The 72089-nt window shown below is 43.3% G+C and overlaps 1 long non-coding RNA gene across 1 annotated transcript; it reads right to left on the minus strand.

The window, feature by feature from the left end:
• Positions 1 to 30937: 30937 nt before the first annotated feature.
• Positions 30938 to 49650, minus strand: LOC132680205 (uncharacterized). Its single transcript, XR_009610578.3, has 4 exons — positions 49445 to 49650; positions 42040 to 42189; positions 40438 to 40612; positions 30938 to 31302 (listed from the first exon to the last, which is right to left on the minus strand). It is a non-coding gene; the product is annotated as an uncharacterized LOC132680205 (long non-coding RNA).
• Positions 49651 to 72089: the final 22439 nt, after the last annotated feature.

Genomic DNA, 72089 nt, shown 5'->3' on the forward strand with positions numbered 1-72089 from the left:
TGCTTTCTAGGAGTTGGCTCTTTCTTAGGTGTTCCTACCGGCGCCTTTGCTTTGCTGAAAAACAACAACAAAAACAACAAAAACACAGCAAAAAGCAAAGGCCTGTTTACAAGGAGACCACATCTTTGGCTTCCGTCTCCCAGCATTCTCCCACACCAAAGGAAAGCAAGGTAGTGTGATGCAAATAGCCCCACAGTAGGCCACCTTTGCCAACCCCGGGACCTGTTTTCAACTGCATTCAAACTAGAACCCTCCAAAGACCCGTGAACTGTAAATAACTTGGGCTGTGAAAGGGGTCAGCTTGGTTTAATTTGGAGTTTCACAGAGCTTTTCTATAGCAATTCAAACACCGGTGAACAGACCCCTCCGGGGCCTTTAAAAAAAAAAAAAATTTCCAGGGCCGGCACCTCTATTTACGCTTTAGACTCCTGCCTGTCTGGTGGAGGTCTGCTCTTAAAAGCTAATGAGCTCTGGCTGCCCCGGGCGCTCAGTGGCGGACTGCCTCCTCCACGCAGGCCTAAAATCTGAGCCTCTGCGCCCGGTGCCCACTGAGGAATCCAGTGGAGAGAAAGCAGGTGCAAAAAAGCCACGCAGAGGTTAACGGGGAGGCTGAGGACCCTTGGACAGTGGCCAAGCTGAGCAGACCTTGTGGTCACTGAGTGAGGCTCTCTCCTTCTGCAGGGGAGGAAGGCTCCCAGTCTGGCCCTGTCACGCTAGGGTCCTCTCAGGAGTATCTTCATTGCCTTCTTTTCTTCTAAAATACATCCTCAAAGCGGAGCCTGGGTGGTTCAGTCGGTTAAACGTCCAACTGCGGCTCCGGTCATGATCTCACTGTGGGTTCAAGCCCCACGTCTGGCTCTGTGCTGACTGCTCGGAGCCTGGAGCCTGCTTCAGATTCTGTGTCTCCCTCTCTCTCTGCTCCTCCCCCACTCATGCTCTGTCTCTCTCTCAATCAAAAATAAACATTAAAAAAAATTTTTTAATATATCCTCAAATCTACAGTGGCCAGAAAAGTCAGAGGGAATACTGTCTTTACTTTCTGCCTGTCCCTTCAGAAGTCATTGATGGAAAGATCCAGAATCCCAAAGGATCACAAGGGGGAAGTGGTCCAGATGGAAAGATGTCGCTGCCAGAAGGGTTCTAAGGACACTTTGTATCCTGCTAACCAGTCTCTGTAGACATATTGGCCTCCCTCGGTCTGTAGAAATGATTTCAATTTCTCAGACTCGCGCTTTAGCCTCTCAGAAAACAGCTTAAATCGTGGCAAAAAAGATTCAAGTTAGCTCTTAGGAGGGACATTTTTCCTGCCAGAACGTGAGGCGTGGAATACTAAATACGGTTTTAGCATGTCTGGCTCTGAGGATATTGAAGAGAGAGCAGAGATTTTGAATGTTTTTTTTCCCGAGGTTATAAGAACTCTTCTGCTTTGAACCAGATGACTCCTCAAAAGTGGCAAACTTTGCAAGATTTATTGGTAAAGACAGCTGCCTCCTCTGGCAAGGAGAATGAAAAATATCCCGGCATACACCATAAAGCAAGTTAATATCCCATTATGATCACAACCTAGAACGGCTCTCCCAGAAAGGAAGCTGAACTCCTCGGTGGACACGATACACTTCCGTGATCTTCCTTTATCGATTTATATGGCAAGGAGCTACTGCGGCAGGTTTCTGAGCATCCGTGCAGATTCACGGGCGAGGGCAGTAGGTCCCATAGAGTTCAGAGCAGTGTGCTCTCATCCTGGAGCAGGCAAGTCGGTTCAGCTCACTTCAGTCATGGACCAGTGAGGTTTTGTAGGGGTGTATCACCAGCCCCGGAAAGGCTGTCTGCCTCAGATGTCCGCTGTCTCTGACCCCGGTACGCTATGGCAGCAGATTTCCTCTTAATTTTTTAAGTTTACTTATTTATTTTCAGAGAGAGAGGGAGAGAGGGAGCACAAGTGGGGGAGAGGCAGAGAGAAGGAGAGACAGAATCCCAAGCCACCTCTGCACCATCAGCACAGAGCCTGACGCTAGGCTCGAACTCACAAACCGTGAGATGGTGACCTGAGCCGAGATCAAGGGTGGGATGCTTAACGGACGGCCACCCAGGTGCCCCAGAGTTTTTTTTTTTCAATCCATACTTGCACCAGCCTTTGGTTATGACATTGTATCTCCAGTTATGTAAATATAGTACCTGGAAAGGGTAAAGTGTCATCTGTCTGTCCCTAACCCATCTGTTTGGATCTATCCACACTTCATGAAGGAAGTTCCTACTTTACAGCGCGACCTAGGACTAGCTAGCAGAAATGAAGTCTCCAGGGGCACCTGAGTGGCTCAATCGGTTAAGCATCTATTGACCTTAGCTCGTGCCTTTTTTCAAAAATTTTTTTCATGTTTATTTATTTATTTTGAAGGAGAGTGTGCAGGCGAGGGGCAGAGAGAGAGGGAGAAAGGGAATCCCTAGCAGGCTCTGTGTTGTCAGCACAGAGCACGACCCAGGGCTCGAACTCACGATCTGTGAGATCACGACTTGCGCCAAAATCAAGAGTCGGACGCTTGACCGACTGAGCCACCCAGGCACCCCTCAGCTCAGTTCTTGATCTCAGGTCGTGAGTTCAAGTCCTGCTGGGCATCGAGCCTCCTTAAAAAAAAAAAAAAGAAAGAAAGAAAAAAAGAAAAAAAGAAATCCTCCCGAGTACTCAACTGGGAAGAGGGGCATGTATGTGTGGGAGCACAAATGAGAGAGGAAGAGGAAGCACAGGACACTGATGAGGAACATGAAGACAGTGAAGAGAATGGATGTAGCCGGGCCACACCCCAAAACACACTTCTCCCGTGTTGCACTTTTCTTCGGGTTGGGGCAACCTCGTGCCCATGGTGCCCTGCTCTGCCATGTATTCATTTCTGACTTTTGCAAGAGGAGGGTCTAGACCCCTCCTGAGCTTCCAGAAAACGAACGTGGCCCGCAACCAGAAAAGACATCGCGGTTTAGGGATCCCGGGAGGAGAGGGAGGCAGGGTCAAATACTTCTCTAAGGAGGATCACAGAAAGCTGTCACCAGTGTGACTGAACGAAACAGGAAGCTTTGAAAAGCAGCTGTTCCGTCACTGCGACATGCACAGCCCCGCACATGTGATGCCCGCAAAAGAATGCCCGCCCACACAAAAATGACAGTACTCACAAGAATTTATACATGTGTGTGCACATAGTCACAGTCAATGCAATTAGCCAGGAGAGCGATGAGGGCAATCAGTGGGCTTTTTTCCACTGAAAAGAGAAAAAGAAAGGGTGCCTGGGTGGTTGAGTCGGTTAAGCATCCAACTGTGGCTCAGGTCAGGGTTTGTGGGTTCAAGCCCCACCTCAGGCTCTGTGCTGACAGCTCAGAGCATGAAGCCTGCTTTGGATTCTGTGTTTCCCTCTCTCTCTCTGCCCCTTCCCCAGCTCATGCACTCTCTCTCTCTCTCTCTCAAAAATGAATAAACATTTTTTTTTTAAAAAGACCAAAATAATATACATAGTCAAAAAGGAAAAAAAAAAGGGAATTCCAAATGACTTCTGGAAATTTCTAATCTCACTATTTCCATGATTCCTTTCTCCTGGTGAGTTTGGCTTCCTTTGGTTGGTTTCGCAGCCTCCGGATTTAATTCCTAGGAGGTAAAGGCTGCCAGGTGCCGACAGCTGAGCCCTGTTTACCTTGGTCTCACGGCATTGGCACCCCCACCACCCGTGTAAGAATTTGAGCCACGGCAGGGAAACCAGAGATTTGGAGGCTGGGCCCCATTTGCTTTATAGGCGTCTCATAAGACCTTATGGATCCTGCCCACCAGGAACAGGGGAGTCATTCTAATTCAGCAATTAGCCGATTGCCTGAATTATGTAACCCTCTTGAGGACCCGTAATGGCTACAGACTCCATGCCTGCATTTTATCCATGAGACTACGTTGGCTCTCAAGTCTAACCTCACTGGCAGCTCGATATGAACCAGGCTCTTTCTTAAATGTCATCTATTCTGAATGCATATCCGATTCCCAATTCCTCTCTCTTAGTCTCAATGGTTTGATCCCCTTTGATGCCACTCACAGTCTTGCCCTTTCTCCATTCTTTGTCCCAGCTGATGCTTTGGGCCAAAGTACCACCAGCAGACAGCAGACAGCTTCTCTGCTTTTAGATTCTCCTCCCTCAGGGTGCCTGGGTCAGTTAACTGCCCAACTTTTGATTTTCATTCAGGTCATGATCTCATGGCCCATGAGTTTGAGCTATCAGCACAGACCCCGCTTGGGACTCTCTCCCTCTCTCTCAGTCCCTCTCCCGTTTGTACTCTCTCTCTCTCAAAATTAAGTAAATATACATTTAAAAAAGAAGAAGAAGAAGATTCTCCTTCCTCTATGAGGACTTGACCTTGCAGTATTCTTGACTGTCCTGGGCAAGATGCTGATCTCGCCCATCTCTGCTCCTCTGAAAGCAGAGAGTTAGCCAGACAAAGAAAGTAGATCAAGATTATTTGGACACGTAGAACACACCAAGAGGTGTGGCTGAGTGAAGTGGCCTTCAGTAGAACCGAGTGCGGGCATCAAAGAGGGGAAGGCTTCGGGAATGAAGGAAAGTGGGTATGAAACGTGGGGGAGGATGGGCAGCTAAACCACTTAAAAGGTTATTCAAAGAGAGGTCACATGCAAGGGAACATGAACAAGGGGTCTGGAGAGAAATAAAATTTCCTAAATGCCAAGAAAAAAAAGGAAAGGAGAGGGTCTGAAGACCATCAGTGGGAAAAGCCGTGATGGGGAAAGATGGAGAAAATATGTGGATCTGTTTCGGAGCGATGGCACTCATCCAAACGTGCACAGGGCACAGCCCCTTCGCAAGGATCCCTTCGCAGTTCATCCATCACTCATTAAAAGTGCGCCAAATGAGCCTTAAGAGAGATCGATGACCTTTCATATTTTTTCATGAATAATGTTAGCAATGGTGCCTTTCATCTTCACAGAAGTGCTCAGGGCCTCCAAAACTTTCCAGGCTTCTCTGCCCTTCACACAGACTGAAGTGTGAGGCCCTACGGCAGGAGCCTGGGAATGCTAAGCATCCGTGTAGTATTTAATTTTACCAGAGGGCACAGTGCTTACAAGTCGGTGTCTACTGTAAAATCCCTTTGGCGAGTCAGCGTGTTGCTAAATTCTGATTGTAAGCCTTAGCACAGCTGTGGCACAGACATAAAAATACAGCCTCTGAAACTATGGGAATAGGGTCCAGGCTCCTCCTGAAAAATAACTCAAGAGGCTAAGATTTTTTTCTCGCTCTCTGCCATATCCGAATAGCGTCAGTAAAATGGAACATGAGTTCCTAAAAAGATTCTTGGAACTGGACAGTGAGCACATGGGATTTGAAAAGTGAGGAAAGGGCATAGCTCAGATGATTAGGAAGCTCTGGGCAATACAGTGCTACAAAGATACTCAGTGTTAATACCATAATGGAATTTTAAGTTAATTTCAAGTTCAGATTTCCTAGAGCTGGTTCGGGCTATATTCAGTACTCTCTTTCTGATTAGTTTTCAGTAAAGTCACTTTCTCTGCTTAAGCTAAGACTTATGGAAGGTGTTGGTTGGGGTTCATTTTTCTTTTAAACCCACTGTGAAAAGCAAACATATGGAACTTGAAATCATACACTTACATCCATTATAATTATTCTTTGTCTTTTTACGCAGAGATCCCATCTTCCTTCGACAATGAGCACTTACCTTGAGTTTATCAACCTAAAAGCGTCTGCATTAACGAATTTGCTATGGCTGAGAAGATTCCACCCAGGAACAAAACATATTTTTATATAAAGTAATTTAAAAACCTGGACACCTGGGTGGCTCCGTAGGTTAAGCGTCCAACTCTTGATCTCAGCTCAAGTCATGATTCATCTCATGGTTCGTGGGATGGAGCCCCACATTGCTATGTTGACAGCATGGAGCCTGCTTGGGATTCTTTCTCTCTCTCTCTCTCTCTCTCTCTCTCTCTCTCTGCTCCCCCTCTCACTCAGGCTCTCTCAAAATAGATAAAGAAACAACAACTACAACAACAAAACCAGCTATCCAAATTTTCATTGCCTCATTCCCCAATCTGACAATGATTTCTGAGTGTGCAGGTAGAAAAAACTAATGAAGCCAACCCAAAAGAAAAAAAGAAATAAAGGAAACAAGATGGAAGAAATGAAGAAAGAGAAGAACCAAAGAATGGAAAGATGGAGGGAGGAATTAAAAGAAAATAAGTCTGAGGCCTGTATTTATGATCCATTTCATGCATTCTCCTCCTGGAGTCAATCTCTAAAGTATTTTGTGTTCCTATCGACTGCAGCATGTACACAGTGGATTTTCAAGGACAAGGACAGAAGTAATACATCGGTCTCCATCAGGAAGACACCTATCCACATCTTTCATCCAATCGTAAGTCTGTCCAGAAAACACTTTTTCTTTCATGAGTACAAGCAAGGAGATAAAAAGAGAAGTCTAGAAGAGATCTATGACAGTGGGCAAGGATTAGCCACGTTGCTGTTAGACATAAAAGGAGATAACCCAAAGACAGGGCAACTGCTGTCTCCGTCCTCCACAGATCTCCACACCTATGCCCAGATTTCCTTTCTAGCTTCAGAAATTTCTCTCTTAGACATTTCTTTGTAAAGACTTTTTTTTTAATGTTTATTTACTTTGGGGGAGGGGTGGGCAGAGAGAGAAAATCTTCAGTAGGATTTTAATATAAAATAAATAAATAAAATAAAAAATAAATAAATGTAAAAAATAAATAAATGTAAAAAAAATTTTTTTAAGTAGGTTTAAGATATAATTGAACTACAAAACCAAAAAGCAAAAACCCTATACATATGTAAGTGTATAAGTTGATAAGATTTAGTATATGGGTACATCTGTGAAACCTTGCTACAATTAAGATAATGAACGTCCAACAGTCTAAAGAGTTTTCTTGTGCTCTTTATTTTTTTTTTTAACATTTATTTTTGAGAGACGGAGAGAGACAGAGCGTGAGCAGGGGAGGGGCAGAGAGAGAGGGAGACACAGAATCCGAAGCAGGCACCAGGCTCTGAGCTGTCAGCACAGAGCCCGACGCGTGTCTCAAACTCACGGACCACAAGATCCTAACCGAAGCTGAAGTCGGACGTTTAACCGACTGAGCCACCCAGGCACCCCTACATACACTGATTTTTGAGTGGTGAACCAAAATCTTACATTCCTACTACTCATAATGTACCTCTTTTTACATACTGAATTCTATTTCTTAAAATTTTATTTAGAATTTTTGCATCTGTGCTCATGAGGGATATTGTTTTGTAGTTTTATTTTCTTATGACACCTTTATTTGGTAATGCTCATCTCGCCGAACGACTGGAAAGTGTATTAGTCAAGGTATAATGAGAAGTCATTAGTAATTGAACAGGGAAGTTTAATATTAAGAATGATTAACTAGGGGTGTCTGGGTGGCTCAGTCAGTTAAGCATCTGGCTCTTGATATTGGCTCAGGTCATGATCTCACGGTCATGAGATTGAGGCCCTCATGGGGCTCCACGCTGAGCACGGAGCCTGCTTGGGATTCTCTCTCTCTCCCTCTCTCTCTCTGCCCCTCCCCCACTTATATTCACTCTCTCTTTCAAAATAAATAAGATAAACATTTTTGTAAAAAATGAACGCTTAAAACAGAGGATGGAAGCAATGAGGTCCTGGCTAATAAGTACGGAGAAGTATAAATAAAACACGAATAGCAACCACAACCCCTAGGGCTGAAATCCAGACCTTGGCAGAGACAGCATGGTTGTGGCTTCTCAACGATGGACTAGTCACCAATGTACACACTAGAAGGAGTTCATGGAAATCTACCTTCCAGGGAAAACTGTTCATGGGGACACGTCTCACTCTGACTGTTCAAGCGGACTCATCTTCTCTTCCATGATATTTATCTTCCATTGATCTTGATCTGGTCTGTTTTTCATCATGCACCTTCTAGTTTTCACTGGGAAATTCAACTTTGGTCTTGTGAAGTATCTTCTATGCCTGAACTTAGCTTCTGAACACAGGGACTACAGGACGGGAACATCGATCTAGTGTGTCCATCATCTGTTCCATGTCTGAATCCATTTGGACGGACTTTTCTTCTTATGATGGGTTGCATGTTCTTGCCTCTTTGCTTACCTGGTGACTTTTGATTGGCTGCTATGACTTGTGAATTTCATGTTTTTAGGCGTTGGAAAACAGCTGTTTTCCCATAAATATTCTTGAACTTTGTTCTGGGATCAAGTTAAGCTACTTGGTAACAGTTTGACCCTTTCAGGTCTTGCTTTTTGAGCTTTGCTGGACAGGACCAGATAGATGAGTGTTTAGTCAAAAACCATTTTTGTTCCCCTACTGAGACAAAACCCTTCTAAGTACTCACCCTTGAAGCCCCATGCATGATGAGATTTTCGGCTCCATCTAGCGGCAACAGGAGTTAGAAGCCCTGCCCCATGTGAGCACCAGAGATTTTCCCCCCTCCGCCTTTCCTACGGCTCTTTCCCAGGCAGGCACTGACTGAGAGTCAACTGAAGGCTCAAGTTGGATTTTCCACTGTTCCCCAAAAGATCTCTTTCTGTGTAGTGCTCCCCTCCGAGGTACTCTGCCTTTCAAACTCTACCTGCTTTGGCTTCCCTGGACTTCCAGCTGGGTCTCCTCAAATCAAGGAAACTACCAGGCTCTACCTCTATTCCCCTGATCTGTACTGTGTCCGGTCAACAATACAGGCAGTGAGCTGGGGCCATTATAAGGTTTCTTTCATCTGTCTTTCATTGCTTGCTACCCTGTTATCTGATAGATTGCACGTGTATTTTTAGTTGTTCTGGGCAGGACTGTAAATTGAATCCCCACTCGGGGCACCTGGGTGGCTCAGTCGGTTAAGCGTCCGACTTCAGCTCAGGTCATGATCTCGCAGTCCGTGAGTTCGAGCCCCGCGTCGGGCTCTGTGCTGACAGCTCAGAGCCTGGAGCCTGTTTCGGATTCTGTGTGTGTCTCTCTCTCTGCCCCTCCCCTGTTCATGCTCTGTCTCTCTCTGTCTCAAAAATAAATAAACGTTAAAAAAAATAATAATAAAAAAAAATAATAATAAATTGAATCCCCACTCTTCCATCTGGATCAGAAACACACATAGCAACGTGTCCCTTCTTACAATGTATCTATGTGGTAACACCCAAAGCCTCAAGCAACCAACGTTTAATATAGTCGAAAAAAGCATCATTGAGATCAAGACTCTACTGCAATGAGACCCAGAATTAAGCACTCACTGGTATGTGGTGCTGGGGGTCAGGCAAGATGAGTTCCAGCAAGAAAAGAGACAGTGGCGTGGGAGGTAAGACAGAGGTTGTACCCAAACCCCCTGTGCGTTTAAAATCTTCTTTCTTTGCCAAGTTGCACACAGTCTTGCACTCTTTGCAATCGGAAACTGGCAGCGTATTTTTACACGGCCGTCCCGCCGTCCTCCTACTTCCTGTGACACCATGGCGTGAAGCAGCCACAGGAGCTCAGCCAGCCCTCACACATGTGCAACCCAGAACTACCTTCAGACAGACCCTTTCCCTTTTTTACCCCTCCACAGATGGTTCCCAGGCACCTTCCGTCCAGTTCTCAGGAGGCCCTGTAGAATTTCACACCAACCACTCACAGCAGTGGCCAACTGAGGAACAGATTGTCACACTGGCTTTCTCTCCTTTACTGTTTTGCTCCCTGTGGGAGATCGAACTGTTGGTCACAAGTCGTCATTCCTCTTAAGTTGTATTGTACATCACATCCACGCTGGTCCTCATGGCGGGCAGACTCTACTTTCCCAGACTCAGATTTGCAACCTGGCCATGTGACTGGGTTTGGCCCATGGGATGTTCTTAGATCCGACACAATCAGAAGCTCGAGATCGTCCCTGTCATGCTTTACCCATCCTCACAAGAGGAAAACATACCCACTTACCTGCTGCCCCTTCACCTTCTTTATTTCCTGAAATAAAGCCTAAAATATGGGGAACTGGTTTTAAGCTGGGATAGGGAAGGCAACAAAGGTAGTGTTCTAGAAGCCTTATCTGGCAATAACAGTGCATGGGCATGTGAGTGATCACAGCCCACCAAGCCTGACAAGGCCAAGGCCGCTAAGGCCTCACACCCACACGGAGGAAGTTCTGGGTCCATCCCACAGATGAGCAACTTAGCCCAGCAAAATGCTGGTGAGGAGTAGAATGAGAGCAAAAAGGCAGAGACTATAGTCATTTCCCCTGTTTTAAGTCTCTGTCAACGTTGTGGCCGGTCACCACATCTAAGGGACATGTTGTGGAGCATGGTGGATTCGAGAGAGTGGCCAGTATTGAAGGCTTCTTGGGTGTCACTTCAAACCCTCCTGGCCTTACCTCTTATTCCATCCACCGCTACAGCAACGAGTTCCGGGCTTCAACCAAGTTTGTGCGTGCATAACGTGACAGCACCCCACTTTGGCCCGTGCCGTGCGCTTCTGGCTTCCCACCTCAGAGTGTGTCTGATGCCATCGTGTAGAACTCTTGGTTTCCCACTTGGCACTCACTTGGCACTCGAACGTAAACAACCTAGAAGTCCAGGAGAGTTAACACCCCAGGAGACCGCCTGGAACCAGTTGGAGAGGGACCTTACTCAGAAGGTTCTGTGGGACCATACCATGAGATGCTGGCAACAGTGGTTAAATCACCCTTATAATGGCTTTCTCTCCTTCACCACTTAGCCCTCCCATCCCTCACTCTTGCCCCCAAGATCTCATTCCAAGTAGGTTACCTATACACAGTCTTTGTCCAAGATTCTGCATTGGAAGGAACTCAGACTAAGACTGTTTCACAGTTTCAGAATATGGAGTACCAGTGGCCAACTACCAACGCCTCTGAGAAGAAGTATGTAAATTCTTCAGCTGGTCAGGCAGTCACTGGACAAATATTTATCAACAGGCTACTGTGTCACTAATACAGTAGTAAACAGACTTCTTTTGTCAAATAGACATTCTAGTAAGAAAAGTCTGATAATACACACACACACACACACACACACATACATTATGCCAAGTAGTACTAAGTGCTAAGAAAAGTAAAGCCCAGTAAGAAGGAAAAAAGAGAGATGAGAGATTGATTTTTTTAATTTGTTTCTATGTTTATTTTATTTTTGAAAGAAAGAGAGACAGACAGAGCATGAGCATGAGAGGAGACACAGAATTTGAAGCAGGCTTCAGGCTCTGTCAGCACAGAGCCCGCCATGGAGCTCAAACTCACAAGCGGTGAGATCGTGACTTAAGCCGAAACCAAGAGTCAGACACTCAACCAACTGAGCCACCCAGGCACGGTTGATTTTTTAATGTTTATTTATTTATTTTAAGAGAGAGAGCACGTGCAGGGGAGGAACAGAGAGAGAGGGAGAAAGAGTGAATCCCAAGCAGGCTCCACTCACAGAGTGGAGCCCAACTCGGGCCTCGATCTCATGAATCGTGCCACCACAATCTAAGCCAAAATCAAAAGGCAGACACTTAACTGACTGAGTCACCCAGGCGCCCTGAGAGATTGATTTTTAAAAGAGTGGTCAAGGAAGTCCTCGTCAGCAAGGCCATATTTGAGCAGAGAAGCAAGTGAGAAAATTGGCCATGAATATTTACAGATGAAAAACATTCCAGGAAGATGGGCTGGCAAGCAACAAGGCTCTGAGGTTGAGGCATATGTGGCATAGTTTAGGACACAGAGGGAAAGCCCTTGGGACAGGTTGGAAATGACAGAGTGAGGTGGAAAAGGAAAGGAGAGAAATGAGGAAGACAGGACAGGGCCGTAGTTCACAGTACCTTCTGGGCTTTTATGAGACGGGAGGGTTTGGAGTCTAAGAATTCTATTTAGAAGCAAGACGGGCACCTGGGTGGCTCAGTCGGTTAAGCATCCGACTTCGGCTCAAGTCATGATCTCGCAGTTCACGAGTTCAAGCCCCACACAGGGCTCTGCGCTGACAGCTCAGAGCCTGGAGCCTGCCTCAGATTCTGTGTCTCCCTCTCTCTCTGCCCCTTCCCCGCTTGTGCTCCATTTTTCTCTCTCAAAAATAAATTAAAACATTAAAAATAAAATAAAAATAGAAGGGAGAAAAGGGGAGACCCCTCAGTCATGGCAATAATGTGGGTAAGTGAGGTTGGAGACATGTTCTGTGGTGAGAGAGGCACAGCTAGTAAGAGATGGCTGAATTCTAGAAATATTTCAAGGAGGAGTCTACATTTCCTGGCAGAGTGGATGAGAAATGTGGGAGAAAGAGAAAACGGCCATGAAACCTCTCTGGGTTTGGCTCGATCAACTTGAAAAAAATGTTGTCTTTCAGTGAGACCAAAGTGGGCAATTTCTTTTCAATTCTTTACTTCTTTCTTCACCTTTCTTTTTTTTTTTTTTTAATGTTTATATATTTATTTTGAGAGAGAGAAAGAGAGAGAGCAGGGGAGGGGCAGACAGACAGGGAGAGGGAGAATCCCAAGCAGAGCTCAAAGCGGGGTTCAATCTCAGAAACAGTGAGGCCATGACCTGAGCAGAAACCAAGAGTTGGATGCCTAACCAAGCGAGCCATCCAGACTTCACCCTTCTTAATAAGGCCTTCCCTCAAAGGAAAGTTCTACCACAACTTAACTGACCAGGGAGAAGGGAAGTACCCAGTTCGGGGATTCTCAGCCTGAGACTCCTGGGACTGCTTTCTTCCGTTCCACATCTTTCTACCACATCAACAGGCCTTCTTTATCATAACACAGGATTACAGCTAAAAGAACATCAAGACACAGGCTGGATGCAAGGTATCTCTAGGTTACCCCAAGGCGAAGAAGACAAAACCAACCACACTGGGGGAAATTGTAACCTGTGATACCATCCTCCTAGTGAACAATAAATACAGCCTAACTCCTAGCCAGATCACATCTAGCTCTCCAAAAAATTACAGGTTGCGCCTGGGTGGCTCAGTCAGGTTAAGCGTCCTGCTCTTGGTTGCAGCTCAGGTCATGATCTCACAGTTCTTGGGGTCGAGCCCCACATCAGGCTCTGCACGGACAGTGCACAGCCTGCTTGGGATTCTCTCTCTCTCTCTCTCTCTCTCTCCCCCTCTCTCTCTGCCCTGCCCCCCCTTCTCTCTTTCTCTCACTCTCTCAAAATAAATAAATAAATAAACTTTTTTTAAAAAAATCACAAAATATGTTGGGGCGCCTGGGTGGCTCGTTGGTTAAGCATCAGGCTTCGGCTCAGGTCATGATCTCATGGTTCATGGGTTCGAGCCCCGTATCAGGCTCCGTGCGGACAGCTCAGAGCCTGGAGCCTGCTTCGAATTCTGTGTCTCCCTCTCTCTCTCTGCCCCTCCCCCACTCACACTCTGTCTCTCGCTCTCAAAAATAAATAAAACATTTAAAAAAATTAAAAATCACAAAATATGCTAAAAGGCAAGGCAAAACAAAACAAACAAACTAAACACAGCCTGAGGAGTCAGAGCAAGCATTAGAACCAGACTCAGATATGACCGAAGTACTGGAATGATCAGATTAGGAATTTTAAATAACCATGATTAATATGCCAAGGGCCCTAATCAGGAAAAAAAAAAAAAAATGGACACCATACAAGATGAAATGAATAACGGAAGCACAGAGATGGAAACATCAAGAAAGAATCAAAAGGAAAGGCTAGAGATCAAAAATGCTGTAACAAGAATGAAGAAAGCCTTCGATAGGCTCATCGGTAGATTCAACATGGCTGGGGACATGTAAATCTGATCACGTCCTTTTCAACTTGAAATTAGCTAATGGTTCCCTTCTCACTCAGAGTAGAAGTGGGAGGTTTACGATGGCCTGTGAGCCATACCTGATTTGTACACCTTCTCTGTACACCTTCTATCTCTTCCTCGTCCCCTACTCTCCTTCACATACTCACTCCACCACACAAGCCTGCGTGCTATTTTGCAAACACACCAAGCATGCCTCAAGCTAGGATGCCGCTACCTCTGTCTGGAAAGCTCGTCCCCCTGATATCGGCATGGCCGCCCCTCACTTCATTTTAATATGCTACATAACGTACTTGCTAATTTTGTCTGGGGCTTATCGTCTCTTTCTCCAATTCCCCGCCAAGCCCACTTTCCCACCAGAACATAAACTCTACTTGAGAGTGGATCTGTGTTTTTATGCTTTGTTCTTCAATGCATCCCAAGAACCTAAAGTATTATCAGACACATGGTAGAACCTTAATATATATTTCATTGAAAGAATAATGGGTCAGAGTATCTACAGATACAGAGCCATTCTTAACAGAAAATAAGGGAGGAATACAATAATAGAAGAAGACTTCAGCAACCCACTTCCAACATTGGATAGATCATCCAGACACAAAATCAGTAAGGAAATGGTGGACTTGAACAGCACAACAGAGCAAATGGGCCCAACAGACATATATAGAACATTCCATGCAACTGCAACAGAATACCCATCCTTTTCAAGTACACATGGAATATTCCCCAGGATGGATCATAGGTTAAGCCACAAAACGAATCTTATCAAATTTAAGAAAACTGAAATCATATCAAGTATCTTTCCGCACCACAATGGTGTGAAGTAGAAATCAATAACAGGGGAAAACAATGAAATCCACAAATGTGTAAAAATAAAAAAAATAAAAAAAACACTCCTAAACTACCAGTAGGTCAAAGACGTAATCAAAAGGGGGATCAAAAAGTATCTTGAGACAAATGAAAATGGAAATGCAACATATCAGGAAGTCTTTCCGCTGAAATCAGGAGGAAGATAAGGATGTCCATTCTGACTACATCTATTCAACAGAGTACTGGAAGTTCTAGCCAAAGCAATTAGGCAACAAAAAGAAATAAAAAGACATCCCAACTGGAAAGGAAGCAGTAAAACTGTCTGCAATTATATGATCTTATATAAACAGGAAAGCATAAAGATTCCACCAAAAAAGTATTAGAAATAGTGAACAAACTCACTAAAGTTGATTGGCACACCTGACTGGCTCAGTCCATTACATGTCCGACTTTGGCTCAGGTCATGATCTCATGGCTTGTGAGTTCGAGCCCTGCGTCGGGCTCTGTGCTGACAGCTCAGAGACTGGAGCCTGCTTTGGATTCTGTGTCTCCCTCTCTCTGTCCCTCCCTTGCTCATAGTCTGTCTCTGTCTCTGTCTCTCTCTCTCTCTCCAAAATAAATAAACATGAAAAAAAAATTCAGTAATTTGCAGGATACAAGATCAACATGCAAAAATCGGTGCATTTCTATACACTGGCAACAAACTATACAAAAAAGAAATTAAGAGAACAATTCCATTTACAAAACTGTAGCATCCAAAAACAAGAAGTGCTTAGGAATTAAATTTAACCCAGGAGGTGAAAAATCTGTACACCAAAAACTAGAAAACTCAGGTCATGAAAGAAAGAAACTGATGAAAGAAACTGAAGAAGACACATAAAAACTGAAGATAACCCATATTAATGGATTAGAAGAAATAATATTGTTAAAATATCCATACTACCCAAAACAATCTATAGACTCAATACAATCCCTATTCAGATTCCAATGCATTTTTCACAGAAATAGAAAAAAAAGTCCTGAACTTTATATGGAACCATGAAAGACTGCAAATAGCCAAAGCAGTCTTGAGCAAAAAAGACAAAGTTGGAGGCATCATGCTACCTGCCTTCAAAATCTACTGCAAACCTATAGTACTTAAAACTGCATGAAATTGGCATAAAATACAGATATATATAAAGCAATAGAGCAGAATAAAGAACCCAATAAATCCACACATTTCTGGTCAATTGATCTTTACCAAAGTTGCCAAGAAACACGCAACAGGGAAAGGACAGTCTCTTCAATAAATAGTGTTGGGAAAATTGTTTTCCACACACAAAAGAAGGAAATTGAACATTTATCTCACTCCATATACAAAAATCCACTCAAAGGATTAAAGACTTAAATGTAAGGCCTGAGAGGTGCCTGGGTGGCTCAGTTGGTTGAGTGTCCAGCTCTTGGTTTCTGCTCAGGTTATGATCTCATGGTTCATGGGTTTGAGTCCCGCATTGGGCTCTGCACGACAGAGTGGAGCCTGCTTGTGATTCTGTCTCCCTGTCTCTCTGCCCCTCCCCCACTCGTTCTCTCCTCTCTCTCTCTCAAAATTAAATAAACTTTTTTTTTGTTAAGTGTAAGGCCTGGGGCGCCTGGGTGGCTTAGTTGGTTAAGCATCCAACTTTGGCTCAGGTCATGATCTCCCTGTTCATGAGTTCGAGCCCCGAGTTGGGCTCTGTGCTGACAGCTCAGAGCCTGGAACCTGCTTTGGATTCTGTGTCTCCCTCTCTCTATGCCCCTCCCCTACTCATGCTCTGTCTCTCTCTCTCTCTCTCTGTCTCTCAAAATAAATAAACATTAAAAAATCTTTTTTAATAAATAAATACATACATAAAAATGTAAGACCTGAACTCATAAAACCATTAGAAGAAAACGTAGGGGAAAACACTTCTTGACGTTGGTCTGGGCAATCATTTTTTGGACATGACCACAAAAGCATAGGTAACAAAGAACAAAAACAGAAAAATGGGCTTTCAACTAGCAAAAAAGTTGCACATTAAAGTAAACAACCAACAGAGTGAAGAGACTACATATGGAACAGGAGAAACTATGTACAAACCATACATCCGATAAGGGGTTTATGTCCAAAATGCATAAAGAACTCAAATCAATGTCAGGAAAATGAATTACCCAATTAAAAAATGGACAAAGGATCTGAACAGACATTTCTCAAAAGAAAAAAGACAAGTGGCCAACAGATATATGAAAAGATGATCAATATCAATAGTCATCGGAGAAATGCAAATCAAAACGACAAGGAGATAGCACTTCACACCTGTCAGAAAGGCCAATATCAAAAAGACAAAAGATAACAAGCGTTGATGAGGACGTGGAGGAAAAGGCAACCCTTGTACACTGTTAATGGGAATGTAAAGTGCATTAGCCATCATGAAAAACAGTAAGGGAGATCCCTCAAAATACTAAAAATAGAACTGGCCCTGTGATCCAGCAAGCTCACTTCGGGGCATTTACCAGGAAGAAATGAAATCAGTATCTTGGAATGCTTTCTTCCTTCCCATGTATGTTGCAGGATTATTCATAATAGCAAAATATGGAAACAAACTACATGTCTGTCAACGAATGAGTGGATAAAGAAAATGTGGTACACATATGCAATGGAATATTACTCAGCCACAAGAAAGAAATGTTGCCATTTGCAATAACATGGATGAACCTGGAGGACATTAATGAAGCAAGCCAGACAGAGGACGAGAAATACTGTAAGATCTCACTTACAGGTGGAATCTTTAAGGAAAAAAAAAATTGTTGCATTCATAGAAGCACAGAGTAGAATGTTGGTTACCAGGAGTTGGGGAGGTGGAGGAAATGGGGAGATATTGGTCAAAAGGTACAAAGTTGCAGCTACATAGAATGAATACATCTAGAGATCTCACATACACCCATGATGGCTACAATGAATAAAACTGTATCAAGGGGCACGTGGGTGGCTCAGCCAGTTAAGCGGCTGACTTCAGTCACTCAGGTCATGGTCTCGCGGTTCAGTCCTACATTAGGGTCTGTACCAACGGCTTAGAACCTGGAGTCTCAGATTCTGTGTCACCCTCTCTCTCTGCCCCTCCCCTGCACATGTTCTGTTTCTTTCTCTCTCAAAAATAAATCAATATTTTAAAAAATTGTTTTTTAATTTTTTTAATAAATAAATAACAAAACTGTAGCAAACACTGGAAATATGCTAAGTGAGTAGATCTCAATACCAAAAAAACCTGATGTGCAAGGAGATATATTCATTAGCTTGACAAGAATAAGCCTTTCACTACATATATCATGTTATACACCTTAAATACACAATTTTTATTTTAAAAAAAGAAAAATGTGGAGGTCAAAGTGGAAACTGACCTATCGAACATGGTGAGACAGAGAGGGGGTGAGTTTCAAGGAAGCAAAGTCAATTATCTTTCCCTTTGCAAAACCAGTAATAAGGGCTCATTGCAATAAGCAGATGATAAGGTAGATAATAAGGCAGTGTGTCCACTGGAGTCTTCAGGGTCCCATAAAGCAAAGAAAGGTGGGTCACAGAAGAATGAGCAAAAGGGCAAATACACAAGTCAACAGCAAGAGAAATGGAAGACCACCATTTTGAGGACGGTTGAGTACAAGGCTTCTCCCCCACACACATACCTTATCCATAGGCATCCACAGCCATAGGCATCAAGGAACACACCCAGGATCAGAAATTTGGCCTCCCAGAAAGAGCGGAGGGAAAGGGTGGTTGGTTTTATGCACCCACAGCTGAGTTGGTATGTTTAAAACAACTGCTAATGTAATCTAGATCTGAGGTCACAGATGCTGCCCCGTTTATCTAATATTTGCCAAGCGTTAGGTGAGAAATTACATTTGCCACCTCAATAGATTCTATGCGGTTAATTACATGAGTCACTTGTAAAAGCATAACCCGCCTCCCGTGTTCAGCAAAACTTCAGTGGTGTTCATACCATATGAGGTTTAGTGGTACTGAAAAGATCAATATAGAAACAGTTGTAACCACACAGCATCAACAAAAACCCCCAAAGCAATTTGTTCTGACTCCACAATGGGGGTTACATGTTCCCAGTCTCCATAGAACACTTTCCTTTAATATTTTTTCTACCAAATTCAGACAGCAAATTATATATAAATCAACTCCATTATACAGCGGAGACCTAGAGACCTCATAGGAGAGGGGCAAAGGGAATAGTAACTCTTAGCCCAAATAATTGCGCTCCTGACTCCATACATACAAGTCATCCCTTAGTTTAGAAAGAACGTTACCATGTATAGGACAAAGCGATCTTTTATTCAGTAAGGAATAAAGTAGCAAGCACAGTATAGCTGAGCAATCTCTGACCTACGAATTAGAATATCCGTGTTCTAGTCCTCCGTCTACACCTCAGAAACGGTGTCCTTGGGGGAAGTGGTTCGCCCATTTGGGCCTCCTCTTCCTCTTCTGCAGGATATTTCAAATTGTGCTATTACAATCGACTGAGATCTGAGATCATGCACATGTTGGGGAAACCATCCGTTATCATTGACATTTTACTATTTTTGCCATACATTCCGGAGCCATTATTACATTTAATTAGGAAACCGCCATGAATACACAAGTTATTGTCCAAGTTACCATGTTACATGGTCTTAGACACTGTGGACAGAAGTCATGGCATGATTCAATATCTTCCATGTGACTAGAGCATAAAACCCCCAAGACATGGAATATAGTTATTTGGGCTGCTTTTAAGGAAAACCATATTTTGAGGTATCATTTTATTTTCCTCTTCAAAGAAGACATCCAAAATGGCCAAATGTGTGTAGAAACACAGTAAGCAAGGAATAGAGGTAAGAGAGTAAAATTGTTTCAGATTTACACTTCATAGGATTCTAATGTCGTGTAGTGAAATCATAAGTAGGGAATATATTTTCTCGAGCTATCTACACTGCTATAAAGACACAGTGAAATATATCTTTATCTTGTTTGATAGCACTTGGTAAATATTGTTCACTTAACAGATGTTATAAATTACTCACTGCCAAACAGGAAAAAGAAAGTCAGCCTTAACAACTATGAAGTGATCAAAAGGCTATATTTAAAAACTTGGAGGCCATAGTCATAAAATGTGATTTAACTGAAGATTTTATGGTATGCTCATGAACAAGTAAATCAGACTCTTCAGTGTTTATCTCTGATAACTGCTGGTTTCACAAGCCATCACCCAAGAATGAGGTGCTGTAATTAACCCCTAACACAAGATTCCATAAGCAGCACACAGATAATAAAAATGACAATGGTTTCCCCATCTTTTGGTGTCGGCAAGGGGGCACCTTTTAACTTTCTTTCCTTGATCAAATATCAGATCTGAAATCTTGAAGGAGAAAAAAAAGGGGAGGAGGGAACAATATCTGAAATATGATGAGAGTTTTTTAAGGTAAACATCGTCCAGAAAAATTAATTTTCAGAAAAAGCTGTCAAAATGTATTCATGGAACCAAAGTACAAATAAATCTTGGTCTACTTAGGGTTCTGCTTTGAAATAAAAAATAAGCACGTTATCTAAGGAATATTCTAAAACAACTGTCAGCAAACTTTTTCCGTAAAGGGCCACATAGTAAATAGTTCAGGCTTGTGTGCCATACGGTCTCAGTTGCAAATACTTAACTCTGCAGTAATAGCTCAAAAGCAGCCATAAACAATATGTAAATGAGTGTACATGGCTGTGTGCCAATAAAACTTTATTTACGGGCACTGAAATTTGAATGTCATAGACTTCTCGCGTGCTATGAAATGTTTTTGTTTTGATATTTATCCGCCATTGAAATGTGTAAAAGCCACACAGTTCTCAGACTGTTACAAAGACAGGGGCAATGCAGGATGTGGCCTGAGGGCTATAGGTCAACAACCCCTATCCTAAGATATCACGGACAGTATCACCCTAACAGACAAAGGTCATTTTTTCCAGAAGGCTGTGGGTTTTTCTCCATTTATCTAATTTTTGGAAGCCAAGAAAGGAAAATCTATGCCCTACTTCTCATATAAGCTCTGACTATGGAATCATCATTGAGGCTGACCTACCCCATCTGGTGAAAGCATGGATAAAGCACAGGACACAGAAGAATCCCATCACCCCCAACACCTGTCCCTTCTATCCTTTTATACACTAAATTCTCTCTACGCAATATACACATACCACTGTCCTGTCCTCTGTCACTGTAGGGCTGTCTTTTCAAGACTGTCATAAAAATGGAATCAGATAGCGGGTAACCTTTTGAGACTCACTTTTTTCACCAAGCAAGATGCCTTTGACATTCATCCAAGGTGTTGTGTACATCAACTGTCTCTCTTCCTGTTTCCTGCTGAGGTATTTAGTGTCCCATCATGTGAAGGCACCACAGTGTCTTTATCCCTTCACCCACTGAAGGACATTTGGGTTGTTTCCAGTTATTCGTGATTACAAAGAGAGCTTCTATAAATATTCACATATAGGTTCTTGCGTGAACATAAGCTTACAGTCCACCTGAGAAATTAGCTAGGGAAAGGCTTTCTGGGTCACATGGTAAGTATATGTTCAATGTCACAAGGAACTGCTAAAACAGCAGCTGGACACTTTTGTATTCTAGTTACTTCACATCCTCACCAGCACTTGCTATCAGTATTTTTCTTGAGTTTGGTCACTGTAGCCGGTGTGCATTGATTTGAATTTGCGTTTCCCCAGTGGTTCATGACGTTGGATATCTTTTCATGTGCTTACTTACCACCCGTATTTCCTCTTCAGTGAAGTGTCTGTTCAACTCTCAGACCCACTTTTAAGCTGGGTTGTTTGTTTTCTTACTGTTGAGCTTGGAGTGTTCTTTATATACTCTGTACAAGCTGTTCGTCGGGTATGTGATGTGCAAATACTTCCTCTCAGTCTGTAGCCTGTCTTTTCATACTCTTAACACTGTTTATTTATCAAGAACATTTTTAAGTTTGATCAACTTCAATTTATCAGTACTTTTTTTTTTTTATTTTAGGGATCTTTTTCCGGTATCGTGCCTAAGAACTCTCTAACCCCAATTCCTAAAGACTGCTAATGTTTTCTTGAAAATACTACATGGTTTTATATTTTGCATTTAGATGTTCTATCCTTTTTCTGTCAAATTTTTAAAAAACGTGTGGTTTAGATTAAATCAGACTGTAGGATTCTTCCTTCCACAGTTCTCTGAGACTCTGTTCTTTTTTTCTTTTCTTAATAGCATTTCTCAGGGCACCTGGGTGGCTCAGTCCTTTAAGCGTCGGGCTTTGGCTCAGGTCATGATCTCACAGTTTGTAGGTTCGAGCCCCGGGTCAGGCTCTGTGCTGACAGCTCAGGGCCTGGAGCCTGCCTTGAATTCTGTGTCTCCCTCTCTCTCTGCCCCTCCCCCGCTCATGCTCTGTGTCTCTCTCTCTCAAAAATAAATGGACATCAAAAAAAAAAATCTTTAACAGAGAGCATTTCTCTCTGTTGTTCCAAATGGGTAATTTTCTCGATCTTCCAGTCCGCTGATTTCCCTGCCATCTCCCTTCTGCTATTTTGCCAACATGTAAGCTTTTGACTTCGGTTATCGTTATTTTTCAGTTTAAAATTTTTCATTTGGTTCTTAATTGTATCTTCTACTCGCTCAGATGTACTACCTGTTCGTTCTTTTTGAGAGTATTCACCCTTACGTACTGGAGCATTTTATAACAGCCGCTTCAAAGTTGATCCCTGGCAATTCCACCATCAGTACCATCGAGGCCTCAGCAACTATACTGTCTTCTCCCACGTGAGCTATAATTTTCCTGGCTATTTCTGTGCCAAGTCATCTTTTTGTTTTTAAGTTTATTTATTAGAGAGAGAGAGAGCACGAAGGGAAGAAGGGCAGAGAGAGAGGGAAAGAGAGAAAATCCCAAGCAGGCTCCACTCTGTCAGCACAGAGCCCAATGTGGGGCTTGAACCCGTAACCTGTGAGAGCATGACCTGAGCTGAAATCAAGAGTTGGGTGCTTAACCAACTGAGCCACCCACGTACTCCAAGTAATCTTGAATACGGTAAGACTGCAGCTCTTACTTAAATCCTATGGAAAATGTTGAAGCTTTGTTTTAGGAGGCAAACAACGCGGCTGGACCCAATTCTCAAGTTTTAATCAGCCTGCCACAGGTTGTGATTCTACTGCCAGCACCATTTCAAAGCCTCTGTGATGCTATTTGGACCTAGATGTCTGCTACCCAGTGACCAACCTGAAATCTAAGCAGTGGTCTGTTCTGTCATTCAGTTGTCAAAACTTACTGCTTAAGGTAAGATATTCACATGAGTAGCTCGGATGCGATCCCAGGAGCTCACAAACAAATTCCTGGAGCTACTTGGGCCAACTCCTCCCTCTCTGACATTTGTTCACTTCTCTTTGGTTCGCTGAAAATCCCCTTCTGGATCCATTAATCAGAAAACTGCAGCTTTACTTCCCCTGTTCTACACTTCTGGAGAATGTGCTATCAGGACGGGCAGCAGGAAGACAGAGAGAGACAGAAAATAAATTCGGTCTTTGTCCCACCCTCTGGAGGCCACAGGAGGGAGGCTCCCCTCAGGGTCCCACTGGGAGAAGACGGCTGGAATTTCCACGTTTGGAATTCTCCCAGACTTGACTTCATGCATCTCTCCACACAGCTGACTGTGATCTTTCACTAGAATAAAACAGAACTGTGAGGGCTCCTGGAGGGCTCAGTCAGTTAGACGTTGGGCTCTTGATTTCCCCTCAAGTCATGATCTCAAGGTTTGTGAGATTGAGCCTCTTGTCAGACTCTGCACTGACAGCATGGGTCCTGCTTGACATTCTCTCTCTCTCTCCCTCTCCCTTTGCCCCTCTCTCTCTCTCTCTCTCTCAAAATAAATATATAAACATTTAAAAAATAAAAAGAGGGCCCCTGGTGGCTCAGTTGGTTGAGTGTCCAACTCTTTTTGTTTGTTTGTTTGTTTGTTTCTGAGAGAGAGAGAGAGAGAGAGAGAGCCAGAGAGGGGCAGAGAGAGAGGGAGACACAGAACTCTAAGCAGACTCCAGGATCTGAGCTGTCAGCACAGAGCCTGACATGGACTCGAACCCACAAACCACGAGATCATGACCTGAGCCAAAGTCGGACACTTAACCAAATGAGCCATCCAGACGCTCCTGAGTGTCCAACTCTTGATTTAGGCTCAGGTCATAATCCCACGGTCATGGGATCGAGCCCCACATTGGGCTCTGCACTGAGCATGGAGCCTCCTTGGTGGGATTCTCCCTCCCTCCCTCCCTCTCTCTCCCCCCCCCCCTTCTCCCTACTGTGCTCTCTCACTCTCTCAAAATTTTTTTAATTAAAAAATTTTTTAAAAAATAGAACTGTAAGTATCACAGAGTTTAGTGAGTTCTTGAAAGAGGACCCAGTTGTTCCCTTAATTACCTCCATTTTGACCTCCGTGTGTACTTTCCAATGGATTAAATCCTTCCTTCCAGCTTATGTCTTAACTCCAACCAAAGACTCAACAGGCAAAAAGTTCCCATGATGGGAACCCAAAGTAACCCCTCAAGCAATCAGGACTGCCATGACACCAGCAACACCCAGCATAACCGATCCCCAAGACAATGACTGACCCGACCTTTACTGCCTAGCTGCACAGATCTGTCAACCTTTGTCTCACATTTTCCTTACATAAACCTAGAGGTCTTTTCTGCACTTCAGAGCTAGTTATTAGTCCTCTGTCTTCTCAGCGTCGGCCTCAGTGAAATCAATTTCTTGTTTCACCACCCCTGTCTCTCTGCCTTTGGATTTACTAGTGGCAAGTGGCCCAACCTGGCCCAACTGGGACCCCCCAGAGCTCAGGTGCCCTTGGGCCTCTGCACCCCAGTTCCATTCTCTGAGTCCTTTCTAGTGAATTATCAAAATGGACGGGGGTTGGGGCGCCTGGGTGGCTCAGGTGGTTGAGTGTCCAACTCTTGGTTTCGGCTCAGGTCATGATCTTATGGTTCATGGGGTCAAGCCCCGCATCGGGTTCTGCCCTGATGTTGCAGAGACTGCTTGGGATTCTCTCCCTGTCTCTCTGCCCCTCCTGCAATCTCTCTCTGTCTCTCAAAATAAATAAATAAACTTAAAAAAAAACGGAGGGTGGTCTTTGGGAACCCCTAAATTTGAAACTGGTGTCAAAAGTGGGGGTGGTCTTGTAGACTGTTCCCTAACTTCACGTTCTGTGTCCCTTACTCGGATGTATTAGAATTAGGGTAGGCCAGAGGAGGGGGGCCTGTCTTTGAATCCAGCTCGTGAAACTATCCAGGCTTCTTCAAGACTCTGGCGTAATCCCAGAACCAGAGAAAGAAAGTGTAATTGAAAAGCCTTCCCAGGGAATCCTGATAGGCTCCTGGATTTAAAACTACTTCCGCTGAGAATTCTTGATATTTTCTAAATATGTAACAAAACAGAAGATAGCCAGGAGTTGGACAGAGTTTATAAGTTGATTGCTTTATCCCTGTCCTGTTTAAAAGCCTTCCCTGGCCTGCCATTACCCAAGTAATAAATCAAATAAGCTTCACATTCCATATTCCCTGCAATCTAACCCCAAACCAGCTTTATTTTCTGCTGCTTTCTTCTACACTATCCCAGCGAGTCCTATCCCAAACCTCTGATTTAATTAGTGGTTTAGGGTGGGGCTCTGGCATCAATATATTTTGAAAGCTTCCCAAATGGTTCTACTATGGATCCAGGAGAGATAAGCTCCTAATGTTTTATTTTATAGCCAAGTAGATCACTACTTATTATATAAACCTAGGATAACATCGTATTTTTACCTCTAGAAATCCACACATTCTTGAAGGTCCAGCACAAATGAGAAACGTTCCAGGAAGCCTTCTCTGATCACACTAGACCAGAATCAATGTCTGTTTCTCTAGGGTCCCTCTGTGTTTTGTATGCAACACTCCATAGGCCCTTCCACATTCCACATTACCTCATGCTTAAGAGGCTGCAACGAAGAAAAAGTATGATCCAAATATCAGCTCTGTGAATTACCCTATTATTTTATTTTTTTAAAAATTTTTTATAAGTTTATTTATTTATTTATTTTGAGAGAGAGAGACTGAGAGCATGCAGGCAGAGAGAGAGAGAGAGAGAGAGAGAGAGAGTCCCAAGCAGCCTCCACCCTCTCAGCACAGAGCCCAACATGGGACTCGAACTCACAAACCATGAGACCATGCCCTAAGCCAAAATCAAGAGTCAGACGTTCAACAGACTGAGCCACCCAGGTGCCCCTACCCTGTGATTTTAATACAGTGTTTAATTCCCAAAGATTTAAAGACTTGATCTATAAAATTTGAAAACCAAATGGTTATCTTCCAGTGTTGCTCTAAGGTGTAAATGAGACCCTTCTGTGCTCCCCCCACCTTCTTCACATCACAGGGCATAGAAAAGACTATTCTAACAGCTTCCTGGTGGTGTTCCAGAGGCTATGGGTACAAGTGCGCCTGAGCTCCGGGGGTCCCAAACGGACCAGGTTGGGCCACTCACCGCTAGTAAATCCAGGGGCAGAGAGACAAGTGGTGGGTGAAACCAGAAAGGAATTTATTTCAGCGAGGCCAACACTGGGAAGACCAAGAAGTAGCTCTGAAGTGCAGAAAACCCCTCAACGTTTTTATAAGGAAAATAAATATAGGGCAAAGGTCGGTGGGGAAGCGCAGGAGGACAGTGAAGGTCAGGTCAGTTACTGTCTTGGGGTCAATCACGCAGGGTGTTGCCGGTGTCACGGCAGTCCCTGTTGCCTGAGGGGTAGTTTCAGTTCCCCTCATAAGACATTTTGTCCACTGGGTCTCTTGCCTGGGTTAAGTGACAACTTGGAAAGAAGGACTTAATTCATTAGAAAGCACCCATTGAGGTCAAAATGGAGGTAGTTGAGGCCACATCCAGGTCCTCTTCTAGTGCGGGCTGCTTGTGGTCAGAGGTGATGGGCAGTGGCTTCCCTCTACTCCAGGCCTTGTGCCACTGCTCCAAGAGTTAACAAGACCAGTATCTGGACATACCTGCAACCCATTCAAAAAATACTGATTGGGTGCCCATTAGATTCACAGGGAGAGCATTAAAAGCTACCACTGCTTGGATATCACCCCCAGAGATTATGATTTCATTCGCCTGGGCCACAGCCAGAGGCACTGGGGGTTTTTAAAGCTCCCAGATCATTCTCCTGCACATCTAAGGTTGAGGACCACTGAACATAAAAAATATGAAGCAGAAACATCATTACATGGGTGCTTGGGTGGCTCCGTCGGTTAAGTGTCCAATTCTTGGTTTTAGCTCAGGTCATGATCTCACAGTTTGTGAGCTCAAGCCCCCCATCAGGATCTGCACTGATAGCGAGGAGCCTACTTGGGATTTTCTCTCTCCTTTTCTCTCTCTGCCCCACTCCCACTCATGCTTTCACAGGCTCGGTCTCTCTCTCTCTCTCTCTCTCTCTCTCTGTCTCTCTCTCTCTCTCAAAATAAATAAATAAATAATTTTAAAAAAAGAAACATTTTTAAGTAAACTTCTAGGTTATAAATTTCTTAAGAATGGAGAAGGTAGATTTTTCAAATCTACAGCACAAGCTTCCAGGCTTAGTAGGACAGACGTACACACCGTATCATTAGGGTGACTCTAGTGTTTCTCAATCTTACTATACAAAGTAATAAAACAAATGTTAAGAAAAGGAAAAGTTCCATAAAGCCATGAATGGTTTCAGGCCTAGTTCTTTCAATTCAAGAAAGCTGAACATCTTGAAGCCTAAGGAATGAATTCCCCCATTTGTTCCTGGTCTTGGGTTTCATGGTAAACAGGCTTCTCTCTTACAGAATTTGCCTCCGGTGTTTGGAAACTTCAAAATGGAAGAGAGACTTCTCAGTGATTCTGGTTCTCATTGATGAAATCACTTAATGTAAATGGGGCTTACCTTTACCAATTCATCAGAAATTCTAAAGCTCCTAATCAATCCCATTTATATTCACAAAATCCCAAATGTATTTCCATTGAGTATTTTCACAGTAGATAATAGGTTCGACTAACCACTGGCCAGTGTCACCAAGAATAACAAAAGAGGCAATAATCCCAAATGAGGCATTCCACCTCTGTTCAAAAGCTTGAAATGTACCTGGGCAGGCCATGTCAACAAAATTTCAGGTAGTGTAAAATATATAAACCCCTGCCCTCCCAACACACATGCATGCATGCGTGTGAGCACACACACAAAAACACACATGCCTGTTGTTTCTGTCATGCACCTTGGAGGTGAAACACTTAAGTTTGACTCTCCTAGCCTTCGTATACTATTGGATGTACCATTCAAACAAGTTTCTGTGCCTCAGTTTTCCATATCTATATAACAACTGGCCATAACATTACTAATGCCTCTTAAGCACTGATTATGATTTGAAGAAACTTAGACTAAATGAAAGGGAAATCAGTATTTGGTGAGTGCTTGCTTTCAGAAGCTAATCACGTGGCTTCAACAAAGAAAAACATGCCTAAACAAGCTTAACAAAAACGAAAATTTGGAGGGTGCACCTGGCTGGCTCAGTCAGTAGAGCAAATGACTCTTGATCGTGAGTTCCAGGCCCACGTTGGGCATGGAGCCTACAGGACAGGTGAGGCGAAGCGAGGCGAGGCAAGACAAGACAAGGCAAGGAATTTTTTGGAAAATACCTGTAATACCCAAAAGTAGGCATTGGAAGAGATCCTCATAAGGGACTAGGTCTTCCTTGGAAAGAATTTACTTATCTTTCAAGGGAAATTCTTCTCTTTCTTGGTCTCTGAAAAGGGAGTGAAGTCTGTCCATGGTCAGCACACGTGCTGAGGTTCCTCTTGAACAAATTAAGAAAGACTATCATCCAGAATCCATCCTGCTGCACAGGCATCTCAAACTCTTACTCACCTGGTTTCTTTTTTCAGTAATTCCTCAACTACAGCCACACGAATGAGTGGACGAGAGCAGGAAGACAACATATAAATATATACGTTAGTTAAAAGGAAAAAAAAAAAAAGCAACCCAGTTCTGTCACATTTAAAGAAAGAAAAATGTAAAATACTTCACCCATCTGTGTTGCAAGTTAAGAAAAGTATTAGGGCACCTAAGCGGCTCAGTAGTTACATGTTCGACTCTTGATTTTGGCTCAGGTCATGATCTTGGCTCAGGTCATGATCTCACAATTTGTGAGATCAAGCCCCACATTGGGCTCTGCACTGGCAGTGCAGAGCCTGCTTGGAATTCTCTCTCTCCCTCTCTCTACCCCTCCCTGACTCTCTCTCTTTCTCTCTCTCAAAACAAATAAACATTGAAAAACATTGGGGGAAAAAAAGGAAAGCCCATTAAACTGGCATACATTTAAGAAGTATAATTTACAACAAACCCTATGTTGTACTTCTATGAAAGTAAAACCAGAGAAGACAGAGAAGAAAAAGAGGGAGAGAGAAAAACAACACAATTGAAGAAGGAGTACGTGGATTTACAACAAAATATTTTATTCCCATCTAATCTGAGAGCACTTTTTTGTCATTTTAAGAAGGATTTAAGAAGAAAAATCCCACTTCCTGGCTGGAGAGTGTCAAACATTACATTTCATCTCAACAATGAAGATTGCTTCTTTTCTTTTTTTTTTTTTTGTTTATTTGCGGGGGGGGGGGGTACATGTGCACATGAGTTGGGGAGGCGTAAAGGGACAGAGAGAGAGAATCCCAAGCAGGCTATACACTGTCAGTGCAGAGCCCAACCTGGGGCTTAATCTCACAAACTGAAATTGACCTGAGTAGAAATCAAGAGTTGGACACTTAACCAACTGAGTCACCAAGGCGCCCCAAGGTTGCTTATTTATTTTCTAATCATTGACAACAGAGAACTTCTGTGAACTTCCTGAATCGTGTATGAAATTTTATAACTGATGCTCATTTTTCTGAAGAAAATGTTCAGAGGATTTATCAGATGTTCAGTTTGTGTTGTCGACACTCCCACAAATCGAGAACCCCTTATTAAAGTTAACACTGAGTTTCAAAAGTCATGTTGCGTTTTTGCAACTATAGGCACAAAGCATACCCGAATTGATCCAATTGTTTGGTCTGACTGGTGAGCCAAAAATTTCTTCTTCATTGCCTCAAACAGGCAGTATGTTCTGAGAACCAAACTTTGATATTTGACCAATTTGGATTTGTAGATCTGAACCTGAAGTCAGATCATTTTGGCAGTTTGATTAGTCTTCCACCACTTTGCTTCCTTCTACATTCCACGGACTTCCAGTGTCAGTTTGTCTACAATTTCTCCCTGGGGGAGAGTTCAAACTCCTTCCCTTCAGGTACCCATGTTTGCATCACTGTCTAGAATTTTCTTTTATTTGACACTGGAGGAAATGACTACTTTTTAAACCCTCAAAGTCCGATGGCTCAAAGCCCATGCTGCAAAGCCAGCCAATTTCCATTTAAGTCTACAGTCCACAGATTTTCCATCCTTAATACAGATTCATAAAAGGAAATTTCGCCAATTGTAAATAGCATCATTTATCACGTTTATGGCTCCACCAAGTATGAGTTCAGAATTTACCTGACTGGATGACTTTTACATGGCTCCAGTCTCCTGGCAAAAAAAAAAATTCATTTTTTTTTTAAATTTTGGCACATGAGGGAGGAAGAAATGGTACGCAAGAAATATGTGCAGTTCTCAGTGTATCAATTATGCCTCAGTAAGGCTGGGGGTTTTTCTCTTCTTCTTTCCTTTTTTTTTTTTTTTTTTTTTTTTGAGAGAGAAGGGGAGAGAACAGGCTGTGCGCTGTCAGTGTGGAGCCCGACGCGGGGCTCAAACTCGAGAAGTGGGAGATCGTGACCTGACCCGAAGTCAGATGCTTAACTGATTGAGCCACTCAGGTGTCCCAGTAAAGCTGTTTTTAAAAAATAAGTAAATAAAAAGCGAGGGACAAAAAAGATAAGAGCGCAAGATATCCCAGCCAGGACATATGCACTCTGCAAATTTATTTAGGCTGTGACACTATGTGACAGAGACCAATCCTTTGTTTTCTTTACCAAGCCAATCCCCCCACCTTAAATTATAAGAACATACTGCAAGTCATATACTCAGTCACCCCACAAATTAACCAGAGTCCTTACAAAGACTAGAAAGCAGTCAATTAATCGCATGAACAAAAGAATTTTTCATGTGCCTGCCATGTCGTTGCCACTAACCCCTGCTCACTCCTAAGCACCCTGAGTGCTCTTCACGGACACAAGTTGCGTCTTAGAATTGACCTTAACTTAATATATATGTTATTTAAAAAAAGAGTGCGATCAGCCCAGTACTGTGTTTTGTGTGTCTTTTATTGGAGGTGACACAAGTAATATTTGTGGTCAGTCTTTGGACGATGGAGAAAACATATATTTATGACTGAGATAAGCAATTTTGAAACATTTCATTTCCCCTTTCTTCTCCCTGCAAAATGAAACTTTACCAACGCTTAGGGTTTTATCAACGTCTCCCTTTTGGGGGGGGGGGGTGCGCTTCATCATCTCAGAGTACATGCTCAGGTTAATGATTTGACCTCATGAATTGTAGCCTTGGAGCTGTAGGGATCCCCATGGATATAACTAGGTACTGGCACCCGACTGTTCTTTTCCATTCCAAAACCAAAATTCAGAGCTGTAGCAGAGGACAGGTTCTCATCATTGTAAGACAAATTTGCACGGCCTTCCAGAAAAGTGGGGGGGGAGAGGAGGGATGTATTCATTAGTCTCTCAAATGCTGGTCTGAGAACAGGTGCCTGTGCAGTATCTTCTGTACCTGGTGACTCCAGGACTTCTTCCCTTCCCTTCCCACCCCCAATCTCAGCCCCAACGTTGCCACCAAGATCCCACTTTGGATTCTAGAATTTGGGAACACTTCTCTGTGGCACTGACAGGCCACACATTTGGGGGTCAGTTGAACCAAAAGGCCTTGGAGAGCATTTGAAGTCCCTCCCCAAGTCTCTAAACTCTCATTAGAAGGGTTCACAGTTACTGGAGGGGTCATAAAAACATACACTCGGATATAGGATGGGACCACATCTACTGGATGTGCTTTGTGGCAATCTGTGTCTTCTCTGCTCATCAGTGTCTAGCAATTATCCACAATTTGGAGGGATGAGAAAGAAAAGGAAGCAGCCTTGTTTCACCAACAGCAGTTTCCGGGAAAAGCGTGGACATGGGCAGACTGTTGACTTCAGTGTTTGCCAGCAAATTCCAGGAGCTGAAGATACCCAAGTCTTCTAGTGATGACTTCCCTGAGATTTCCTGAAAGCAACTGTCTTCATCCACACCCTTTCCCACCCCCCACCCATAAAATGGCTATGTAAGCCTCTGAGCCTCCGTATTAAATCTCTTCCTTCCTGAATCTGAAGTGGCCACTGTTTTCTGGACATGGCCGGATCAGTCATGGTTACACCCATTATCCTGCAGATTCTCAGAGCTGAAGGTATTAGCCTAGGAATTTGCTCTGTGTGCCTGTGAGAGTTACAATCCAGCAAAGACAGAATCTCCTAGAAAACACATAGTGAAAACTCACAAATCCCAAAGCTCCAGGGGAAAACACACATGAATCACCTCACTGAAAAATCACGTGCTGCCTAGCACGGGCCCCATGAGCAAAGGTAGCAAATACAAGTTCTAGAAACATCGGCTGTACCTCCATCCTCCTACTACACTCCCCTCATCTGTGATGTGGTGAGCTTCAGAGTTTTTCTCTCTGAAGTCTAGGGCAACTTTAAAGAAAGGTTTGACTCGAACACCGGTGGAAATCTGAGCAGCTCCAAATACGAAATTCTTCAAGGGATTGGGGACAAATTTATTTTGGCAGGAGTTAACTTTCAAAGTGTTAGAGGATAACAGATGTAAATATATGGATTTTCTCCTTTCAGTGGGCAGGGTTAATATAGTTCGTGTCTTCAAAAAGCAACCCACAGTTTCAGAAGATGGGCAAGAACCTAGAAAATGCAATCTTTGAGACCAGCACTGTTCAACAGCACTTCCTGTGATGAGAGAAATGTTCTTTATCTGTGTCGCCCTATCTATGTAGCTCCTGATTATATATGGCTGCCAAGAAAACAAATGTTTAATTTTATATAATCTTAATTCGTCTACATTTAAATTTAAACAGTCACATGTGGCTATGGAGAGCACAGATTTTTTTTCAAACCTGTTTGACACAGCTCTTACAACAATATAAATAGTTTATCGTATTAAATACATTTATAAAAACAATAAAATTGCCTCAAAATATCAAGTCCTCTATCTAGATAGAGTCAGTAATAAATGGATTGCTGTAGAAAGCCAGTATGTATTGAAGTCATAGCTATACGTCTCTTTCCAATTTAAAAATTAATTTGATTGTGGGGCGCCTGGCTGGCTCGGTCAGTAGAGCACGTGACTTGTGATCTTGGGGTCATGAGTTCAAGCCCCACATTGGACATAGAGATTACTTTAAAAATAATAAAATAAAATATTAATGTTTAAAGAAATCAACTGGATTTTAATTTGGCAAGTAGCAGATGAGAATGTTCTTATAAACTCTTCAAACAATGCCGATAAACACCACACCTCCTCACTTCTGCCCCCTCAGTCAATTTCGTTCCCCACATCCTGCAGGGACATGGCAGAAACACTACTATAGTTTAGATGTGTATATTTTCAGAATTTCTTCTATGTGTTTCAAAACATATTTGCATACAGATACAAGACAAACTACGGATCCATGTTAGATTAAATTAGATCATATTTTATTATTCTCAATGTGGTCACACCTATACCTTATTCTTTGTCATAGTTGTGTAACATTCCTAAGTGTGGATTTATTTTTTGTAGTCTATTTGATCATTTTGGTCATTGTTCCCTTGCTAGAATCCTAACTCGTATTTTTTTTCCTATTACAAATAATATCACAATAAGTGTCCTTTTATGCAATTCCTTGTGCATATTTTAAATTTTAACGGGTTACAAAATTTCCCCTCTCTGATGACCATATAATTCATATTCACCATTGCCTCCCCTGATATTATTAAAAGGTTTCTGTTTGTTTGCTTGTTTGTGTTTTTATGGTTTTTTGCCAATCTGATGAGTGAAAAGGGAATCTTATTAAGTTTTTATTTCTCTATTTACTAATGAGATCAAGCAACTTTCCATATGCCTGCTAAATTTCATCTTTTGTGAATTGACTATTTATATCTTTTTTTTTTTTTCAGGAAAACACATACTAAAATACAGCAAGAACAGGGTGAATTTCTTTTCTGGAATATACAGTGCCTTGCACATAGAGCTCCATAAATATTTACTGAATGAATGAATAAAACAACCAACATCATGAAAATCTCTCTCTCAAGATAAAAGGATAAATTAAGTCCATATTGTTTTTAACTTAAGTTCCATATTTCAGAATATCGAGGGTAGACAGGTAAACGACCAGTTTATATTACAACTTCTAGAACTCCCCATTATTCTACTAGATTGGTATATTTTAAAAATCCAACTAAATATTCATTCTGTAATCCCCTCAAAAAGAATTTCTGATGGGGGCGCCTGGGTGGCTCAATCAGTTGATTCTTGATCTCGGCTTAGGTCATGATCTCACAGTTCATGAGTTCAAGCCCCACATCGGGCTATGCACTGACAGTGCAGAGCCAGCTTGGGATTCTTTCCCTCTGTTTCTGTCCTTCCCCAACAGTCACGCACACATGCTCTCTCACTCTCTCTCTCTCTCAAAATAAATAAATAAACTTAAAAAAAATTTTTTTAAGTATTTCTGATGGAACGGTTATTCTAATTCCAAGTAATTTTTTCTCGAGACTTCAATCTCCCTAATATCTCCAGAGTAAAATAAGAATATTTTAATGCACGTTCTTTTCATATTTCACAGAGTTGTCACAGCTAGATTAGGATAACTCAAGCTTCTTTCCATCACAGATAACCCCAGAATGTTTTCACTTCTGCCTTACTAATGTCTGCTCTTTTCTGGTAAGAGTACTCTATATTTCTTGGTGGAATCTGCCTCTCCCCGGTCTCGATCCACATGGCATCTATAAGGCTGACTCCAATCCAGCCCTGTGGGTGGGTTTAGAACCAAAAAGCGGCCTGAGTAGGCAAGTAGAGCCAATCATATATCATCCCAGGGCTTCTCCAAGAGAGGCAACCTCTATCCAGTGTAAAACCAAGGTGACTAGCAGCCATTTTGCTACTTGGTCTAAAAAACATGCTTGAGAAGAAGCCCAAAGCAAAGGAGAGCAAAATCTAGAAATGGAGAGAGAAAGAAAGGGCAGGAAAGGAGAGAAACAGGTCCTGAGAGTGACATTTAAACCATGAGATTGGGGCGCCTGGGTGGCTCCGTTGGTCAGTTAAGTGTCAGACCTCGGCTCAGGTCATGAGCTCACGGTTCGCAGGTTCGAACCTCGCATCCGGCTCTGTGCTGACAGCTCAGAGCCTGGAGCCTGCTTCCGATTCTGTGTCTCCCTATCTCTCCACCCTCCCCTGGCTTGCGCTCTGTCACTCCAGAACAAATAAATGTTAAAAAAAATTAAATAAAAAATAAATCATGAGATCAAATTGCACTTGAAACCACATCTACCAGAGACTTCTCCAGCATACTAACATATGAAATTTTACAAGAAATTTTTAAGTCCTTTTTTGCCTGGAATTAGGGTTTTGGTCACTTACAATAGAAAGAATCCCGAAGTTGACACACTTGGACAATAGGTATTTTTTTGAGGGGTCATTCTGAATTATCCAGGATCCAGATCACCTCAGCTTCCCTCTCCCTCTCTGCTTACTCTAGACTTTGTCCAAACTTGCATTTCTATGCTTGACAACAGCATCACTTCTTATGTGTGAAACATATTTTCTTTTTATATTCTCTCACGGAAATAATGGCACAGAAGGTATAGAGTAGATCCAATGCTATTATCCTTGTTTTAAAATTTTTTTTTAACGTTTATTTATTTTTGAGACAGAGAGAGACAGAGCATGAACGGGTGAGGGTCAGAGAGAGGGAGACACAGAATCTGAAACAGGCTCCAGGCTCTGAGCTGTCAGCACAGATCCTGACGTGGGGCTCGAACTCATGGATCGCGAGATCATGAGTCGTTTGCTCAACCGACTGAGCCACCCAGGCGCCCCTATCCTTGTTTTATTAATGAGAATAATGGAGGCACAGCAAAGCTAACGATATTCAAGGTCTGGGGCAATATCCAAGGCATCCAGCTAGCTGCTGCTTCTTTTTTTTTTTTTTTTTAATTTTTTTTTTCAACGTTTTTAATTTATTTTTGGGACAGAGAGAGACAGAGCATGAACGGGGGAGGGGCAGAGAGAGAGGGAGACACAGAATCGGAAACAGGCTCCAGGCTCCGAGCCATCAGCCCAGAGCCTGACGCGGGGCTCGAACTCACGGACCGCGAGATCGTGACCTGGCTGAAGTCGGACGCTCAACCAACTGCACCACCCAGGCGCCCTGCTAGCTGCTTCTTCTGAGCCCAAGCATTACCCACATGATGCTAAAGGTGCAGTGAATGAGGGGTAAGTCCCCAGACACTGCCAGAAGGTTCTGATGATGCCATCCTGGACCTTTCCTGGCCTCATGAAGTAGAAATCACCTTCAGTGTATACTCTACAAAAAGTGTATGAAAATGCCCTCTTCCATAGTACTAAATAGCCCACGACAGAGAATGTTCCCAACCACAGCCAATGCTGATCCCACCAAATGACTCAGCAAAAGGACAACAGAGACAGATACACAACTTATTACACAAAGCAATCAGAAGTCACTGGACCTCTGGCATCCAACTTTTTAAAGGAGACAGAGTAAACAGGGGTCAATACTGTAGTGGGAAAGCTAGGAACATGATCTGGAATTAGACAAATTGGTGTTCAAATGTGAGCTTTGTCACTTATTACTTGTGTGACATCAGTATGTCATTAGGCAATTTTATTCTTACTACCTCCTCTGAGTTGGCCCTACCTGTGGACTCTTCCGGTAAGTGGCAAGGAGGAGAGCCATTTAAGCAACTGCTCCAGCCTTGAGATGCCCTATCAGAGCACAAAACTGTGGGCCTCTGTCATATCCCTGTCCTTCCTAGCTTCCTTCCAGGCAGTGATGACGTGACAACATGTACTACACGGTTTGTTACCTACCTTGACTTGCATTAGAGCCAGAGGAGCAGTGACCTGCATGGTACCCAAAGGCTCTCTTGCCTACAGGCTTTATACCTCATTCCTTTTTGTTTTGTCTTAGAGAAAGTGCACCACACGGGACTCCACACTCAACACAGAGCCTGAAGCGAGGCTTGATCCCATGACCCTGGGATCATGACCTGAGCCAAAATCAAGAGTCAGATGCTCAACCAACTAAGCTATCAAATTGCCTCTATACCTCAAGCTTTATCTGCATCACAAACCCTTCCCGAACTCCTCCCCAGGCTTTCATAGGAGGTCAAGCTCAGGAAACAGTGAATGTGGCTGTGAGTACCATTTGTATGGTTCATGCATTTGTTTCTTTGTTGTTGTTGTTTTTCATTAGACTATCATGCATTTGGGGGCACCCGGATGGCTCAGTCAATTAAGCATGTGACTCTTGATTTCTGCTCAGGTCATGATCTCATGGTTCATGACTTCGAGCTACCTATCGGGCTCTGCACTGATAGTGTGGTGCCTTCTTGGGATTCTCTCTCTCCCTCTCTCTACCCCTCCCCCACTCTAAAAACAGACAAATAAACCTTTTTTAAAATGACATTTCAGGGGTGCCTGGGTGGCTCAATCAATTGAGCATCTGACCTTGGCTCAGGTCATAATCTCACGGATCATGGTTTCAGGCCCCTCATCGGGCTCTGTGCTGATAGTTCGGAGCCTAGAGCCTACTTGAGATTCTGTGTCTTCCCCTCTCTCTCCTCTTCCCCTGCTTGTGCTCCGTCTCTCTCTGTCTCTCAAAAAATAAATGTTAGAAAAAAATTTTAAATGACATTTCATAATTCTATAAAAAAAGAATATCGTGCATTTGGAGAGGAGTTCCCACTGTCAGGAAATTTGTTGCTGGACACGAACAGTCATTTCTTTTGGATCCTTTGGCTTGTTTGCCCAAACCTGAAATGTGTCAAACATAAACCTCCTTCCATCTTCCCCCACTCCTTATTTTGTTACCTTCTCCACAAGGTTCTGGAGGTACAGGCATCTCTCAGAGACTCACTCATTTCACATATCCTAACGGACTTCCCCAAATGCAGGGATTTCCCCTACTAATGAATAGTACCCAAACCTGCCCTCACTGAGCCTTGATTTCCCATATGTAAGATGGGAGTAGAGGGGAAAAGTTGTGCTCAATTAGAAAACTACACATCACCTAGAGGATATCCCTCCAGGAAGCTATTCTACAGCTCCAGTCTGTACCCACGCAAATTCTGTCCAGTTAAGTAGAAATTCAGTTGACTTCCTTTACCCTTCCTGTGTGTGTGTGTGTGGGGGGGCATGTTTGGCCCCCATTTGTACATTCCCTCCAAGAGTTCTGACCTACAAATGTATCTCTTCTTTGGATTCTCTTTTGAATTGGTTGTAACATCTGTCTGGTTCTCTCATTGAGAAATGAGTAGGATCGCATCTTTAATACCTGTTCTCTTTTGTATCTGTAGGATAATCACCATTTTACCTCTTTTGAAAACTATTCTTAACAGAAATAAAAATATTACCTATCTCGGAGGGCTAAATTGAAGCTTTAATATAGTTGGAAATGTCAAAGAGATGCAGCCACTCTGTCAAGAAAGTGACGTGCACAAAACATTATGTGCATAACACACTCAATAGATGTTATTTGTGATTATTTCCAAAGAGAAGGTCATTTTTCAACCAATCGTGGTTTCTTTACGTTTAAATAAATCTTTAGATAAATGACTCCATGTTGGAATTGCTAACGAAAGATGCCTGGGATAAAATGGACCTTCCCTCAAAATTATTAATAATGTTGGCTCCCAGCCTGGCCAACCCAGGTCCAAGAGCCCCCTTCTTAGACAATAATGCCTTACTGAAGCTCTTTCCCATCTGGGCATTTTCCTCATAAAACACAGCAATCCAAACATGGGAACAGAAATTTTACGACTGGCAACAATAGGGAATCCGTGTGAAAAGTGGAAGTCATTATTTCTAAGTACAAAATAAGAATGTGCCTCTAAAAACAAATAGAAAAGGTTAATTCTGGGGCTTCTGGCAGATCCATGTTACCTTGTGCCAAAGTACAACCACCTAACAGGAGCCCCAACAATAATGACTTGTTCAAGTTTTACTTCTTACGGTTACAGCTGAAAAGACATCCCCCAGACACTTGTTATTGCTTATTAACAACTGCTGGCCTTTGTCCTACGAAGGACAGAAGGACTGGGGAGACGGCAGATAATTTGAAAGATTTTATCACATAACTTTCTTTTTTTTTTTTCATAATAAAAGAACCATATATTGTGATGATTAATTTTCCTGCCACTGATGTAATTTAACAATTGTACTTAATCTTATTTTCCTAAGTGTTAATATTTCCAGTATTTGAACGTTTCTAGCGCCTGCCTGGCTCAGTCAGTTCAGTGTCCAACTCTTGATATCAGCTCAGGTCATGATCTCACGGTTCAGGGGTTCGAGCCCTGCGTCCAGCTCTGCACTAACAATGAGGAGCCTGCTTGGGATTCATTCTCTCTCTCCATGTCTGCCCCTCCCCTGCTCACTCTCTCTCTCTCAAAATAAATAAACTTAAAAAAAAATGAATAAGTCACTGAAATGCTCTATACTTAAGGTTCTAATATTACAAAAATTCCAAGGAGATTTTATATTTTTCTCACCTTTGTTTGCTTGCAACAAACACATCCCGTGTCCAAAAAAAAAAAAAAAAAAAATGTATTTTTACGTTACAGATCTAAATGTTTTCATATAACATGATTTGCTTCTTGATATCTAGTCTTGGTGACCAAATCTATTTGTAGCTTCTCAGTGTAGATGTTTGAGTCATCTTGGTTGCCAAGGGATGGAATTGCCATGTGCTGAATTCAATTAAATGTCTTAAATATCACACATACCCTGTCACGTTATGCAATTACTCTAATCCTACCAAATCAAATGCACCACTCACATTCCATTGATTGCCTCTGTGATGAGTCACTATTGTAGCCTAGAAATGTCATCCAAAAGAAAACTGTCAATTCAACCATAATCTACAGACCGCTGATAGAACAGGCATCCTGGAACCAAATAGAGCCCGGGGAAATTTAGTGTAGGTGGAATTATCAAAGACTGTAGCCACTCTAAGGCTTACAAGAACATTCCTGGTTGGACCCGAACAGACTCTATACTAGATAGCAGGCTCCCATTCCATCCAGCCGGCACATACCCATTCCCCACAGAAACCACCACCAAAGCAGAGCATTTCAGCGATAGGGTTTGTAACAGACAACTAATTCCAACTCACTAAGTTCTCTAGGAAATCTCAACTGATAGAAGGGTATTTCCCCGTTATGATCGTGCTCGCTTCCTCATCGTTCGTGTGGGACATATTTGAAACAGCAGCGCACAAAAAGAGAAATAGTAGTGTGAACTCTATTAATCAGGAAAAGCTTCGCTGAACAGACAAAATACTTTTTTTCTCTCCTGCACTCCTTTGCATGTCTCCTAATATGCACGTCTCGTAATGTGCATGCATTATGCATGCACGTGCATGCATTATGCATGCACGTGCATGCATAATGTTTAAGTGACCCCTAGCACTAGACCATAAAAGCATCGTACTCCCTTTCACATTCTCAGCTCCTAAGACCTGTCACACCTAAAATCAAAGCTCTCTTACCTGAGTGACTGATATGACGGGTCGGGCAGGTGGTGACCCTCCTGGACACTTGTACACCGATCTCCTACACATCTGTTTGGGCCAGTCACACATTTTATTGTAATTATTAAAAACATAACAGCGGGAAAAGAAAAATCATCGCGGTTCTTCTGGAAAGCAAACGTAGGCCGAGCAGCTATGAAAAAAAAAAAATGTTGTTAAGTTGTGGACCAGACAGATGTAAATAATCAGAGAAAAACACAGATTTATGCTCACAGGTTGCTCTGCATACATATCTGAGTTTAAACCGATTTTAAACATTTTTTTTTTTTTTTTTTTTTTTTTTGGGACAGAGAGAGACAGAGCATGAACGGGGGAGGGGCAGAGAGAGAGGGAGACACAGAATCTGAAACAGGCTCCAGGCTCCGAGCCATCAGCCCAGAGCCTGACGCGGGGCTCGAACTCACGGACCACGAGATCGTGACCTGGCTGAAGTCGGATGCTTAACCGACTGCGCCACCCAGGCGCCCCCCGATTTTAAACATTTTAAACAGACCCAAAGAATTCCAGTGAGCAGCCTGTGGGCCCATATCAAAGATTAGTAGGGGCACCTGGGTGGCTCAGTCAGTTGAGCATCCCACTCTTGGTTTTGGCTCAGGTCATGATCTCACAGTCTCTGAGTTCAAGCCCCAGGTCAGTCTCTGCACTGAGAGTGGAGCCTGCTTAAGATTTTCTCCCTCTCTCTCTTCCCCCCCACCAAAACAAAAAGTAAATGAATGTATCTATATAGATGTCACATTAAAATATTTAGGTTAAAAAAATTTTTATTTTTGTGTGTAGTTCCCTGCTTTGACTTTGATTTAACTGACCAAGGAAAGAATGAGTCCCCACTCCCTCAGACAAAAGAGTTCTACTATAGGCAATATTCCAAAAGTGTTCAAGGAAAGACCCTCTGATTAAACAAATCTACAACATAAAGGATATGTGGACGTAAGAAGGCAGAATGGTGGGAAGGCAGGATCAGGCACAGCAAAGTTGCAGAGCGATGGGCCTTGCTTTTCCACGCATCTGGCTCCAAGGATTTCGCCAAGCTCCGCTGGCCTCATCTCCAGGGACAAAAATCCAAGATCATGTTCCTTGACCTGGGGCGTTTATTTATACCTGCCCTCACTTCAAATTATTTGTTCATTAGCTTGAGCCATGTAGAGACATGTAAAATTTTCTCTTCGTCATTTTATTTCACGTCAAAATCGGCCCCAGTGTCATTATAGGTCATGTCTGGATGCAGCCTCAGGTAACACACTGGTTTTTGGTTTTGGTTTTGTTTTTTAACATTTTAGATTGCTTACTAAGGGGTAAAGATCTGGGGGGCGCCTGGGTGGCTCAGTGGTTTGGCATCTGACTTCGGCTCAGGTCATGATCTCACGGCTCATGAGTTGGGGCCCCGCGTCGGGCTCTGTGCTGACAGCTCAGAGCCCGGAGCCTGCCTCGGATTCTGTGTCTCCTTCTCTCTCTGCCCCTCCTCCGCTCGTGCTCTGTGTCTCTGTCTCTCAAAATTGAATAAACGTTAAAAAAAATTAAAAAAAACAAAGAGGTAAAGATTTGGTTCTGTTCATTAGTTACCTTTTTCAAGAAACGTGCCTTGTACGTAGACTGATTCCTCATGAGAAATGCTTCCTTCAACGTTTCTTCCCTGGAAATGTTTTAGGGAACTGCAGACCACAGCATCAGATAACAAGCTGTTTGTAAAAGTGCACCTTCTCAAGGCGGGCTCTGCGAAAAAGGTAGTTACAGAGGCTTGGATAAAGATTAAATATGTGAACTTGTTAAACTCATCTTTTACCTCATTTTGAAGTGTAGCTTTCCAAAATACCCTGGTATCCATCAGAGGCCTCGTAAGTGCTCAGCGCTGACCTCTAACCAGGGCCTCCCCGAAGCTGACAGCTCAGAGAAGCCTGCCGAGAACCTTGACCCTGTAACTCTTGCATTTACCTTCCGGGTTCACTCGCGGCTCAGAAACTCTTTAATAATTACTAGGGGCCAGACCCGGGGGTGCAAGCGAATCTTCCCAGCATCATTTGCACGTTGACCCTCCAACCCACATATGTGAGCCTGCTCTCTGCCTTAAAGTCCATCTGTCAGGAAGACAAAAAAAAAAAAAAAAAAAAAGGCAGGCTGGAAGAAGAGAGCCTGGTTCAGCCACAGTCATCCACAACCATGATTTCGAGGAACTTCTGGGATTTCACATTTTGCACACTGGTAATCCTGTTTTATAGGATGCCATTTTCTCCTCCAAAACTACGTGATTTGGCGGGGGAGCGGGGCGCCTGGGTGGCTCAGTCGGTTAAACATCGCACTTTGGCTCAGTTCATGATCTCACGGCTCACGAGTTCAAGCCCCACGTCGGGCTCTGCACTGGTGGTGTGGAGCCTGCTTGGGATTCTTTCTCTCTGTCCCCCGATCTCTCTGCCACTCCCCTACTTGCGTTTACTCACTCTCTTTCTCTGAAAATAAATAAACTTAAAAAAAATGGGCACCTGTGTGGCTCAGTCGGTTGAGCGTCCAACTTCAGCTCAGGTCATGATCTCACGGACCGTGAGTTCGAGCCCCGTGTCGGGCTCTGTGCTGACAGCTCGGAGCCTGGTGCCTGCTTCAGATTCTGTGTCTCCCTCTCTCTCTGCCCCTCTCCCTCCCCCACTCACCCTCTGTCTATCTCAAAAATAAAGAAACACTAAAAAAATTAATAAAAATTTTTAAAAAATGAATTGTCTGCTCTTATCACATCTTCTTGTAGACATTGTGGGGATTAATTTAACCATATCATTTTATTATTTGTCATCAACCGCAAGCCATTTACATTGAAAATGTATCAACACGACTGTTAACAAGCCATGTCTAACACATGTCTGCCACTGAATTGCAGAAAACGGCATAAACGATAACTCTGTGCATCTGCTGGTAACACGATCAGGACGATCATGTGCTCGTGGCCCAGTTGGTCTGAATATAATGTGATAATGTGCATGCATAAGAACACAGAGAGTGGTGGCTGATTCTCCACAAAGTTTATACACGTTTTATAGTTTACGTGGTACCTAAAAAATGTTTTGTGCTGCAAGAAAATACCTCATAAGGTTTTACTCGACAGGATTTTCAGGAAAATAATTCCTCTCTCCTAATTGCTAACTCCTCTCTCCTAATGAACAAATATGCCGTGGGGTGGTCCACCGACAGTATTTGCATGAACAAAGGGTTAGACCTGAAAGTGTGTGCTGTCATACATCCTGGGTTTTTCCACTTTTTTTTTAGTGTTTATTTATTTTTGAGAGAGAGAGAGAGAGAGCACGAGGCGGGGAGGGGTAGAGACAGAGAGGGAGACAGAATGTGAGGCAGGCTCCAGGCTCTGAGCTATCAGCCCAGAGCCCAATGCAGGGCTCGAACCCATGAACCATGAGATCATGACCTGAGATGAGCCACCCAGGTGCCCCTGGGCTCTTTCTTCCACTCTTGACTCTAGTAGCCTCTCACTTTCAAGCAGTATCTCCCTTGAGCAAGGTCCCAGCCACTATGCCTGCAGCCAAACGGAGAGCTTCTGGGCAGCTTTTGTACCTTCTACCTCATGTGAAATCAAGAGTATCTGAGACTCAGCCAAGTCACCATTTTATTGGACCCTCCAGGATTTCCCCACAGGGTAGGACATGGAAATACCTATGAGTGCAATTATTTGAAAGACTCAGAAACAGCAGAGAACAAAGGCAGGGTCGACAAATCCCTGTTCTAGCAATCACCACTCTCCCTCTTTTTCCCGTGTAACCAGAACCAGGCCTCCGAGTCCTTCTGAGAATAACTGCCGGGAGTCTCCACCAACGGATCAAACGCAGCACGCAGGGTAGAACCTATTTGCCCCTCTGCCAGATTACATTTAAGGATGCAACTGCCCCACCAAACGCTGGCGGGCCAGAGGCGAGCAGGTCTTATCACCCAGAAGAGTAGCCGGAGTTGCATCTTCCTTTGGGAGACTCCCCCGTTGGGGGACTGGCAGCTTAAAGGACTGGACAAGTCCTGCAGAAAGGGAGACTATTGCCTTGAATTCAAAATTAATTCAAAAATAACAGAAGTGCCCTGACAATGTATAGTGTAAAACCAGCACTTAGAATCTCCTCACGCTACGTGTGTGAGGCCAGGCTGTACCTACAGCCGCTTCAGTGGGGTGGCCCTGGGAAGAGAATACAGCAGTACCCTCCCTCCCTCCCTCTCACAGTGAACAAACAGTTCCCAGGACTCCCTCCTCTGGGAGATCTTTGCATATAAAAGGGAGTGAACAGTAGGCGCACCCCCCCCCCCCTCCCCGCACAGCCAGCAAACTCTATACAGCAACAGCTAGACAGCCTGTGGCCCATTGGCTTCCTGTCCTGGCAAGGGCACTGGCCCTTTTGTTCCGACTCCCTAAATACATGCTGTGCTTTCTATTTACTCAGAATCCTTAAGTGAGTACGTTTGTTTTCGAGCTGTTGATCAAATACCATAAAATTATATTCAAAGACACCAAAGCCCTAATAACCTAAATTAAATCGGATAAGCAGCAGGTTGAACTGGTGAAAACTTAAAGAACAACCAAATCAGAATTTTCTGCTTGATAAAGACCTCAGAGGTCTAATCCCCTCATTTTATAGGTGAGAGAATGGAGGCCCACGGAAATGAAATAAATGTCAAAAGAAATTGATTTGACTGTTTATCTGGACCAAGAACAATGCAAACTGGACATTGACAAATCATAAGCACAGAGAATGGATTTTTAGTACATTGAATGTTAGGTGAAAGAAGGCTTGGGGATGAGGAAAATGTTAAAAACAGATTGCTTGTCAAACAATCAAACAACTCGCCTTCAGACGTACTTATTCTGTGGTACCTGCGGGCTCAGTTGGTAGAGCGTATGATGGTTGATCTCAGAGTTCTGAGTTCCAGTCCCACGTTGGGTACAGAGTTTACTTTAAAAAAATTATTTACTTACTTAATTATACTGATAACTTTTTTATTTCATTCAACACAGAACTTTTTGGTTTTTGTTTTGTTTTGAGAGAGAGAGCGAGCACGAGCCAGGGAGAGGGGCATAGGGAGAGAGAAAATCTTAAGCAGGGTCCATGCTCCCTGTGGAGCCCAACATGGGGCTCCATCCCATGACCTTCGGATCATGATCTGAGCCAGTATCAAGAGTCAGGCGCTCAACCAACTGAGCCACCCAGGCGCCCCCAAATTAGAACTTTTTAACATGGTATTAGAAAGCTGAGCAACTCTCCACCCCACCTCTGAAATGAAATTCCCAGGGAGAGCCAGTGGCAACAGATCGGGCCAAAACCCCGTAGGCATTTTCCCATGTGTTTATTTACAGTGTAATGGCACAATACCACACGTACAGCTCAGCAACTTGCTTTAGCACCTAAGAAGTAGTTTCTGACATCTATCCTTGTGTTTGATTTTGATCGAATAAATATTTTAATTACAATGAAACTGTTTTTCTTTTAGGTTCCAAGTCCTTTTGTAACATGGATGCTTTAAGACCGAGAACCATGATGTTTTGCGTCCAATACCCTGGTTCAGAGATCATTTTCTTTTTTTTTTTTCCTAATGTTTATTTATTTTTGAGAGAGAGAGAGAGAGAGAGAGAGAGAGACTGAGTGCAAGCAGGGGAGGGGCAGAAAGAGAGGGAGACAGAATGCGAAGAAGGCTCCAGGCTCTTAGCTATCAGCACAGAGCCCGACGCGGGGGCTTGAACCCATGAACCGTGAGATCATGACCTGAGCCGAAGTCGGCCGCTTAACCGACTGAGCCACCCAGGCGCCCCTCATATAACCTATCTTAAACCTCTCCCATAAAGTACATTTGTTGACTGAGATTATGGGTTTGCTTAATGATGATAGAATGATAGATGATAAATAGATGATAGATGATAGACAGATATGGCTAGATTTGTCATTTATAAATCAGATCATTTAAAACTTCCTTAAATTTCAGGGGCGCCTGGGTGGCTCAGTCAGTTAAGCATCCGACTTCGGCTCAGGTCGTGATCTCACGGCTCACGGTCGGTGAGTTGGAGCCCCGCAACAGGCTCTGTGCTGACAGCTCAGAGCCTGGCACCTGCTTCAGATTCTGTGTCTCCCTCTCTCTCTGCCCACCCCACCCCCTGCTCACACTCTGTCTCTGTCTCTCAATAATAAATAAACATTAAAAAAAATTTTTTTTTTTTTTAATTTCATAGGGCGCCTGGGTGGCTCAGTCGGTTGAGCATCCAACTACGGCTCAGGTCATGATCTCGCGGTTCTGAGTTCAAGCCCCACATCGGGCTTGCTGCTGTCAGCACAGAGCCTGCCTCAGGTCCTCTGTCCTTTTCCGTCTGCCCCTCCCCTGCTTGTACTCTCTCAAAAAGTAATAAAAGCATTTATTAAAAAAAAAAAAAAAAAAAAAAAAGACTTCCTTAAAATTGAAACATACATAGGTTCTTAGCTTTATAATTTGCAAATCTTATAAAATCCCCAGGATGGTCTGTGAAAATACTGGGACAAACATCTCGTGAGCTCACTACAACCGTATCACAGGAGCTAAAACAGCAGGTTGCAAAGCGGAACCTCATCTTTAGTTTTCCCACATTTCATTCAAGCCCATCCTGGTTCTGGGTTTGGAGAATGCAAAGGCATCCGAAGGTCAGGTTTTAATAAAGGATCAAACTTCCCATTGTTCTTTGAATAAGAGATCTCATGTGTGTACAGAGCTGTGCATAAGAATTAGTCCTCTTCCTGGTAGCAAGTCAGCTATTTTCAGCGCAGCCTGGCAATCTTCGATTTCTGAGTTTGTAACTATGGCAATAAGATTAAATGGCATTCAGTAAAATTCATTTTACAAATTAGCTTGGGAGGGTGTCCATGACTGCGATGGAAGGAGCAATGCAAAACTACTAGGAAACAAGAGGGAAATTACACTGGGTTTCATCGTCGTCTTCAAAGTAATCCTCAAAATCACCTAGCGCCATACGGCAGTTTGAGAGTGCGATACAGGGAGCTGAGAACGAATCATCAGATCACGGCTTGCTAGGTTCCTTGACTCAGCTTAAGCCACCACACCTCTCCACTTGCCCCTGGACCATCACACAGCGTCCTTTGTCTATGAACGCCTATGTGTCTGTGTGCTTGCCAGAGTCTTTGATGTGGGATTTTTTATACTAAATAACAGTCAAATCAATTTCAAACACCTTCATTACAGTACACAGCTCATTATGTTCTGGAATCATGTTTAGTTCCAAGCCCCAGGCCACGTTATAATGAGGACAGATAGTGCACACTAGTCCGCGCTCTATAGTGTCTCCCTATTTCCAGGCAATGGCACAATCACCACCGGTCCAAGTGGAAAGCAGGCACTCATTTGCAGCCTTTAAAGATGGTTTCCTGAAGTTTCAAACCGTTTGCCATAAAACATCGTTGGGAGGGGTTTTTTTTCTTTTTAACTGAAATATAGCTGACATACACAGATTAGTTTCAGGTGTACAACATAGTGATTCAACATTTATATACATTATGAAGTGATCACCATGATAAATCTAGCTACCATCTGTCACCACGTAAAGTTTTTACAATATTATTAACTATATTCCCTATGCTGTACATTATAGCTCCCTGTCTTGAAAGTCTGTGCCTTGTAATTCCCTTAATCTTGTTACAGTGTTAATGTCTTTCCTTTCTGTTGGTTGGTAGCCTTCTTACAAAGTACCTATGTAGATACGGAAGGAAAGACTACTGGATAAATAAATCCTTAATGAGTGATTATATACACACACACAGTATGGTACATATAAAGCAATTCTCTTAAATCTATTTTTTAAAAGAAATTGTATATGCAATGTTGTCTATTTCCATATATATCTATGCCTCTGTGTGTATCAACTTCTTTTCAAAAAAACAGATTTAAGACAATTACTCACTTTTTTTTAAGTTTACTTATTTATTTTGAGAGAGAGAGAGAGAGAGAGCAAGCGTAAGTGGGGGAGCAGAGAGAAAGGAAGAGAGACAGAATCCCAAGCAGGCTCTGCACTGTCCACACAGAGCCCAACGCGGGGCTCGAATCCACAAACTGTGAGATTGTGATCTGAACCAATATCAAGAGATGGACGCTTAACCGATGGAGCCACCCAGTTGCCGCTAAGACAATTACTTTATATGAACACTTAGAGGATAGATTCCATCCTATCCTGCTGGAGAGGATGTGGAGAAACGGGAACGCTCTTGCACTGTTGGTGGGAATGCAAACTGGTGCAGCCTCTCTGGAAAACAGTGTGGAGGTTCCTCAAAAAATTAAAAATAGATCTACCCTAGGACCCAGCAATAGCACTGCTAGGAATTTACCTGAGGGATACAGGAGTGCTGATGCATAGGGGCACTTGTACCCCAATGTTTAGAGCAGCACTTTCAACAATAGGCAAATTATAGAAAGAGCCTAAATGTCCATCAACTAACGAATGGATAAAGAAGATGTGGTTTATGTATACAATGGAATGCTACTTGGCACTGAGAAAGAATGAAACCTGGCCATTCGTAGCAACGTGGATGGAACCGGAGAGTGTTATGTTAAGTGAAAGAAGTCAGGCAGGGAAAGACAGATACCCTATGGTTTCACTCATAGGTGGATCCTGAGAAACTTGATAGAGGATCATGGGGGAGGGGAAGGGGGGAAAAAAGAGAGGGAGGGAGGCAAACCATAAGAGACTCTTAAAAACTGAAAATAAACTGAGGGTTGATAGGGAGAGGAGGGGTGGGAAGGGGAAAGTGGGGGATGGGCATGGAGGAGGGCACCTGTTGGGATGAGCACTGGGTGCTATATGGAAACCAATTTGACAATAAATTTCATAAAAAAAAAAAAAAAAAAAAGATTTCCATCTTATCCACCATCGGTTCACCGAGAAGTTCCAGGTCCTCAACAGGCCAACAGTGTCACGAGATTTACCCTTGTTTTGGTACGGCAGAAGAATGGACAGAACACTCACAGCCTCCTGTTTGCTCCCTCATAGCTGCACGATTTCAATGCCTAAGTGACCATCCATGAAACTGTGGCATTACACTTGAAATGAATGTGACATAGTGTCGGCTGCCAGCGTTTCTCCTCCCTGATTTAATTATAAATTCTTGCTAAAAGCCAATAATAGGGGAATTACTTCCCCGGACACACAGGACATTATCAAAATTACTCGTGTTTCTCTGTTGCTGGGAATAGAAGGTAGCGGGGTAGACATTCTCTTTGCTGTCACAATTGATTATCATTGATTAATTGTTCATAATTCTAGATGGAAACAGATGCACACCGGCATATAAATAATCCTAACTTGTTTTCTTGCCAGCCAGTCATAGTCGGTTTGGCATCTGAGGAAACACTGGTGGAGCACAGGAATTGCGAGGCTTTTTAAGAGGATTGTTACCAGGATAAAACAGATTTTTATGCAGCATAAGCAAGTGATAACAGTTTTCATGTTAACCTTGAAACTCGACTTGAGAACAGGATTCAGCAATATTTTTACTGCTAGCCCTGAATATCTTAGAGGGATCCCTGGGAAGAAGACAGTCCTTATGTAAAGGAAGCACTTGAACCATCGGTCATAATGGAGTATGACAGCCAAGGTCTAACACAGGAGGCCAGATTACCAAAAGCAGTCTATCATCTGCATAATCCAGGGTCAGCAAATGGAGATGAAACAGACCAAAGGGAAACCTGAAATCAAGCCTTGTCCTTCAACGCATGTCATTAGAAGCCTTGGTTTAAAGTGGCAGAAGTGATAGTATCTAGGAAACGAGAAAGCTCGCTAACCAGCAAGGATGCAGCTCTAAATCATTCTACACACATCAGCTGGGAGGCGTAACATTTTTGCAAATGCTGGGATTAAAGACAAAGGGCCACCTCATGTCCACGACCGGAAAAAAAGCATTCATGAGCTATCCTTCACCTCAAGCAAGCAGGGTAAGCAAAAAACCTAGGTTTGTGGACAAACTTACTTGTCTGAAAAACAGGTTTACCTCATAAACGTTATACTGTGTATTCGTAAGATAAGGGTTTTGCATTGCAGTCACTGAAATTTACTTCATCCTTGACATTTTCAGGTCAGGTAGAGGGGAAGGATACATAAACTTCCTTTCCCAAGAATAAATGTTAGCCTGTTTAAAAGAGCTGTCTTGTGGGGTACCTGGGTGGCTCAGTCGGTTGAGCGTCCAGCTTCGGCTCAGGTCATGATCTCGTGGTTCATGAGTTCAAGCCCTGCATCGGACTCTGTGCTGAGAGCTTGGAGCCCGGAGCCTGCTTCCGATTCTGTGTCACCCTCTCTCTCTCTGCCCCTCCCCTACTCATGCTCCGTCTCTGTCTTCTTCAAAAATAAATACACATTAAAAAGAATTATAAAAAAGAAAAGAGATATGTCTTGAAATGCAAATGCGAGCCTATTTTCTCACCAGGCATTCATGACCTGTAATCAAGGTACTAATCACTCAACAGCAAAACAGGGAGGAATGTGAATTTTAAAAGAAAGCAATGTTAGTGCTCTAGAACATACATATACAGAAAGCTAAGAGCATTAAGATTCTTCTGCAATTATTGAAGATTCTTATAAATCAAATAAGAAATTAGTATTCCTGCTTCATTAGCTGGAGGCACCTGCTCATTAGACAAGAGAAATATTTGCAGTTTGGGAAGAGAAAAGAGACTGCCTAAATAAGCATCAAAACCAACTGCCTGCTACATTTGTAATCCTACAGAGTTTAGAGTCCTATGAATGGGAAAAGACTACAAGACTGAGCTCATGCACTGCTGATGGAAACAGAAAATGGATCAGGAAACATCTAGGAAAACAGCTTGGGAGCCTCTCCAAATTTTAAACATAAAGTTACCAGGCGACCCAGCAATTCCACTCTTAAGGAAACACCAAACGGAAATGAAAATACTCATCAAAATAAAACCCTGGGGTGCCTGGGTGGCTTCCTCAGTTGAGCGTCCAACTCTTGATTTCAGCGCAGGTCATGATCTCACTGTTCGTGGGTTCGAGTCCCGCATCAGGCTGTGCACTGACAGTGTGGAGCTTGCTTGGAATTCTCTCTCTCTCTCTCTCTCTCTCTCTGCTCTTCCCCTGCTTGTGCTCTCTCTTTCTCTTCTCTCAAATATATACATAAACAAATATATTTTTTAATTTTTAAAAAATGGTACACATAGGTTTATAGCAGTATTTATTATCCATAATAGCCCCAAAGCGGGAACAACGCAAATGTTGATCTAATGATGAAAGAGTAAATAAACTGTGTTAAAGCCACACCACAGAACAGTATCCAACAATAAAAAGATACAAAGCACTGCTACGACATGGATGAACCAAGAAAACCTCGTGCTAAGTGAAAGAAACCAGCCATAGAAGACCACCTCTTGCATGTTTCTGTATAAAAGATTGCCACTGACAAATCTATACAGACAGAAAGTAGATTAGTTGTTGCTTAGGGCTGGTGGGGAGAGAGGGGGAATGGAGAAAAATAGCCAACAGGTATTGGGATGCCTTTTGGAGTTACAAAAACATTTTTTCTTAACTTTTTTATGTTTCTTTATTTTTGAGAGAGAGAGAGAGAGACACAGAGTGTGAGTGGGGGAGGGGCAGAGAGAGAAACACACATAGAATCTGAAGCAGGCTCCAGGCTCTGAGCTGTCAGCACAGAGCCCGACGCAGGACTCAAACTCACAAACCACGAGATCATGACCTGAACTGAAATTGGACGCTTAACCGACTGAGCCACCCAGGTGCCCCTAAACATTATTTTTTTTTAAGTTTACATATTTATTTTGAGAGAGCATAAGAGCATACACTCGGGTAAAAGAGGAAGGGGCAGAGAGAGAGGGAGAGAGTGAGAATCCCAAGCCACTCTGTCAGTGTAAACCTGACACAGGGCTTAAACTCACAAACTATGAGATCATGACCTGAGCTGAAATCAAGAGTCAGACGGTTAACCAACTGAGCCCCACAGGTGCCCCCATAAAAACATTCTAAAATGGGATTATGGGGATAGCTGTACCAATTGCTAAATAAACTGAAAACCACTGAAGTATATGTGTGTGTGTGTGTGTGTATATATATACATATATACATATATATATATATATATATATATATTAAACAGGTGTAACTTTTATGGCATGCAAATTATATCTCAATAAAGTCGGGTTTTTGTTTTTGTCTTTTCAAAGTCATGCTACAGCCAGCTCAGGAAGAGAATGCTTAGGTTAGCAAGGAAGCTGCTACAGAAAAGTAGTAAGAATTTTCAAATAGAAGCCTGATTTTCATCACTGGTTGTCGGTCCCTACCCTCTCCCCACCTCCACCCACAACGTTTCTTCTGTTAGTGCTGCAGCTATTAGACAGCCTATAAAACCTCTCTTGCGCTCATTCGTTGTTGACTTTGGCTTTGTGGGGTATTTTTTAATGTTTGTTTGTTTTTGAGAGAGAGACAGAGCACATGCAGGGGAGGGGCAGAGAGAGAGAGAGACAGAATCCAAAGCAGGCTCCAGGCTCTGAGCTGTCAGCACAGAGCCCCACTCAAGGCTCAAACCCACGAACCATGAGATTGTGACCTGAGCCGAAGTTGGACGCCCAACCGACTGAGCCACCCAGGCGCCCCTGGTTTGGGTTGTTTTTTGTTTTTTTTTTTTCAGACAACCACGCACAGACAAAAATTCAAGGCTTACAGGGAGAGGGTCTACCAATTACTTATGCAAATGGTGACTCTTCCCCTTCTTGTAACTGATGAATGCCCTGTATCCCCTAGAGCCAACCTCTGATGGAAGGGGGTGTCGGGGTAACAGGAGCCTGTGAATAAGGTTTACTCTCCCTCCCTTCTGGCACAGGGGGAACAGTGCAGAAACGGGGAGCCGTGGCTTCACGGACAATAGAGCAGAGCAGAAAGAACTGATGCTTATCTGTGACTGAGAAGCCTGTACCATAGTCAGTAATTTCAAACCCCTTTTAATTCTTTTAAGCAGTAAGACAGGAGGCTTCACCGTTAAACTCAGGGAACGACATGCCTCATATTACTGAACACCAAAGGATCAGAATCTCCACCTGTCCTTGAAAAAAGACACGTGCTGTCTGCTCCTGACTGCAGTATTTCAGGGGAAGAAGTGTTCTTTTCTTGTGGTTTCTTGTTGTGTTTTTTATTTTCTCTCTCAGGGGGCAAACCTCCTATGTTCCCTTTGTAGAAGAGGTTCCCCAGGAAACTTCCATTCAGAGCTGGAAAATGGAAAGAGAGATGCAAACTGAGACCCTGGGGAAATGTTAATGAAGCCCAGGGAATCTCTGGGCCCCACTGTGGGATTTGCACATTGACAATGACCGGGAATATCATTTAACAGGAGGGGGAGGGGAGTTTCTTCCGTGCTCCACTGTATGGGCCACTTGACCAGAATAGATTGAATATTCCCTGGCTTTAGCGTTGGAGCCATAAATTGCCTGCTCTTTCCTGTCAATGCAGAGATTCATTTCAGATCCACCTCGTTCCTCTTTTTTGGTCTCAGATTCATTCAGACCTCAAACCTCTTGTTCCAACGTTAATGCACTGACCTATAGGGAAAGCAATTCCACCACCCCCCTTTGTACTCATTCCACCTACAGTCTCTTTCCTAAGGATTTTGATGCATGGTTTAAAAAGTTGAGGTCCGATATCAAAGAGACCTGGTTCTTCAAAGATCCTTAAGTGAAATTTACAAAATTAGAGATTACATATAGATAACACACAGACATTTTACTTGCTGTGGCGAGTCTGATTATAACTGGTATTTCAAGGTTCTCTGGGGAAAAAGAACTCTCTGGGATGTCTGAAACATGCAGAGGGTATTTCTTATCAATATTTCCTAAGGGAAAACCATGAATGATAGTGACAATACCTTCCGTTGGTGTAGACTTCACAAAGCACTCTCCCCTCCCTTGTCTTACTGGAGATGCCAAAGGTCATTTGAAGTCGAGGAGACAGAGTCGTTTTATAGACGAGGAAATGTGCCCAGAGAAAGCAGAATGCTCATCAAAGACATAAAAGTAGTAACAAGAAAAGCCAAGATCATAACCCACGTCCCTGACCCCTCAATCAAAACCAATCTGCCTCTTTGAGTGAGGAAGCATCGCACCTAATCCTGCCCCAAATGGAGCTCTGAATCCCCTTCTCCTGGTGAGATAAGCCTTGCCTGGGACAGAAACTACATCAGCATTGTAGAACAGGAGCTAGGATTTCCTGCTTGCAAAGCTGTCAAGAACAAGTGTGGGGATTAAGAAAGAAGAAGAAGATAACATCTACAAGGGACCACAGGGTCACCTGGAAAGGGGGTTCACTGCGCTGGCTCCTGTGCCCATGGTCAGACTTGAGCCTCCAAGCAGACAGCTACAATGTCAAGTGTGCCATAGGGCCTCTGGAGTCCTGCAGCCAGGTGGAATGCACCCTCCATGGACTCCACGTGTGCCGTATCTACTTGACACGGCACTGGCCATTCAGAAGGAAAACTGCCTGGTATCTTAGAGAGAGCACTGCAGACAACAAACTGGTGGTTACCCGAGGGGAGGTTGGTTGGGGGTGGGGGGGGGTGGGGGAAATCGGTGATGGGGATTAAGGAGCGCATTTGTCACGATGAGCACTGGGTGATGTATGGATGGGCTGAATCACTCTACTGGACATCTATTGTACACGCGAAACTCAGATTACACTGTATGTTAACTAGCTGGAATTTAAATAAAAACTTGGAGGGGGAAAAGAAAAGAGCACGAGATGTAGAGCTGGAGGATTTGAGTTCCAAAGGTGACCTTGGGCTGTTACTTGACCCGGCTGCATTTCTGTAAAAAGGGCTAGAATTCATAGCATTGCCGTGAGGATTAAATTAGCTAACACTTCTGAAACGTTTGGCAAAAGTATATCTCAGTAAACGTTAACTATTGTGAATATCATTAATTTTTTTTAATGTTTATTTCTTTTTGATAGAGAGAGACAGAGTGCAAGTCGGGGAAGGACAGAGAGAGAGGGAGACATGGAATCCAAAGCAGGCTCCAGGCTCTGAGCTGTCAGCACAGAGCCTGATGCGGGACTCGAACTCATGAGCTGTGAGATCATGACCTGAGCCAAAGTCGGCCATTTAACTGATGGAGACACCCAGGTGTCCCTTGTGATTATCACTATTAATCTAACATACCTATTTTACAGAAAAGAAACTGAGGCATAAACAAAAGACAATGTTTGCACTGTAGCAATGATGTGTAAATGATGATAATAACATTTATAATAATAATAATACCCAATCTACAAGCTTATTGTGAGGATGAAATTTACATGACATGTGTCTTTTGAAATGTAGGTTATTTTTGTATATATGCTTATACACCATTTGGATCACATGCCCTTGAAGGCCAGAGCAGTCTGTCCTCCATTTTCTCCCTCCTCCAGAGCCTGGAAGGGGCCTTCCACAGAGTCAATGCTAATTAAGTGTTCACCAAATTAATTCAGCATGTGGCCACTTTACGGGATGTCAGACATCCGATCCAGAGGTTACAAACTATCTAATTTATTACATTTATTGAATCTTTTTTCTGGATTCAACCAAGACCTACTTTCTTCACTACATTATCAACAAAACACCATCAATCACTGATTTGGTAAGTGACCGGCAGGCCCTCCAGTGTAGACCGCTGTTTGGAATGGTCTGGATCACTTCCACTGCTACGGACGTGGCTTCTCTCCAGTTAAGCAGGTCTAAATGTCTAACCCTCAAGCGTCCATCTTGATGTAAGATGAGCTTCTTTTTCCAGAAGTTCATCTCCAGCAAGACTAGGAGGTCAAGGTAAAGCAAAATGAAACTCCTTTGCAATAACTACCACTGTGAATCACAGTCCTCCTGCACTTACAGCTCATGGATGCCCTGAAAACTCCATGGCTCACTTCTCTTATCTGGCCCCTAGCCAATACACTGTATTTGTTCAGGACTGTTCTCAAAGGGGCACCTGGGTGGCTCAGTCAGTTGGGCATTTGACTTTGGCTCAGGTCATGACCTCACGGTTCGTGGATTCGAGCCCTGCGTCGGGCTCTGTGCTGATGGCTCAGAGCCTGGAGCCTCCTTCAGATTCTGTATCTCTCTCTCTCTCTCTCACTCTCTCTCTCTCTCTCCCTGACCCTCCCCAGCTCGCACTCTCTCTCCCCCTCTCAAAAATAAAGTGAGATGTCCAGGGGGCCTTGCTGGAAAAGGGAGATGTGCAGGTGCCATTGGACATATCAGAACATCCCCCTGAATAACTGCTCAGAAGAGCCTAGGCTGGTGCTATCTATCAGGGAAGAGACAGAGACAGAGGGCCTTGGGAATCTAACAGGTGTTTTGTTCTAGATGGGTGCTAGCGTCAAAAGCGCTCGTCAGAAAGGTGTGGATGAGAGCTGCTGGCACTGCTCCTTCCCTTCCTTGTATCTGGTCTGTAGACATTCACCTTGAAACTCCTTTAAAAACCGTAATTTTAGGGGCACCTGGGTGGCTCAGTTGGTTAAGCGTCTGACACTTGATTTCGGCTCGTCATGAGTTCAAGCCCAGAGTTAGAGTCACTCTGTGCTGACAGTGCAGACAGACCCTACTTGGGACTCTCTCTCCCCCTCTCTTGTTCCTCCCCTACTCTTGCAGGTGCATGCACATGCTTGCTCTCTCTCTCTCTCTCTCTCTCTCTCAAAATAAACAAGTAAACTTTAAAAAAAACAAAAACAAAAACAAAATACTCTTATCCAGGAGGAAAGCCAGATCCAGAACACCTGCACCAGGTGTTCTAGAAGTTTCAGAATCAAGGTTCTTTATGGTTGAGAATGACATTTTAGGTTTTTCTCTCACCTCCTTTTGTTTAAGTCAGAGCTGCCCCAGCCTCTTGAAGCAATGGCCTTTCACAACGTAAACACACGTTCCCACACCCACAAAAGAAAAGTCAGCCAGAATCTGGTTATTTATGAGAAATCTAGAAATAGGACTCTGAGTCACTGGAAGAAGGTAGAAACCTATTCGTTCAATTTTCTGACAAGAAAAAACAAAACAACAAAAACATCACTCTCTGAGCTTCATACTGCAGTCCTGCTTCGAAATTATTCTAGGAAGACAATGCCAAATTATGGGCATCCAAGGACGTCCCAGCTAAACCAAAAAGAAAAGTAGGTGAGCAATGAACCTTATTAGCATGTGTCCTCCTGGGCTGATGACTGTCATTAGACTGCTAGAAGATGACATCATTTTCTCTAAGAGGCAGTCAGCTTGAAAATGTCAACTCTCTCGGTGAATTAATTCTTGCAGCTGCTTTATGTTGCCTTCTGCTCCTTGCTGAAAGAAACGGACATATTTCATTTCTGGGAACTGTCAGACATGTTGCTGTTTTAAATATTACATTTTAAGCCCAATCCAACCCGAACATATTGTGTTTGGAGAAGCCTGGTGGAAAAAACGTTGACTTCAATAAAGGAAAAGGCCAAGGTGTAACACTTGGTAATCTTATTTGAAAAGTAATCACTTTTTGGGTTCAAATTGCTTCCATTTTATAATGGCCTTTTTTAAAAAAGACTTTTCTAGTATGAAGTTAATAGGAACTCTTGCACTACAATGATGTGGTCATAAAATGTTCCTCCAGGGAGTCAAGGGTGGGAGCGAGGAGAAAGGAGGTAGATTTCAGAGCAGAGATAACCTACCTGCAAAACATCACCCATCCCAAAGTCCTGGCCTCTGAATGAAGCTCTTTTTCACCTCACCAGCCACAGGAGGAAAAAAAACAAATAGTACCATTTATTATTTTTTTTCAATAAACATTATTGAATGTTCATGTTTTTTTTTTCTGTTCCTGTGCTGGGCACTGGGGAAATGATTGAAAGACATTTCTCATCTTTTTTTAATTTTTTTTTATTTAAAAAAAATTTTTTTTAACGTTTATTTATCTTTGAGACAGAGACAGAGCATGAACAGGGGAGGGTCAGAGAGAGGGAGACACAGAATCTGAAACAGGCTCCAGGATCTGAGCTGTCAGCACAGAGCCTGACGCGGGGCTCGAACTCACAGACCACGAGATCATGACCTGAGCTGAAGTCGGACGCTCAACTGACTGAGCCACCCAGGCGCCCCTTCTCATCTTTAAGAGAGCTCCAAGTTCAGGGCCACCTGGGTGGCTCAGTCAGTTAAGCACCCAACTTGGTTTTGGCTCAAGTCATGATCTCATGGTTCATAAGTTCAAGCCCCACATCAGGCTCCACACTGACAGTGTGGAACCTGCTTGGGGTTTTCTCTCTCTCTCTCTCTTTTTCTATCCCTCCCATGCTCACTCTCTCTGTCTCTCTCAAAAATAAATAAATAAACTTAGAAAATGTTTTTTAAAAAAGAGAGCTCCAAGTTCATTAGAGATATGGCAAGGGAAATAATAAAAGTTTGGAAGCTCCCTGAGAAAAAGAGACTCAGTGAGTTTTCTGGGAGTGAGTTTCAAAGGAAGATTATGCGTGTTTACAGATACACCTGCACCATCTTTTATGTAGGGGTGAGCGAGAGAAAATGGGGGAAATAAAGACAAACAGAAAACTATCTTTAACAACTACATAGGCTTTCATAAATTAATAAAACTTTCATAAATGAATAAAACACCTGACCGGGGTGTCAGAAACCAAAAAGAGCCTCGAAGTACCCCCAAAATATCTTCCCTGTTTTCTGTCTAATGTATGAAATACTTTGAGCTAGAAACAAATACGTTGTCTGTTTGTGTGCTTTTATTTTTTATAGAGAAAGAGAGACAATCTTAACACAGTCTCCACGCTGAGCCGTAGAGCCCAAGAATGAGCTTGATCTCATGACCCTGGGATCATGACCTGAGTTGAAATCAAGAGTCAGACACTCACCGCACTGAGCCATCCAGGTGCCCCTGGAAACAAATACTTTAAATCCACTGTTAGACTTGAAAACATGTACATCAATGATTTAAATAAACATGAAACTCTTACTGATTAATACTGTACCATCTTTCTGACAGTGAGTTTGCAGAGAGGTGATCAGGAAAGCATAATGCCTAAAGTAATAAGAAATGAGCCAAATTAAGGGCTAGCAAAAGTGGTGTGTTTCCTTTCATGTTTTCATTCTCCATTGTTTTAATTTACGTGCAGCAAAATGCACGGATCTTAGGTGTGAGAGTTTGATGTTTCATGAATGCAAATACTCATACAGCTCACGTGTCCCCGTCAAGACCCAGAACATGTTCACCAGACCCACAGAGTTCCCTTCAGCCCTATTCCAGGCAATCTCCAGCGCCCTACTGCCAAAGGCGATCACTGTTCCAATCTATTTCACCATAGATTAGTACTGCCTGTGTCCTTAAGTTTTACATCAACAGAAATATTCTTTTTGCATCCTTGTTTCTGACATCTTTCACCCAGCACAACGTATCTACAATAGATTTCACACGGCACAATACATCTACATGTTATGAAAAGCGGGGGCTGCTTCCTGTGTCTTATTGAGCCGTAGTCTGTTGTATGCACATATCACAATCTGTCTCTCCAGATCTGCTGACGGACATTTCGGGTGTTTGCAATTTTCAGCCGTGATGAACAGAGAGCTATTCTTGCACAAGTCTTCTTGTGGATGTCTGTGTTCATTTCAACTGGGTAAATAAAGAGGAGTGAATCGCTGGGCTCTGAGGTCAATGTGGGTTTCAACATTTTTAGGGGGATTTATCATAAAAGTAGGAGCATTTAAACTTGACCTAAGGAGGAGGTAGAAAAGGAAGTAAGGGCCACCCAGGCTGTCAGAGGGGGGTGAGCCAAAGCAGGAGTCGAAAGGCAAAGGTCCGTGGAATGCGGGAAGGTGAATGGTCAGATGTGAATCATAAGGCAATGGAGGGCGTTCTTTCTGGCAAACAGCTCCTGGGATGTTTCCAAAGGCTCTGTTATTGTTAGCAGGGTCTTCAGAGTCTGAACTAATTACTGGAACTTTTGAAACTGTTGCTAAGTTTCTCAGCAAATGCCACTGTTTCTGGGAAGCCTAAGAAAATAACAAGAATGAAGTCCTACCTCCGGTTCAAGTAGACCTGATTTGGTAGAATTGGTATCCAACTGGGAACTGGGTCCACACTGTCATCCAGACATCGTTTCCATTGTATCTTTTTTATTTTAGTCTTTGTTTATTTTTGAGAGAGATTGAACATGAGCATACCGGCGTGTGCGTAGATGGGGTGGGCAGAGAGGGAGACGGAGATCTGAAGCAGGCTCCTCGCTGACAGCAGAGAGCCTGACGCGAGGCTTGAACTCACAAACCATGAGATCGTGACCTGAGCAGAAGCTGGATGCTTAACCGACTGGGCCACCCAGGCATCTCATCATTTCCCTTGGATTTTAAAAACAGGATCTGAAGGAAAACAGGTCATTCCCTAGTGGGACCCAGTCTCAGCCACTTTGATGGCACAAGCCAGTTCTCTGTCCTCTTCTGCACACTCAGATCTGCAGCTAAGAGCCGTTGTTAAATAAGACAGGCCAAGTTGCTGGCTGGAAATGTACACTGTTCAAATTCTATCAGTTCAGTCTATTTTGCCAAAGTCCCCTTTAAGTATATTATTAATTTCTTTAAATGGATTGGGACACCTTTTTTTTTTTTTAGGTTTATTTATTTAAGCAATCTCTACACTCAATCTGGGGCTAGAAGTCACAACCTTGAGATTAAGAGCAGCAGAGTCTATTGACTGAGCCAACCACGAGCTCTTCAGTTGATTAGGATTCTTACATATTAGAGTTGATCATTACCAAGGAAAATGAGGGGCAACCGTGTGGCTCAGTCAGTTAAGCATCCAACTCTCGATTTTGGCTCAGGTCATGAGTTTGAGCCCCGTGTTGAGCTCTGCACTGACAGCAGGGAGCCTGCCTGGGATTTTCTCTCCCCTCCCCACCCCCTCCCAAAAGTGAATAAATATTTTTTTAAAAAATAAAAATAAATTTTTAAAAAGGCAATGAGAGACTGCTGAATGATTTGAACTACTGTTCTTTGGTTTTTCTACCCAAAACATGGTACGTAATCAGGGACAGATAGCCTTCTGGGTCTACATTATTTCCTGGCAGTCTACCAACTATTCTCCAAGAAAATAGATTTCCCAAACCATAACCCAACCCCGCCCCCCCCCCAGGCCCTCTCAATAAGGACATATAAAAATCACAGAATTAAATACAGTGACAGCAATAACACACACAGAGACACTTCTAGGACATGGACAGTCCACAACTGACCGTGTAGGTAAGAGTTCAGGGCTATTCCCACCTTTTCCTTCCAACGGGATCTCACGTGTCCATAGAACTCGGGTTATTTATACACAGGATCAGATAAACTGCTCTAGGTTACACGGCAGTTACGGGAAAAAAAGATCCCAGTGACATAAAAACAGAGGCTACTGCTCACTCCTGCTACCCACTTGTGCTTGAGTGTCCAGGAAGGATAAGGAAGGAGGAGGCCCGGTATTTCTACCACCAACCATGTCTCCGGGGTCAGGCCCTGTAAGCTCTCTGAACTCAACTACTTTATCTACGGGATAAAAATACCGTGCTACATGATCTCTCAGACCCTCTCCAACACTGGGATTCTACAACACAGAGAGAAAAATCACCCAGTCACAAGAACACCCATCAAACAGGCACAGAGTCACCGGACGGAACCATGATTCGGCTGCTCCAATTATTTTGGTCATTGCCGTGATCAATAATGTTCTCCGTGGCCTGATCAATTACGCCTCTGGCTGTGTGGATCATTAACGTGACTGAGGCACCCCGCCAGACCGTGCATGAACCATTCCAGTGTCTGTGGTCAGCCGAGGCTAGAGGGAAAAATGTCCAAGCGTCCCTCCGACTCGGGGGCTTTTTTTTCATGTGGTCTTGGTCCCCCTTTTATTTTTGAAATGGAAATGACTCACAGGGCCCCATGAGTAAAAGCAAACTAAGGACATGGAGGCAATATTCAACTCTGTAGTCTTAAAAAAAAACAAAAACAAAAACAATAACAAAAAAAAACTCCTCCCTGGCTGACACCATATTAGGTACAAGAAAAACAAACTCTGAGTAAGACATTGCCCCAGCTTGGAGCGCCTTGGTGGCTCAGTCGGTTAAGCGTCCGACTTCGGCTCAGGTCACGATCTCACGGTCCGTGAGTTCAAGCCCCGCGTCGGGCTCTGTACTGACAGCTCAGAGCCTGGAGCCCGTTTCAGATTCTGTGTCTCCCTCTCTCTCTGACCCTCCCCCGTTCATGCTCTGTCTCTCTCTGTCTTAAAAATAAATAAACGTTTAAAAAAAATTAAAAAAAAAAAAAAAAGACTTTGCCCCAGCTCCCCTGACACGCACAGTCTACTAACGTAGGTCAGCAAAGAAACAATTATGCTGCCCTCAGAGACTGGCAATCCTGGTTCTCAGGCCTTTGGATTCAGACTGAATTACAACCCTGGTTTTCCTGGCTCTCCAGCCGGCTCACGGCAGAGAGGTGAGACTTCTTGCCTTCCATAACTGTGAGAGCCAATTCTGGTTTTATGTACTTCTCTCCAATTCGATCTGTATCTCTGGAGGCCTCTGAAGCATACACCCTGTTAGCTGCTTCCAGACATGCCTTGAACAAGACTTCTGTGCCTGAACAACTTTGGGGTAAGTTACATCCCGTTTCCCCTCTCTCTGCACCAGTGGGCATCAGGCAGCCAGCGGCTAAGAGTCGGGTTCAGGTGGATTTCATCTGACTCTTCACAAACTTGTACAAGAGGACGCTTTGAAATTCTCATAGGACTAATTTTTCACGGAACTTAGTTTAGAAAACACTTGGCATGGGGTGCCGGGGTGGCTCAGTGGGTGAAGTGTGGACATCCGGTTTTGGCTCAGGCCATGATCTCACGGCTTCTGACTTCGAGCCCCGCATCAGGCTCTGTGCTTGGGATTCTCGGTCTCCCTCCCTCTCTCTCTCTCTCTCTCTCTAAAGGAAATAAAAAAACATTTTTTAAAAAAATAAAAAATAAAACACAGATAATAAAAGTACCTCTTAAAAGCTCCTACAGGAAACCAAGTCAGAGAATGCACTACAGCTTGTAGCATAGGATGCCGAAAAATAAACATTGTCATTAGTCACCTCGGCAGGCAAATCACTTGAACATTTTAAACCTGCTGTTTTGTAAACAAACAAAACAACAAACAACAACAACAAAGGAAAACAGGTACAGGAGACACTATGCAAATCACATTGTCTTGATGCCCCGCCCCCCCACCATTGTCCAAGTGATCCTCTGCTTCTGTCCTGACAGTTTGCCTTTTAGAATCAGGGTGGCCCTTTTCTGACCTTGGGCTCCCTTCTCAACAGCACTTGGAATTTTCACTTTTGTCATGAAGGCTATTCTTTTCCATCATCAGCCAAATCCTGCCAGTTTGTGAATGACACCCCCCCTTCCGACCCCGCCTGCCCCGGAAGAAGTTAGGTCCTTAACCAAACCAGGACAATCAACTCTTTAAGGCCAGAAGGGTATTCACTAAGAAAATATTCCCACAGTGCATTAAAGAGTATCTTTGTAGTTTAGATCAGTTACCGTCACATTTCATACTTATTCCCACAGAGCAGATGCTTTGTGTGTTTGGAGACTGTAACAGTATTTTATGTCATTGATAATCAGTACTGAGTTAGAAAGGTCCCAGTTTCTAGAAACACATGTCTGAATTCCTTCGAAGACCATATGTGACTTATTTTATTAAAATAAATTTAAAACAATCATCTTTGTCGACAACCAAAATTTCTAGCTTTCCCCCTAAACTTACCAATACCATGAAATTTCTTGGCCCTAACAAAAATATTTTTCATTTACAAAATCATAGGCACTTTTCCTATTGGGATCGGCTCAGTCACCATATTAAAAATAACTAATTAACTTCCTGTGCCACTGATTATAAATAGCACCCAATACTAATCATTATCATTCACTCTCAAATTTGCAACCTTGTTTCCTCTCCCATGATATGAAAGATGTCATTGCAAGCGCATGAGCCTTATCGTAGACTCTGGGTCATTTATCACCAAAAAGTCTGGTTCCTTTAATCAACCAGCCTTAACAGGCATTGGATTTGTCAGAGGAAACAGTTATATGCTTTTATGCCCTTGACTTAGCATTATCTACGAGGGCAGTAGAAAGTAGACAAATGCATTGAAGAATAAAAAATACTCGATGGAAATATTTTAAATATTTTTTTCTAATTTATTTCATTGAGTACTCTCTACACCCAAAGTGGGGCTTGAACTCATGAGCCACACACTCTTCTGACTGTGTCAGCCAGGCACCCCAGAGATGGAAATACTTAAATAACATTTTTCTATCTCAGACAGGTTCACATTATCTCTTGAAATGATTCTGACCAGTATATTAACATCAAGCAAAACATTTGAAAAGCAGGGATAAAAATTCATCCAGATCTATTTAAAATCATCTAAATCTACTGGGAAAACATTCTTGATGATTATACATCTATTGCCTTAAGAATGAAAAGTAGAGGGTTCAAGAGCTAAAACTGAGGGACATACCTCCACCTTCAGCTAAGGCTACTTCTGGCAAAAATGGACAAATGTACTTGCCACTGTCCTGCTGTTGATTTTGCATATGTTAAAGTGCCCCATCCAGGGTGACTGAATTGTTGTAGGAAAAATGCTATATGGCTTTTTTGGCCACTTGGAAGTATAACGATGGTTGGTGGGGCCAGGCCATCTACTTAAAGAGAGGAATCCAGCCCTGTCAGAGAGGTCTAGTTAAGAAAGGAACTGTTGCCAATAGGCTGGCTTTAAGAAAACAAAGTAGGGGTGCCTGAGTGGCTCAGTCGGTTGAGTGTGTGACTTCGGCTCAGGTCATGATCTCATGGTTCATGAGTTCGAGCCCCGCGTTGGGCTCTGTGCTGACACCTTAGAGCCTGGAGCCTGCTTTGGATTCTGTGTCTCCCTCTCTTCCTGCCCCTCTCCCATTCACACTCAGTTGGTTAAGCATCTGACTTTGGCTCAGATCATGATCTCACCATTCGTGAGTTCAAGCCCCATGTAGGGCTCTGAGCTGACAGCTCAGAGCCTGGAGCCTGCTTTGGATTCTGTGTCTCCCTGTCTCTCTGCCCCTCCCCTGCCCTGCTTACGTGCTCGCTCGCTCTCTCCCTTGCTCTCTCTCAAAAATAAATAAATATTAAAAAGAAAATTTAATAAAGCAGAGTCAAAAGTTCTGAAGATTTGCAGGGGTTCAGAGAAGTAAAAGGGTCCCCTGAACCCGGGTGGGTAGTCGAAGTCCAAAGTCATGGTGAACTGTGAAAGACACAAAAAAGAAAAAAATCAGGTCATATAGTACAGAGCTAGCAAGCAGGGTTATTTTACATAAGCCCAGACTTATACATCACAGCAGTTTCTCAGAACATTGCTAGGACAGTCTGGCAACTGGGGGCTAAGCCCTGGGGAGCAGCAGTGAGTAAGATAAAGTCTTTGGTCTCTTGCAATTTTATTTTATTTTACTTGATTTTATTTTATTTATTTTAGAGAGAGAGAGAGAGCAGGGGAAAGGGAGAGAGAGAGAGAAACTCAAGCAGTCCCCATGCTCAGCACAGAGCCTGACTCATGGCTTGATCCCATGACCCTGGGATCATGACCTGAGCCCAAATCAACACTCAGATGGTCAACTGACTGAGCCATCCAGGCGCCCCCCAGTTTATATTTTAGTCATGAGAAACATACATTAAGTCCAGAAACAAAGAAACAATACAATTTTAGAAAAGAATACATTTTACCAAGAAAATAAAGGACTAGAGCCATAACAGGTAACTGGAATAGACATAGAGTGAAACTGTCAAGCCGTGTGTGAATCCGCCTCGGTGGACTGGCCAGGGCCCCTTTCCAAAGGCACATCAGAACGGCACGACCAGAGTTTCCCAAGAGTGGTGCGTGAGCCAGTGTGAGGTGGGCTTATGGGTTAACTTTTAAAAATCTGAAGAGTTATGTGCATTCTTTGCTGTCTTCTTTTTCTGGCAAGGTACACTGCTTTTTCTGTTTAAGTTAGTGATACAGTTTTAATAAAGGTATTTAAGGTAAAAAAAAAAAAATAAACAGGAATTTAGCCATCTAATTTTAAATTTATTTGTTTTTGAGAGAGAGAGAGAGAGAAAGAGAGGGAGGGAGGGGAAGAGAGAGAGAGACAAGAGAATCCCAAGCAGGCTCTGCACGGTCAGCACAGAGCCCAATATGCAGCTCCATCTCACAGACCATGAGATCATGACCTGAGTTGAAACCAAGAGTCCGATCCTTCACCGACAAAGCCACCCAGGCACCCCCAATACTCCCACTGTAAATCAGCAACACCTTTGGACAAGCACTCACCTAAGTTACATGAATGTGTCAGATGCTGTTAAAAAACAAACAAACAAACAAATAAATAAATAAGCCACGAACATCCTGACCAAAAAATGGGAGAAGGCTCACAACTTGAGGCGTGGACGGTGGGCAAGAGAATTAAACCCAGAAGAGAGTCTTGGGGTGCCTGGGTGGCTCAGTTTGGTTAAGCCTCCAACTTCGGCTCAGGTTATAATCTTACAGTTTGTGGGTTCAAGCCCCGCATCGGGCTCGGGGCTGACAGCTCAGAGCCTGGAGCGTGCTTTGGATTCTGTGTCTCCTTCTCTCTCTGTTCCTACCTCCCCTCACACTCTCTCTCTCTCTCTCAAAAATAAACATAAAGAAAAGAAAAGAAAAGAAAAGAAAAGAAAAGAAAAGAAAAGAAGTGAGTCTTTGAAAAAAGTTTCCATCAGCAGACAGAACAGTGCAACCTGAGGTCAGGCAGTGGAGAGCTTAGAACACCCATTTTTCCGAAGGTCCGTAAGCGGCTCTGGGCTGTCCCGCCCAGGTGAGCCTCACAGCAGGTAGCAGATCCCCAACCACCAAGATCAAGAATCACACAGAGGACAGCCAACCTTGAAAGAAGGTTGACAGAAGGCACTCAGACACAATTCACACTGACAGCAGGGCGACTGCATTTTCCACCAGCAGTGACAAGTCCCCGTTTTCAGGGAATGCCATACTACGTGCAGAGCGTCCTGCTTAGGTCTTATGTGCATTATTTAATTTAAAGCTTACAGCATCCTTGTGAGACAAGTACTGCTATTATCCTCATTTGACAGAGACATGACCTCACTTGCCCAAGGTCAAACGGCTACTCAGTAGAAGAAAGAGGATTTGAACCCAGGCCCACTGGTCTAGAGACACTATACTAACCAGAACTTGTCAGAGGCAACTTAAAGAGACAGAAATGCAAAGATTCACTTACAAGATAGAACTCAGTGCAAAGTAAAGACCAAGCATTGGGGATGAGGCAGAAATCCTTATGTCAGAGCCAGAGCATATAAGTTCAGAGAGGAACTAGCATTGAAGACAGTTTAAAACTTCACCCAGCATGCCAGGCTAGCCCTCCAAAAGTCTCCTGACTCAGGTCAGGGGCTGGTCCTGGAGACCTGGACAAGGCTAAGTAGGCCTTAATGATGGTAAGGCTGTAGGAATTAAGAATCATACGAGTCTCAAAGCATAAATATCATAGGGGTGCCTGGGTGGCTCAGTCGGTTGAGCATCCGACTTCAGCTCAGGTCATGATCTCGCACTTCGTGAGTTCAAGCCCTGCGTCAGGCTCTACGCTGACAGCTCAGAGCCTGGGGCCTTCTTCAGATTCTGTGTCTCCCTCTCTCTGCCCCTCCCCTGCTCATACACTGTCTCACTCTTTCTCTGTCTCTGAAAGATGAATAAACGTTAAAAAAAAATTTTTTAAAAATCTTCCCCTCTTTAAAAAAAAAATCATAAAGATCATAAAATACTTCCCCCCTCCCCCACCAAACCCCACCAGAGGGCTCTTCAGGGACTACCGTCAAGCACCATGACTTTCTGAGACAGAGAGAATACAGACACAAAACATTCAACTGGCATCATCATTAAAAGCTAACAAGTTTTCCCATCAAATTCAAGAAGACAAAAATAACTAAAGTCCTTATCCTTAATTGTCACTGTTTTGGAAGTCTTAGCCAAAATACAAAGGCAATGAGGAGAAAGAAAAGAAAAGAAAAGAAAAGAAAAGAAAAAAGAAAGAGGGAGGGAGGAAAGAGAAAAAGAGAGAGAAAAGAAAGGAAAAGAAAAGAAGAGTGAGGGATGGAAAGAAAGAAAAGAAAAGAAAAGAAAAGAAAAGAAAAGAAAAGAAAAGAAAAAAGAAAGAGGGAGGAAGGAAGGAAGGAGAGAGAGAAAGAGAAAAAAAGAAAGGAGGTATAAGAAAACAGGAAGGCAAATTTATGATGGTAACAAACTATCTGTGAATTACCGAGTTTGGTGAGGGCTGAGCTACCTGGTCTCAACACCTCTTCTGTGCCTCTAACCCTACATCTCCACAGTCAGAGGGGGTTTCTTGTCGATCGGTACCGAAGTAGTCACATATGTCCTGTGATAATTAGGAAGGACCCCTGGTCTCCACCCAGCTTAAATAGGAAAAAAAAAAAAAAAATGTCATACAATCTCTCATCTAAATGATGTGTCCAAATCTGAAAAGGCAATCTATCATTTCAGTAGCTCATTCAACCAAACAATGCTTGCTAAAAGCAATTCCCTCTTTACCGGAGCACCCTCAAGAAGTTTCCCTGTTGCACTATTTACGTTTAATTACAGCCTTTAAACAGCTAAATGTGGAAATACGGGGCGCTTTATTAGTCACATTTCTAGTTAAATATTATCATATTCCTGAGTTTTATTCTAGTAATGGTTCTAAAATTAGATTGCTTCCTAACAATAATGAATACGCCTTTCTTCTAAGTACAGTTTAGTAATCTCGGACTGATAGCAGGCTAAATTAAGGGCTGTAGTGCATTGTAAATGTGGAAGCTCTCCCCAAGCAATCATTCTGAACAAACCTAATCTTTCTTCCTCAGGATGGAATATTCCTTCCTCTTGACCCAGACCTTCCTTTTCCAGGATGCTGATTTGCACGGAGAGCGGCCAATTTCATTGCCCTGCGCCGGCCCACATGGGACCATGGCTACAAGGGAACTGCCCTCTCTCTGCAAAGCATCCTGTACGTCAAACTATTGTACTCCACGGTGTTTGTGTGTGTGTTTGTGTACATCTGCTCTTGGGGTGGGCCTCGGGCCACTGCCTGAGTTGAGAGAAAGCCTCTTTCATCCAACTACCTGCAGGTTACCAGCTGGAATAGCAGACAGAAGCAAAACATTGAACTCGCGTCACATCCAGAGAAGGAAAGAAAACGCTGGCACCCAGCTGGTTAAAGGAGGGGGAAGACAAACACCTTCTTCGCGGACTCGGGAAAGAAAAATACATTCAAAACTTAACCACATGACTGAAATGGGAGGGTAACAATGAATTGTTTTCAAAAAAACATTTCTGCTTTTTATGATAGATGTACGTATCGAGGTATATGTGTCTGCAGAAAGAAATGTATTCCAGTCCTCCCAGGTGCGAAAGGAACACGTAAGCCAGGCTTTGTACACCGTCACGAGACAAAACTGCTGTCAACATGAGACTCTTAATCCAATGCTCCCTGCTGAACTTGGCACAGAATCACTGCCCCGTGAGATCTGGCATCCTGCCTCATCCTGAGGGAAGGGCTGAGCCTAAGAGAGGTTTAGGGTCGCTTCAGATCAGGTTCTGCGTTATTCCTAGCTCATTCCTAAACTTGGAAGGTGAGCCTCCACCTCTGCGGGGAACTTGAGAGATTCTGGAGAACTGTAGCATATGTTTTTACACTTAACTCAGCAGCAACAGGCAATGCAACCATCACCAAGCTTGGAGTCTGGGCATCCAGATCCGGGGCTGAGCTCTGCTACGTAGGGGACCTGTGGCTTTGGACAAGTCACGCCATTTTTCCTCCTACATAGCATCGCAGGTCTACCACAGCAGTTTGGTGAGCCTTGCCTGATGGGCAGCACACAACAGGAATTTGCAAACATGAAAGCATATTTTTTTTTTATTTTTTAATGTTTTTATTTATTTTTGAGACAGAGAGAGAGCATGAGCAGGGGAGGGGCAGAGAGAGAGGGAGACACAGAATCCAAAGCAGGCTCCAGGCTCCGAGCCATCAGCACAGAGCCCAATGCAGGGCTCGAACTCACGGACCGTGAGATCAAGACCTGAGCCGAAGCCAGAAGTCCAACCGACTGAGCCACCCAGGCGCCCCACATGAAAGCGTCATATTAACACAAAATACTGCTTTCATTGTGACTATTTGTTGTTATAAATTCACTAGCTTTTAAGTTCCTTTCCCTACATTCCCTACCCCAAACACATGGAAGCCTATCAATGAACATTCAGTTGATACTCATTTACTCCAGGAGCTTCCAGTAGTTAAACGTACAAACTTGACCGCATCAGAGAAATCTAGAAAATTAGAAGGGTGGACGAGAGGATCCCTGGGGTCTCTTCCAGTTAAAATGGTCTGTAATCTCTGCTTGTCCATACCACTCCTGGGAAACTTGACCTTGTTGCCACTGTCCCTTGGCTGCTGTCCTCATACCTCTCGGCATGTTGTCCTCAAAGCATGCTTTTCTGTTTGACTTTTCTCCCTGGTGTCTGACCCGAGGCTCAGGATACGTGTGCTTCAAAACGGATGAGTCGAAACAATGCTGTCACAATTAAATTCTCCTCAGCAAGCAATGCCAATGCTTCCCTTTGTGTAGGTAGGTAGCCATGTGGAAGGAGACACAGGTAGGTTCAGAGATCTTGGGAATGGTCCAGAACGTTGGAGGATATTATCATACATTTCACATAAATGCTTTATGCCTTCCTGATATCACCAAGTCATAGGACCAACAGGAGGGTTCCATCCTGGCTTCGCCCCTTGAAGTGGGTAAATCTTAACGAGCCATACAGTTTATTCATCCAACACATGGTTACTGGGCCCGGCAATGCTCCAGGCAATAAAGACATAATGGTAAGGGCACCTGGGTGGCTCAGTCGGTTGAGCGTCCGACTTCAGCTCAGGTCATGATCTCGCAGTTCATGAGTTCGAGCGCCACGTTGGGCTCTGTGCTGATGGCTCAGAGCCTGGAGCCTGCTTCAGATTCTATGTCTCCCTCTCTCTCTGCCCCTCTGCCACTTGCACACTGACTCCCTCTCAAAAATAAATAAACGTTAAAAAAATTTTTTTAATAAAATAATAAAATCTTAAAAAATAAAAAAATTTAAAAATTAAAAAAAAAAAGACTTCGTGATAGACACAAATAGGTATGATTCCTGCTCTCAAGGAGCCTATGACTAAACGGCATGAATCTTTACATACACACACACACACACACACACACACACATATATATATATATGAATGATTTTTTAAGTATTTATTTTTGGGAGTGTGAGCAGAATCCAAAGAGAAGAGAGGATCCGAAGCCGGCTCTGTGCTGACAGCAGCGAGCCCGATGTGGGGTTTGAACTCACAAACTGTGAGATCACGACCTGAGCCAGTCGGATGCTCAATGGACAGAGCCACCCAGGCGCCCCGGCATGACAGTCTTTGATCAAAGAATCAGACCGATCAGTTTACAGCTGCAGTAAGAGCTACAGACAAGGAAGAGAGAGTGGCACCGTGCTCAGACAGTGAATAATACG

The sequence above is a fragment of the Panthera onca genome, chromosome A1 (genome assembly GCF_046562875.1).
Source record: "Panthera onca isolate mPanOnc1 chromosome A1, mPanOnc1 haplotype 2, whole genome shotgun sequence".
NCBI lineage: Eukaryota > Metazoa > Chordata > Mammalia > Carnivora > Felidae > Panthera > Panthera onca.